Raw genomic sequence first — 72089 nt, 5'->3', positions numbered from 1 at the left:
GGTGTGACCAGTCAGTATCAGTAACCAGTCAGTATCTGGCCTCATGCAGTGCGACACATCTCCTTCGCATAGAATTGATCAGGCTGTTGATTGTTGCCTGTGGAATGTTGTCCCACTCCTCTTCAATGGCGAAGTTGCTGGATATTGGCGGGAACTGGAACACGCTGTCGTACACGTCGATCCAGAGCATCCCAAATATGCTCAATGGGTGAGTATGGGACATTTCCAGCATCCAGGAATTGTGTACAGATCCTTGCGACATGGGGCCGTGCATTATCATGCTGAAACATGAGTTGATGGTGGCGGATGAATGGGCCTCAGGATCTCGTCACGGTATCTCTGTGCATTCAAATATTGAAATGCAATTGTGTTCGTTGTCCGTAGCTTATGCCTGTCCATACCATATGGACAGGCACCATGGGGCACTCTGTTCACAATGTTGACATGAGCAAACCGCTCGCCAGTGGAGGCTCCTCAGAGGAGGAAGGGGAGGACAATCCTCCTCAGTGAAACATTAAAAAGTTATCATTTCTATAATAAACTATACTAAATATATGCACGTCACCAAATAATTGATTAAAACACACTGTTTTGTAATGAATGTCTACAATAGCCTCAGCAGCACTCTGTAGGGTAGCACCATGGTGTAGCTGGAGGAGAGATAGCTTCTGTCATCCTCGGGGTACATTGACTTCAATACAAAACCTAGGAGGCTCATGGTTCCCACCCCCTTCCATAGACTTACACAGTAATTATGACAACTTCCGGAGGACATCCTCCAACCTATCAGTGCTCTTGCAGCATTAACTGACATGTTGTCCAGCCAATCAAAGGATCAGAGAATGAATCTAGTACTGAAAGCGTAGGCTACAGCTAGCTAGCACTGCAGTGCATAAATGTGGTGAGTAGTTGACTCAAAGAGAAAGACACAACAGTTTTGAACAAATTAATTTCTTCCAAAATTAAGAAGAAGCAAGATAACTTTCATTTACTTAGCTAGCATCGAATGCAGCTAGCTAGTTTAGGCTATTCAAACACCTGGCTCAAACAGAGAGGGATGCTATGTTAGCTAGCTGGAACTCTTCCAAGTCAAGGTAAGCTTTTGGTTTGATTAATTTAGTGCCTCTAGGGCCTGCCGGTGTAACTGCTAAACTGCTTGCTGCTGACTGTACAATGTATTGCATGATTATAACGGATTTACTAACGCGTTAGTTCTAGTAGCTATGTTGACTATGACATGACAACGATGCAGGCTGTGTATAGTGGTTAGTGCTCCTGATATGAAGGTTTGGCTTGGAAAGGTTTTTTCGCCTGGTCACAGATCAGATCAAATTTTATTTGTCACATGCGCCGAATACAACAGGTGTAGACCTTACCGTGAAATGCTTACTTACAAGCGCTTAACCAACAATGCAGTTCAAGAAATAGAGTTATGAAAATATTTACTAAATAAAATAGAGTAAAAAATAAAATAAAAAGTAGCACAATAAAATAACAATACCGATGCTATATACAGGGGGTACCGGTACCGAGTCAATGTGCGGGGTACAGGTTAGCCAAAGTAATTTGTACATTTAGGTAGGGGTAAAGTGAGTATGCATAGATAATAAACAGCGAGTAGCAGCAGTGTAAAATCAAAGGCAGGGGGGTGTCAATGTAAATAGTCCGGGTGGCAATTTGATTAATTGTTCAGCAGTCTTATGGCTTGGGGGTAGACGCTGTTAAGGAGCCTTTTGGAACTAGACTTGGCGCTCCGGTACCGCTTGCCGTGAAGTAGCAGAGAGAACAGTCTTTGACAATTTGTTGGGCCTTCCTCTGACACAGGCTAGTATATAGGTCCTGGATGGCAGGAAGCTTGGCCCCAGTGATGTACTGGGCCGTACACACTACCCTCTGTAGCGCCTTACGGTAGGATGCCGAGCAGTTACCATACCAGGCAGTGATGCATCCGGTCAGGATGCTCTCAATGGTGCAGCAATGGTATGGGCAGTCAATGAACAGCATTCTCACATACCCTTGAATGAGTAGGTGTGTCCAAACTTTTGACTGGTACTGTAGGTGTTCCTTTTGTCCAGGTGGGAAAGGGCAGTGTGGAGTGCGATTGAGATTGCGTCATCTGTGGATCTATTGGGGCGGTATGCGAATTGGAGTGGGTCTAGGGATTCCGGGATGATGGTGTTGATGTGAGCCATGACCAGCCTTTCAAAGCACATCATGGCTACCGACTTGAGTGCTACAGGGCGGTAGTCATTTAGGCAGGTTACCTTCGCTTTCTTGGGCACAGGGACTATGGTGGTCTGCTTGAAACATGTAGGTATTACAGACTTGGTCAGAGAGAGGTTGAAAATGTCAGTGAAGACACTTGCCAGTTGGTCCGCGCATGCTTTGAGTACACGTCCTGGTAATCCGTCTGGCCCCGCGGCCTTGTGAATGTTGACCTGTTTAAAGGTCTTGCTCACATCAGCTACGGAGACCGTGACCACACAGTTGTCCGGAACAGCTGGTGCTCTCATGCATGCTTCAGTGTTGCTTGCCTCGAAGCGAGTATAAAAGGCATTTAGCTCGTCTGGTAGACTCACGTCACTGGGCAGCTCGTGGCTGTATTTCCCTTTGTAGTCCGTAATAGTTTGCAAACCCTGCCACATCCGACCAGCGTCAGAGCCGGTGTAATAGGATTCAATCTTAGTCCTGCATTGACGATTTGCCTGTTTGATGGTTTGTCTGAGGGCATAGTGCGATTTCTTAGAAGCATCCGGATTAGTGTCCCGCTCCTTGAAAGCCTTTAGCTCGGTGCGGATGTTGCCTGTAATCCATAGCTTCTGGTTGGGATATGTACGTACGGTCACTGTGGGGGGGACGTCGACGATGCAGTTATTGACGAAGCTGGTGACTGAGGTGGTATATTCTTCAATGCCATTGTATGAATCCCGGAACATATTCCAGTCTGTGCTAGCAAAACTGTCCTGTAGCGTAGCATCCGCGTCATCTGACCACTTTCGTATTGAGTGAGTCACTGGTACTTCCTGCTTTAGTTTTTGCTTGTAAGCAGGGAGCAGGAGGATTGAATTATGGTCAGATTTGCCAAATGGAGGGCGAGGGAGAGCTTTGTATGCGTCTCTGTGTGTGGAGTAAAGGTGGTCTAGAGTGTTTTTCCCTCTAGTATAAATGTTGCATTAAAGTCCGCGGCCACTAGGAGCGCCGCTTCTGGGTGAGCATTTTCTTGTTTGCATATGGCCTTATACAGCTCGTTGAGTGCGGTCTTACTGCCAGCATCGGTTTGTGATGGTAAATAGACGGCTATGAAAAATATTGATGAAAACTCTCTTGGTAGATAGTGTGGTCTACAGTTTGTCATGAGGTACTCTACCTCAGGCGAGCAATACCTCAAGACCTCCTTAATATTAGACATCGCGCACCAGCTGTTACTGACAAATAGACACACACCCCCACCCCTCGTCTTACCAGACGTAGCTGTTTTGTCCTGCCGATGCATGGAAAATCCAGCCATCTGAAGATTATCCGTGTAGTCGTTCAGCCACGACTCGGTGAAACATAAGATATTACAGTTTTTAATGTCCCGTTGGTAGGATAGTCTCGAGCGGAGATCATCCAGTTTATTTTCCAGTGATTGCACATTGGGCAATAGAGCGGATGGTAGAGGCGGGTTACCACCTCGCCGACGAATTCTCACAAGGCACCCCGATCTCCACCCCCTGTATTTCCATCTTTTCTTCGCGCGAATGACGGGGATTTGGGCCTTCGCATCGGACTCATTAAAGAAAAAATATTAGTCCAGTTCAAGGTGAGTAATAGCTGTTCTGATATTCAGAAGCTCTTTTCGGTCATAAGAGAAGGTAGCAGCAACATTATGTACAAAAATGAAACCGGGATAAACATACCTGATTTTGTCCAATAGAAACTCTCGTTTGCAACTGTTGGACTAATGATTACACTCATCAGCTAGATGCAGGCAAGAGTATGCAAGGCGGAATTGAATATGTCACTGTCTGTCACTTTGATTACCGTATTTTCCGCACTATAAGGCGCACCGGAGTATAAGCCGCAGCAGCTAAATTGAATGATGTGTACATATATAAGCCGCACTGGACTATAAGCCGCAGGTGTTTTAATGTTTAATTACCATATGTAAGGGTTCGTGCACAGAGGGGATTGTCGGGAAAGAGATGGCTGCTTGAGGAAGCTCCCATTTATTAACATTTCAACAAACAAGTTGCATATTTGCATAACGTATTCAAGTGTTACCATTTAGTGCAATAGTAGCTACAGAACATATTCTGTGCTGTGTAAACTGTACTGTATCACATAGCGTTTCAGACACACAAACTTTTCAACTTTCAAACTTAAACGGTGCGCTCCCAGCGCACATACCGGCAGTGATCTACAGCAGTGGTTTTCAACCAGTGGTCCTTGAGGGAGTGCTAGGGGTTCCCCAGCAAAATTAGTTAATAGCGTCACAATCATTTAACCACTTAACTTTGGTTATTTTTGAAAAACCTTGAAAAAGTGTGCACATCTTTGAATATTTATCTACATTATAGCCTACAGTAGTACCATAACAAAAAACAAAGCTTACAGCGCTTGACGAGGCAATATCAATGGCTAAATTAAATGTGTTTTTTTTAAAGTGCAAAATAAAGTGCCTGTAACACGACAGTAAGCACGTAAGCCTAAAGTTGCAGCAACACGGCTGCTTAAAATATATGGTAATCAGCCTACCAGAAAAGTCATTAATCCTCGTCTTCATCTTTTAGGCTAAGGTGCAGTACACGGCTGTAACCAGAAAAGTCAAGTCATTAATCCTCATCTCCGTCTTCTTCCTGCGTACTAAAACCACCAAAGTCCTCATCTTCAGTGTCGGAAACGAACAGGCTCAGGGTGGCTTCGTCAGCCACTCTCCTCTCTCCTTCGTTGTCGCTCTCAAAACCAACGAACTCCTCTTCGTCACTGTCGGAATCGAACAGCCTCTGAAGGGCCTCAGCTGTGGCGGCGTCCTCCTCTTCATCACGCAGCAGTCCAGCCTTTCGGAACCCGTTAATGATCGTGGATGTTTTGACACTCCTCCACGCTATCAGGATCCACTCGCAAACTTGAGCGAAAGTTGCTTTTCGCATGCGACCAGTTTTGGTGAATGATTTATCGCCGCTAGTCATCCACGCCTCCCACTGAACGCGTAGTGCCACTTTGAACGCACGATTGACACTGATGTCGAGTGGCTGCAGATGCTTCGTTGTGCCCCCAGGAATCACAGCTGGAATCGAGTTTGTGCTCTTGATGGCTGCTTTCACATAATCCGTTATATGGGCCCTCATGCTGTCCAAAACGAGCAAAGCTTTTTTTTGGCGAAAGAATCCTCCAGGGCGCTTGACGTAGCACTCATTCAGCCACTCATTCATTACGCTTTCCATCATCCACCCTTTCTTGTTGACTTTAAAGGAGATGCCGTTCAGGATCTTTTCTTTTGGCATTGTAATCCGCTTAAAAATCACCATTGGCGGAAGCTTTAATCCAGATGCTGTGCAGCCAAGAAGACAAGTGAAATTCGTTCTCTCGTGGCCAGTGGTTCTCAACGTGCTGGACGATTCACCTTTCTTGTTAACAGTCCTAGTGAGAGGCAGGTCAAACGTCAAAGGCACTTCATCCATATTTATGATCTGGTCCGGTCCGATAGAGGAATATTCCATCTTTCTTTGTGTGAATTCGCCTAAGTTTATTTTTTTCCTGGTAGTCGGGAGGGAGTTGCTGACACACAGTCGTCCGCGCCCTGATGGACAGTCCCTTTCGTCTCATAAATCTGAAACACCAGGATGGTCCACCTCTACAATTTTCAATTTTCATTTCGGTGGCGACTGTTTCAGCTTTCAGTCGGATCTGCACGGTGAAAACACCTCGGCCGTCTGCTCTCTGTGTGTTCACCCAATCTTCAAGAAAGTCTTCAAGTTCGGGCCATCTGCTTTTATTACCTCTGAAAGCTTTTCTTGACTTTTTGCATTGAGACAGTTCTTCCCGCTGGCGTCTCCAACGTCTCACCATTGACTCATTGATGCCAAGGCTACGTGCAGCAGCTCTATTTCCTTCTTTTACAGCCAGATTGACTGCCTTTAACTTAAAAGCTGCATCATATGCATTTCTACGTTTGTTTTCCATAATGAGGGTTTGTGCATGAAAACTTCCTTTGCACAAACTGTCTCGCTCTCATAATGTCTGTCTGTCTTGCTCTCGTTCTGTCTCTCGTACCACTCTCGGTTCCACTTTTACTTTTGCGCGCTACCTGTCTCACTCTTTTCCGGCCTCCAGCTTTTCCTGCTGGAGCCCGCCGCTTAAAGGTGGGGGGCGCGGACCGGTCATAGAGCCCATAGAGTTAAAGTTGGTGGACTGTAACCTGTAAAATCCATAGATTTAGGAGGTCTTCTAGTGGCCGTTAGCTGTAAAAATCCATAGATTAGCCGCACCGTTATATAAGCCGCAGGGTCGAAAAATGGGGAAAAAGGCGCGGCTTATAGTCCGAAAATTACTGTACTCCAAATTCTCTCGACCTGTGCACCTACGTTGTAAACTTTAATTCATAGGTTAGGTGTAGCAACCTCATGATGGGTACATGGACGTACTGCCAAATTCTCTAAAACAACGTTGGAGGCAGCTTATGGTAGAGAAATTAACATTAAATTCCCTGGTAACAGCTCTGGTGGACATTCCTGCAGTCAGCATGCCAATTGCACGTTCCCTCAAAACTTAAGACATCTGTGGCATTGTGTTATGTGACAAAATTGCACATTTTATAGTGGCCTTTTATTGTCCCCAGCACAAGGTGCACCTGTGTAATGATCATGCTGTTTAATCATCTTCTTGATTTGCCACACCTGTCAGGTGGATGGATTATCTTGGCAAAGGAGAAATGCTCACTAACAGGGATGTAAACAAATCTGTGCACAAAATTTCAGAGAAATACGCTTTTTGTGCATATAGATTTGTGGGTGAACATTTCTGGGATCTTTTACTTCAGCTCATGAAACATGGGACCAACACTTTACATGTTGCGTTTATATTTTTGTTCAGGGTATATAACCAAAATACAGAAATACAGCCGGTATGATCAAGCGTAAATTGAACCACATAGTGGTGAATGGTGAAAGCTAATGGCCATGCCCATGTCCTCATCTACAGGCTGCCTACAACATGGGCAGGTCCTGTAGTTCTAGGACACTAATGTCACATGTATTAAGGCCTCAAAGAGGAAGTTAATTGGACCAGCGTGTCATCCAGGTCATATTGAGGGGCATCAGCAAGGCACCTCAATCAGCATAGATGTATAGCAAGGCCTCATAGTGATCCTTTAGTGTGGCTCATAAACAATAAACATAAGTGTTGTTCCCCTGTATTTGCTGGGACTGACAGTAGCAGTGGTTGGACTGTAACCTCAGAAACCCTCTCTGAAATAGAGGATAAACAAGAAAGCAAGCTTTATCTACCAGCTGTTGAACATATTATTTATTGAAACTCCTTGATGGCAACTTTAGCTTTACACCATAGCTATTGCTGAATAGCTTAATATCACCACCAGACATTATAAGATTTAGCAAGGCAGCCAATGACTGATTAATTGCACAAAAGAGCAGCTCAGTATACAACATACGGCCTCCTACTGACTTATCGAGTCATGCGTATATCTGTAAATATTATAATACAATTACTGTACACTTAGTCAATATATTGCATATTTAATGTCCTACAGTACCTCCACAGTGCTGTTTTATAATAATGTTAATTGTTATATCCAGAGTACATACACTGAGTATACAAAATGTTAAGAACTCTTTCCATGACATAGACTGACCAGGTGAATCCAGGTGAAAGCTATGATCCCTTTTTGATGTCACATGTTAAATCCACTTCAATCAGTGTAGATGAAGGGGAGGAGACAGCTTAAAGAAGGATTTTTAAGCCTTGAGACAATTGAAACATGGATGGTGTATGTGTGCCATTCAAAGGGTGAATGGGCAAGACAAAAATATGTAAGTGCCTTTGAACGGTGCATGGTGGTAGGTGCAATGCTGCTGGGTTTTTCACGCTCAACAGTGGTCCACCACCCAAAGGACATCCAGCCAACTTGACACAACTGTGGGAAGCATTGGAGTCAACATGGGCCAGCATCCCTGTGGAATGCTTTCGACACCTTGTAGAGTCCATGCCCTGATGAATAGAGGCTGTTCTGAGGGCAAAACATCCACTCTGTCACACCCTGATCTGTTTCACCTGTCTTGTGCTTGTCTCCAACCCCCACCAGGTGTCTCCCATTTCCCCCATTATCCCCTGTGTATTTATACCTGCGTTTTCTGTTTGTCTGTTGCCAGTTTGTCTTGTTTTGTCAGGTCTTACCAGCGTGTTTCCCATTTCTACTGTTCTCAAGTTCTTGTTTTCTAGTCTTCCTGGTTCTGACCTTTCTAACTGTCCTGACCCTGAGCCTGCCTGTCATTCTTTCCCTGATTGACTATGCCTTGGATTACGAACCTCTGCCTGCCCTCGACCTTCCCTTTGCCTGCCCCTTTGTTATAATAAATATTCTGAGAACCAAACTATCCGCCTCCAGTGTCTACATCTGGGTCATATCCCATATCCTGAGTGGTGATAAACTCTAAGAAAAAAAGTGCTATCTAGAACCTAAAAGGGTTCTTTGGCTGTCTCAATAAGAAAAGCCTTTTAAGAACCCTTTTTGGTTCCAGGTACATGGAACCAAAAAGGGTTCTCCTATGGGGACAGCCGAAGAACCCTTTCGGAACCCTTTATTCTAAGAGTGTAACAACAAAGAACCTGTAATCTAATATGTAGGGTCTGTGGGGATAATGCATGGCCTTAATGTACTTATGATTCAGTCTGAGTCGTATTCCAATGGCAAAGCAATAGCGTTGGTAAAAGAGATTGGGTAGGCAAGAGCCCAGGGTGGTACTTCAAAAATGTCATAGGTGGACCTAACCTACTATATTATGCATACAACAGTTGGTGAAATATTCCTCATAAACATGATTATACAGTGGGGGAAAAAAGTATTTAGTCAGCCACCAATTGTGCAAGTTCTCCCACTTAAAAAGATGAGAGAGGCCTGTAATTGTCATCATAGGTACACGTCAACTATGACAGACAAATTGAGGAAAAAAATTCCAGAAAATCACATTGTAGGATTTTTAATGAATTTATTTGCAAATTATGGTGTAAAATAAGTATTTGGTCACCTACAAACAAGCAAGATTTCTGGCTCTCACAGACCTGTAACTTCTTCTTTAAGAGGCTCCTCTGTCCTCCACTCGTTACCTGTATTAATGGCACCTGTTTGAACTTGTTATCAGTATAAAAGACACCTGTCCACAACCTCAAACAGTCACACTCCAAACTCCACTATGGCCAAGACCAAAGAGCTGTCAAAGGACACCAGAAACAAAATTGTAGACCTGCACCAGGCTGTGAAGACTGAATCTGCAATAGGTAAGCAGATTGGTTTGAAGAAATCAACTGTGGGAGCAATTATTAGGAAATGGAAGACATACAAGACCACTGATAATCTCCCTCGATCTGGGGCTCCACGCAAGATCTCACCCCGTGGGGTCAAAATGATCACAAGAACGGTGAGCAAAAATCCCAGAACCACACGGGGGGACCTAGTGAATGACCTGCAGAGAGCTGGGACCAAAGTAACAAAGCCTACCATCAGTAACACACTACGCCGCCAGGGACTCAAATCCTGCAGTGCCAGACGTGTCCCCCTGCTTAAGCCAGTACATGTCCAGGCCCATCTGAAGTTTGCTAGAGTGCATTTGGATGATCCAGAAGAGGATTAGGAGAATGTCATATGGTCAGATGAAACCAAAATATAACTTTTTGGGAAAAACTCAACTCGTCGTGTTTGGAGGACAAAGAATGCTGAGTTGCATCCAAAGAACACCATACCTACTGTGAAGCATGGGGGTGGAAACATCATGCTTTGGGGCTGTTTTTCTGCAAAGGGACCAGGATGACTGATCCGTGTAAAGGAAAGAATGAATGGGGCCATGTATCGTGAGATTTTGAGTGAAAACCTCCTTCCATCAGCAAGGGCATTGAAGATGAAACGTGGCTGGGTCTTTCAGCATGACAATGATCCCAAACACACCGCCCGGGCAACGAAGGAGTGGCTTCGTAAGAAGCATTTCAAGGTCCTGGAGTGGCCTAGCCAGTCTCCAGATCTCAACCCCATAGAAAATCTTTGGAGGGAGTTGAAAGTCCGTGTTGCCCAGCGACAGCCCCAAAACATCACTGCTCTAGAGGAGAGCTGCATGGAGGAATGGGCCAAAATACCAGCAACAGTGTGTGAAAACCTTGTGAAGACTTACAGAAAACGTTTGACCTGTGTGCCAACAAAGGGTATATAACAAAGTATTGAGAAACTTTTGTTATTGACCAAATACTTATTTGCCACCATAATTTGCAAATAAACTCATAAAAAATCCTACAATGTGATTTTCTGGATTCTTTTTTCTCATTTTGTCTGTCATAGTTGACGTGTACCTATGATGAAAATTACAGGCCTCTCTCATCTTTTTAAGTGGGAGAACGTGCACAATTGGTGGCTGACTAAATACTTTTTTCCCCCACTGTATTTGGAACAGGAGAATCTTTACCACCATGGTAAATTAGTAGTCATACTGTACATTGGACCCTGAATTTTTCTGGCCTCAGAAGTTCCCCTGTTCATGACTCAGAGTAGTTGACTGAGAGTAGTCAGGCGAAAGTGCAGATTTTTTTTCTCCAATTTACGACAGATTTTCATGCAAATATTATAAAAACTGACAAAGCGTGATGATGTAGTGCACATAAAAACCACTTTTGTGCTAAAGATCTCATGTGCCGAATAATAAGCATTAAATATAGTTTTTTTCACACAAACTGTTGCAATAAAAGGGAAACTTGTCCAATCTGTTTTTTTTGCATGCTCTCTAGAGCAGGTTTTCCCAAACTCAGTCCTGGGCTGGCAAACTCAGCTCATTGAATCAGATGGCTCATTCATCACAAAACCCACTGATATTGCCAATTACTTTAATGATTTTTTTCATTGGCAAGATTAGCAAACTTAGGCATGACATGCCAGCAACAAACGCTGACACTACACATCCAAGTATAACTGATCAAATTATGAAAGACAAGCATTGTAATTTTGAATTCCGTAAAGTGAGTGTGGAAGAGGTGAAATAAGTATTGTTGTCTATCAACAATGACAAGCCGCCGGGGTCTGACAACTTGGATGGAAAATTACTGAGGATAATAGTGGATGATATTGCCACTCCTATTTGCCATATCTTCAATCTAAGCCTACTAGAAAGTGTGTGCTTCAGGCCTGGAGGGAAGCAAAAGTAATTTCGCTACCCAAGAATAGTAAAGCCCCCTTTACTGGCTCAAATAGCCGACCAATCAACCTGTTACCAACCCGTAGTAAACTTTTTGAAAAGAATTGTGTTTGACCAGATACAATGCTTTTTTACTGTAAACAAATTGACAACACTTTCAGCACGCTTATAAGGAAGGCCATTCAACAAGCACGGCACTTACACTAATGACTGATGATTGGCTGAGAGAAATTGATGATGAAAAGATGGTGGGAGTTGTTTTGTTAGACTTCAGTGCAGCTTTTGACATTATCGATCATAGTCTGCTAATGGAAAAACGTATGTGTTATGGCTTTACACTCCCTGCTATATTGTGGATAAAGAGTTACCTCTCTAACAGAACACAGAGGGTGTTCTTTAGAATCAGGATTGCCCCAGGGCAGCTGTCTAGGCCCCTTACTTTTATAAATCTTTACTAATGACATGCCACTGGCCTTGAGTAAAGCCAGTGTATCTATGTATTCGGATGACTCAACACTATACACGTCAGCTACTACAGCAAGTGAAATCACGGCAACACTTAAAGAGCTGCAGTTAGTTTCAGAATGGGTGGTAAGGAATAAATAAGTCCTAAATATTTCTAAAACTAAAAGCATTGTATGTGGGACAAATCATTCACTAAACCCTAAACCTCAACTAAATATTGTAATAAATAATGTGGAAATTGGGCCAGTTCAGGTGACTAAACTGCTAGGAGTAACCCTGGATTGTAAACTGTCATGGTCAAAACATGTTGATACAACAGTAGCTAAGATGAGGAGAAGTCTGTCCATAATAAAGCGCTGCTCTGCCTTTTTAACAACACTATCAACAAGGCAGGTCCTACAGGCTCTAGTTTTGTCGCACCTGGACTACTGTTCAGTCGTGTGGTCAGGTGCCACAAAGAGGGACCTCGGAAAATTACAATTGGCTCAGAACAGGGCAGCACGGAGAGATTGACTTCATCACTACTTGTTTTTGTAATAAGTGTTGACATGCTGAATGCACCGAGGTGACTGTTTAAACTACTAGCACACAGCTCGGACGCCCATGCATGCCCAACAAGACATGCCACCAAAGGTCTCTTCACAATCCCTAAGTCAAGAACAGACTATGTGAGGCACACAGTAATACATTGAGCCATGGCTACATGGAAGTCTATTCCACATCAGGTAACTGATGCAAGCAGTAGAATCAGATTTTAAAAACAGATAAAAATACACCTTATGGAACAGCGCGGACTGTGAAGAGACACACAAACACAGGTACAGACACACATACACATAGGACACACACTCTACACACATGTACACATGGATTTTGTATTGTAGATATGTGATAGTAGAGTAATGGCCTGAGGGAACACACTTAATGTGTTGTGAAAAGTGTTATGTAATGTCATGTCATGTAATATTTTAAATTGTATATAACTGCCTTAATGTTGCTGGACCCCAGGAAGAGTAGCTGATGCCTTGGCAGCAGCTAATGGGGATTCTTAATAAATACAAATACAAATAAATACAAAAACAAAAACAAATACTAGCATACAAATTAAGAGACTCAATATTTATTGGAAAGGAGAATCAGGCTCATCACTGTGCACTGTGAAGTTCAACATTATAACTTATGTCATCTGTAGCCTAATGTGCATGCTAGCCTAATTTGCATAGTCGGAGTACCACACAACACAGCATCACGTGACTGCAAATTTACCTCGACATTATGGTTATTCTATCAACAATTGAGCAAGAAGTAGTTTCCACTGCAATTTGTTGAATAATTAATTTTACAGACACAAAAAGATCCCAACATGTCAAACAAACAAATTGTGTGTCTACATTTCTGAAATTGTATCAACACTTCCTATTTCCATCACAGCTGTTGTGGCGTGGATGTGTCGCCGGAGGATCTGGAGCGATGCGATTGGATCGGCGTGAAGCAGAAGAATGCTAAATACCCTCGCATGGTCATCTTTAAGATGTGGAACTTTCAGAACAAAGTCAACATTCTTAGGGCACAGGGGGGGCACAGGGGGGAAAGGAGATGAAGGTCCAGGGCCAGTCTATTCGAATTTGTCCAGGACCTATCTGCTAGACTGAGGAAAAAACGTCAGCAATTCATTCCGATCAGACACTCACTGGTGGAAAAAGGGATCAAGACTCCGATTCCCAGCAGGACTATGGGTATGGAAGGGAACACAGAGAATGGAGTTCACAAGCGCAGATGAAGCCATGAACAGGATGCAGGAAACCTTTCGAGTTGAAAGAGAGCGGAGATTGGGATAAACTGGGCTTGGGTGGGTAAAGGACGGTAGGTGGTGATAAGCTTGGCTTGCGGGGGCAAGGGTGGGTAAGGATGGGAGGGTGGGACAAGCTTGGCTTGGGGGGGCAAGGGGGAGTAAAGATGGGAAGTAGGGATAAGCTTGGCTTGGGTGGCATAAAGGGGGAGAACAGGGAGGGGGTGGTGGAGAGGGATGGATTTAGTTTGGGAGAGAGAGAGAAGGAAGGACTTAATGACACTACAATGTAATTGTATTTTTTTTTAAATTTAAGACTTATAAACCTGTGGTAAAATGAATACGATTTCTGGACAGATTATCAAAAGTATGTACAAAATATGTACAATGTATACCTCCACAGTACATTAGGAGAGGAGTCAGAGCTAAAAAGCCCCAAAAAGGCATGGCGCCTCAAGTACATTTCGAATAAGGAGAAATTGAACATTTAAAGAGTAGCTGGGTTGGAGAGGCCTATGCTGCCACCTACTGTAGTAACAGCAGAGGTGTAGACATTCTGATAAATAAGAATACAACATTTTCCCTTATATCGCAGCATATGGACCAAGAAGGCCATTTTCTAATATTGAATTGTACCCTACATGTTGAAGAATACACATTGATTTCATTGTATATCCCACCAGGGGCAAACCTGGTGTTTTTAGATATAATTCAAGCTATATTAGATCAAATCCAGACAGGAACTATTATTTTAGCAGGTGACCTAAATCACACGTTTGATAAGATTAACAGACCGAGTTATAAAAAAGGCACATTTAGGGAGCCTCCAAAGAGGCAAAAAAATGTAATCTCTACAAATAATTTACAGGACACCTGAAGATTACTATTCCAACTACAAAATACTATTCTTTTTTTTCTCAAAGTAAGAAAAGCTATTCAAGAATTGACAATTTTTATTTATTTACTGGATTCAAAATTGTATGATATAGTGATATTGGATCATTCTCTGGCATCATGCTTAATTACACCAATAGAAAATAAATTTTGCGACAGAATTTGGAGAATAAACAGATCCTGGACCCGAATTGTAAGAAATATGTAAGTGAAAATGTTTAAATCTTTACCATCACAAATGTAGACAGAGGACAGAGAAAAGCCGACCCCCGATATAATTTGGGATGCCTTTAAGGCGTACATTAGGGGAATGACAATTTCATCCTCTGATAAAGTTAAATATGATTTAGATATTAAAATGATAGAAAAATTTAAATAAATCTTTACAAGGTAAAGACTAAAATAAAATGTCTGAAAATACGATATTCTACTTCTGAAGAGAGTCAACCACTATAGGTTAAACTCAAATAAAGCATACTACTTAATGGCAAATAAACCTGGTAAATATCTCACAGCTCTCACAAAATGAATACATACATGCTAAAACAGTTATAATTTTAAAAGATAAAGATACAAAAGTGGTAATTAGAAACAACAATGCGATTAATGACAATTTTAAAAGTTTCTATGAAATCCTATAACCTTCTTAGACTCAACAACAACTGTCATGCCCTGACCTATAGACTCTAGTTAGTTTGGTCAGGGTGTGAATATGTGTGTGTGTTTTTCTATGTGGGGGATTCTATGTTTGTATTTCTATGTTTGGCCGGGTGTGATTCCCAATCAGAGGCAGCTGTCGCTCGTTGTCTCTGATTGGGGATCATACTTAGACAGCCAGTTTTCCTGCCTGTGTTGTGGGATCTTGTTTGTGTTCGGTGTTTGGCTTGTTAGTGTATAGCCTTCCGACGTCACGTTTCGGTGTTTATTGTTTTGTTGTATGTTTATTGTTTAATAAACATGTATGCATTTCACGCTGCGCCTTGGTCTGACCCGTTCTTCAACGACCGTGACAGAAGATCCCACCACCAATGGACCAAGCAGCGTCAACGGTTCCACTCCGGAGCCAGGGGAGTCCGCTCCACCGGTGCCTGATCCAGCTCCGGTCGGTTGCACCACTCCGGAGCCAGATCAGTCCGCTCCACCGGTGCCCAGTCCAGCTCCGGTCAACGGATCCACTCCGGAGCCAGAGCAGTCCGCTCCACCGGTGCCCAATCCAGCTCCGGTCAGCAGCTCCACTCCGGCGCCAGAGCAGTCCACTCCACCGGTGCCCAAGCCAGCTCCGGTCAGCGGCTCCACTCCAGGTCCAGACGTCAGCCCCTCTCTAGGTTCGGAGTCTCCCACACCAGGGTCCAGACAGGGTTCGGTGCATCGTGGGAGGACTGAGAGGGGAAGCTCCGCGTTGAGGTCCAGACTGGTCCAGGGGTGCAACGCGGAGACGGTAAGGGAGGAGAGATCAAGCCCGGAGACAAAGTCACCGAGGCTGGAAGCCCACCCGGACCCTCCCCTGTTAAGTCAGGTTTGTGCGGCCGGAGTCCGCACCTTTGGGGGGGGGTACTGTCACGCCCTGACCTATAGACTCTAGTTAGTTTGGTCAGGGTGTGAATATGTGTGTGTGTTTTTCTATGTGGGGGATTCTATGTTTGTATTTCTATGTTTGGCCGGGTGTGTTCCCAATCAGAGGCAGCTGTCGCTCGTTGTCTCTGATTGGGGATCATACTTAGGCAGCCAGTTTTCCTGCCTGTGTTGTGGGATCTTGTTTGTGTTCGGTGTTTGGCTTGTTAGTGTATAGCCTTCCGACGTCACGTTTCGTTGTTTATTGTTTTGTTGTATGTTTATTGTTTAATAAACATGTATGCATTTCACGCTGCGCCTTGGTCTAACCCGTTCTTCAACGACCGTGACAACAATTCTGTAGCAACTATCAGCAGACAAAAAAATATTTATTAAAAACAGAAATCACCCAAGAAGAAATATTAGATACTGTTAAAACATTTGCATGGAGAAAAGCACAAGGAATGGATGGCTTTCCCATAGAATTCTATTCAACATTTTGGGACAAAGTAGCCCCCCTATTTACACAAATGTCAACACACGTCACTTAATTCAGTACTTCCTAGTTCCATGTATCAAACTGTTATTTCAGTTATATTAAAACCAGGAACATTTGGAGAGTCCCCTGCTGATTATAGACCCATACATTTAATAAATTGTGACAAAATAATAACAAAGCTGATAAGCAATAGAATGGCAAAAGTATTACCAGACTTGATACATATCAATCAAACAGGGTTTATTAAAAATAGACATTTACAAACAAATACAAAAACATGTTTCAGTTTAATACAATTCAAAAGAAAAACGAGATATAGATTTATCAATAATGGCTGTTGATGCCGAAAAGGATTTTGATCGTCTTGAATGGCCTTTTCTATTCAAAACTTTGGAAGCTTTCAACTTTCCAGCTGAAATAATACATTTAATAAAATTATTGTACAAATATCCTAAAGCAAAAATATACACGAATAATACATTATCTGATTAAATTGCTTTATAAAAGGGCACAAGACAGGGATGTCATATCTCTCCCCTCCTGTTTACACTGACAATTGAACCGCTTGCAGAAAGAATTAGACAGGACTCAAATGTAACAGGTATCAATATTGGTAAACATGAATACATACTAAACTTATTTACAGATTATCTCCTGATATATCTGACCAATACTGAAAACTCTGGCCCCCTTAGCTAAAAATATTCTCAGAATACTCAAAAATCTCAGATTATAAATTTAATGTGGAAAAAACACTCACAATTTCCAGCAATCATTTAAGTGGACCACAAAATATATTAAATATTTAGGATGCTTAATAAGTGAAAACAAACAAAAAATGATATAAAGGTAACTTTATTCCATTACTTAACAATATGAAAGTGTCAAACCCTGATCTGTTTCACCTGTCTTTTTGATTGTCTCCACCCCCCTCCAGGTGTTGCCCATCTTCCCCATTATCCCCAGTGTATTTATACCTGTGTTCTCTGTTTGTCTGTTGCCAGTTCGTTGTTTCGTCAAGCCTACCAGCGTTTTTCCCCTTGCTACTGTCTTTCTTAAGTTCCTGTTTTCTAGTTTTCCCGGTTTTGACCATTCTGCCTGCCCTGATCCTGAGCCTGCCTGCCGTTCTGTATCTTTTGGACTCTGATCTGGATTACTGACCTCTGCCTGCCCTTGACCTGTCGTTTGCCTGCCCCCTGTTTTTGTAAAATCTTTTGTTACTTCGACACTGTCTGCATCTGGGTCTTCTCCTGAAACGTGATAGTACGAACTGGCCATGACTAACCCAGTAGACTCGGACCAGCTCCACAACGCCATCTCCTCCCAAGGAGCCACCATTGGAAGGCACGAGGAGTTGCTTCGTGGTCTCATGGAAGGGTTCCAGACCTTGGCCGAACGCCATGACCGAGCGTTTAACACATTGCTGGAGCAATTCCGCGGGTTGTCTGTTAGGCAGCCTACCACAGCGGTAACCTCCCAGCCCCTCAGTAACCTGGCTGTTAGCAGCGCGGCCTCCCCGGCCACCCCGGTTTAGAGGCTGCCTGGAAGTTAAAAAAATCCAGAAAATCACATTGTATGATTTTTAAGTAATTAATTTGCATTTTATTGCATGACATAAGTATTTGATACATCAGAAAAGCAGAACTTAATATTTGGTACAGAAACCTTTGTTTGCAATTACAGAGATCATACGTTTCCTGTAGGTCTTGACCAGGTTTGCACACACTGCAGCAGGGATTTTGGCCCACTCCTCCATACAGACCTTCTCCAGATCCTTCAGGTTTCGGGGCTGTCGCTGGGCAATACGGACTTTCAGCTCCCTCCAAAGATTTTATTTTGGGTTCAGGTCTGGAGACTGGCTAGGCCACTCCAGGACCCCTTGAGATGCTTCTGACGGAGCCACTCCTTAGTTGCCCTGGCTGTGTGTTTCGGGTCGTTGTCATGCTGGAAGACCCAGCCACGACCCATCTTCAATGCTCTTACTGAGGGAAGGAGGTTGTTGGCCAAGATCTCGCGATACATGGCCCCATCCATCCTCCCCTCAATACGGTGCAGTCGTCCTGTCCCCTTTGCAGAAAATCATCCCCAAAGAATGATGTTTCCACCTCCATGCTTCACGGTTGGGATGGTGTTCTTGGGGTTGTACTCACCCTTCTTCTTCCTCCAAACACGGCATGTGGAGTTTAGACCAAAAAGCTCTATTTTTGTCTCATCAGACCACATGACCTTCTCCCATTCCTCCTCTGGATCATCCAGATGGTCATTGGCGGGCTTCAGACGGGCCTGGACAAGCGCTGGCTTGAGCAGCGGGACCTTGAGTGCGCGGCAGGATTTTAATCCATGACGGCGTAGTGTGTTACTAATGGTTTTCTTTGAGACTGTGGTCCCAGCTCTCTTCAGGTCATTGACCAGGTCCTGCCGTGTAGTTCTGGGCTGATCCCTCACCTTCCTCATGATCATTGATGCCCCACGAGGTGAGATCTTGCATGGAGCCCCAGACCAAGGGTGATTGACCGTCATCTTGAACTTCTTCCATTTTCTAATAATTGCGCCAACAGTTGTTGCCTTCTCACCAAGCTGCTTGCCTATTGTCCTGTAGCCCATCCCAGCCTTGTGCAGGTCTACAATTGTATCCCTGATGTCCTTACACAGCTCTCTGGTCTTGGCCATTGTGGAGAGGTTGGAATCTGTTTGATTGAGTGTGTGGACAGGTGTCTTTTATACAGGTAACGAGTTCAAACAGGTGCAGTTAATACAGGTAATGAGTGGAGAACAGGAGGGCTTCTTAAAGAAAAACGAACAGGTCTGTGAGAGCCGGAATTCTTACTGGTTGGTAGGTGATCAAATACTTATGTCATGCAATAAAATGCAAATTAATTACTTAAAATCATACAATGTGATTTTCTGGATTTTTGTTTTAGATTCCGTCTCTCACAGTTGAAGTGTACCTATGATAAAAATTACAGACCCCTACATGCTTTGTAAGTAGGAAAACCTGCAAAATCGGCAGTGTATCAAATACTTGTTCTCCCTACTGTATTTTCGGTAATACCAATTACCCCACCGAAGACATTCTTTAAAAAAGTATACTTGGTCTTAACAGACTTTATATGGGCAAATAAAATTAATCAAATAAAAAGGAACGTTTTGAGGGTGGTTTTAACCTTCCAGACTTGGGATTGTATGATCTCGCTACCCAAGGCTTCTACTTGCGAACTATAGTTGAATGCACAAAAGACGAACAATGGGTACATAATGAAGATGCACATGCTCATCCCCAGAATATTTGTACGTGTCAATTTTCAATGGATAAAGATAAGAACATTAATAACTTCATAGTTAAGAACATTATAACGATATGGAAGAAAATGAAACGTATTCTACAAGAACCAATATCACTCCTTAAAAATACAACCCTATGGAACAATCCTTGGATAGCTTTTCAGAATTCACCGATAAATTGGCCCACATGAAAAGCTAAAGGCATAGAACCCGTAATGGCTTGGTAATAGGAAATACAATTATTTCCATGACAGAATTAAAAACCAAATTTGGACTGACCAATGTAGACATTTTCAAATACAATTTAAAAGTTTTATATCACAAAATTTGAACTGAAATCTTTTGGACAGCAGAGCAAATTTTAAGGGAATCGTATTTGACTCAGAAAAGGATACACATACAGTGCATTCGAAAAGTATGCACACCCCTTCACCTTTTCAACATTTTGTTACATTACAGCCTTATTCTAAAATAGATTAAATTAATAAAAATCCTCATCAATCTACACACAATACCCCATAATGACAAAGTGAAAACAGGTTTTTAGAAATGTTACATAAGTATTCAGACCCTTTACTATGAGACTCGAAATTGAGCTCAGGTGCATCCTGTTTCCATTGATCATCCTTGAGATGTTTCTACAACTTCATTGGAGTCCACCTGTGGTAATTTCAATTGATTGGACATGATTTGGAAAGGCACACACCTGTCTATATAAGGTCCCACAAAAACCAAGCCATGAGGTCGAAGGAATTGTCCGTAGAGCTCCGAGACAGGATTGTGTGGAGGCTGCCTTGAGGCAAACCTGGTGGCCAACTACAAGAAACGTCTGACCTCTGTGATTGCCAACAAGGGTTTTGCCACCAAGTACTAAGTCATGTTTTGCAGAGGGGTCAAATACTTATTTCCCTCATTAAAATGCAAATCAATTTATAACATTTTTGACATGCGCTTTTCTGGATTTTTTTGTTGTTATTCTGTCTCTCACTGTTCAAATAAACCTACCATTAAAATTATAGACTGATCATTTATTTGTCAGTGGGCAAACGTACAAAATCAGCAGGGGATCAAATACTTTTTTCCCTCACTGTAGGAACAAGATGTGTTGGAACATAACTAACGAAATTATAGTTAACGAAAATGTACGCTTAATACAGTATAAACTAATGTATAGAATGTATTATACAAGAGACAAAATGCACATTCTACAGCACAACGTCAGAGTCATGTCTTAAGTGTAAAACTAACAAGGACTCAATAGTTCATGCATTTTGGGAGTGCTATAAAGGCCAAAAGTTATGGGCGGAGTTAGAACATTGTCTGTCAGAAGTTTTACAATGTAAATGTTATTTTAATCCGTCTATCTGCATATTTCAAGACATGGCATATGAGGGTGCTGTGAAATACCCAATGGGGTGGACCATACTTTTCTCGTCAATGATTTTGAAAAAACTTCTACTAAAAAAACTGGAAATCAAATTATCCTCCATCACTACGACAGTGGATGAATCAAATGTATTATTATTTAAATAGGCCTATTGGAAAGGTTTGGGTTACAGAGAAATATAGAACTGCAATTTGAGCCAAACGACATAGAGTGCTACAAGCACTGAAAAGTTCCAGGGGATGAAGGATGAGGGGGAGTGTGGTTGAGACGTACGTGATGTGCATGGTTGCGGCGGAAACATGTGGGTCTGAGCAGGTGTGATGTCATTGATGTTGGTTGAATTTGTGTGCGTCTGTTTATTGTCATTTGTTTATGTATGGGTGTTATTGTTTGAGAAAATAAAAAAATCCTTTAAAAATATAAGTTATGATGGGCAAGTTTGCAATTTATTGCAGCAGTTTTTGTGACAAAACCATCTGTAGAGTTGAAAATGTGATTAAAACCCATTTTAGTTTTTTATTCAGTACATGGGAACTTAACCGCAAAAGTGTTTTTTATGTGCACTACGACATCACGCACAGCCTTTTATCTGCAACAAGTCTGATTGATGGAAACACCTTTGGTGGGAAAATGTGCATATTGTTTTTATGCAGTTCTGATTATTCGCATGAAAATCTGTCGCCAATTGGATGGAAACCTAACTATAGATATTTTACACATCTCAGGAGAAGAAGCTGCATGTGAGCATTGCTAATACTGAAGTGATAATGCATGATAAGCCTGTGTTTGGAGGATATATTGGCACGGGTATTGCCAATATATCCTCCAAACACCGGCTTCGAGTGCATTATCACTTTTATACAACGGGTTACCAACATATTAAAATAATGATTGACATATTTTCATTAAAAACGTTATTTTGATTAATTTATTCATACAACTTCATCCTTCCACAAGATATAGTCCCGACACAAATCTAGGTTTGCTACCCAAGCCGGCTGGTCGTTCGTTCTATTGGTTCGGTTACCAGAGACGCTACCCAGTCGTTCAGTCTTTTTGTTCTGTATCTACGGACGCGACCCAGTCGTTCGTTCTAAATGTTCCATTGCCATACTGGCTGGCAACGTTCTTATCCCTTGCTTGCTAGCTAGCCAACTACGGCTAACTTACAGTCACGTCAAATGTCAAAAAGAATAACAACAGTAGCTGCATTTGCATTTGTTTAAGCTGTTTTCTAGTGACATTTATTTGGATACATCCATAACAATGAGATAATGAGGCACAATTTCGCCTGGCATAGAAAATGTGCTCTCCCGTCAGGACACTGTTGTTCAGAGGAGCTAGCCAACAACACAGCTAACACAATCACTTAACACTGAAGCTGTAAAGACTGCAAACTAGCTGTACTTAATTTCATTTTACCTTTTTTCAATTGACATTTCTTTGTATATATCCATAAAAATGATGCCAGCTGATTCATGATTTCGACTGGCTGAGAAACGCTGCCTGCCTGTCTCGTCCCGACTCCCGATCCCTAAACGTTCAGTACTATGGGACAGCTGGAGATCGAATTTGAATATTGAAACTATGCTGCAAATGTCGGAGAGACAGACAGCAAGGTTTACACAAATCTCTGTTGTAAACTAAATGTTATTCTAAAAGAAATGTGAGATCATGTCTAGATGCTTTTTATAGTGGAGATCAAGTTCATAATTTGCCTGGCTGGGCTGATGAAACAGTGGATTGCGCAGTCAGATGGAGCAGAGTAAATAGGCATGTTAACATCATAGATTTAGCCAGTGGTAACTTGTGGAATAGACACTGGCTGGAATGCGCTTTTAACACATCAGCATTCAGGATTAGACCCACCAGTTGTATAAAGTAGGCTAAACCTCAAAAGGAAAATCCCTGAAATGGATGACTCAGTCCCTGTACGAAATGACAATAGCGAAAATATGAAGGCTCTTTTTCTCTGAAATGCTGTGACCTTGAAAAGCTTTCCCCCCTTAGAAACATAATGTGGAACTGAAAAAGGTATTACAGAATTTTCATGAGAATTACACGAGTACATAGCTAACGTTGGCCATACAGACCTTACTCAATCACAAACAGAACACTACAATAATATATACAATAACTTAATTCACAACCGGACCCCTATGTATACGCATAAGCTCAGCTAATACCAACTCAGAACCCCATTGTAGGATCGTATAGGGGTCCTCTTTTCAAAGGCTTTATCCTAATACTGCATCTCCCTTTGAAGTGGAAACATCTATACCCCCTGGTATAAACTGTGCACCTGAACACATCAAAACACTATCAGTCCATTATCTCCATCTCTTACTGGCCCACACTGTCTAGTATTTATGCTCAAGGCTTTCTTGGCATCGTGTCCTAGTATAGGTTTTGATCAACTCTGTGTGTACTATGTGTGCATCCCAAATGGCACCCTTTCCCCTATATAGTGCACTACTTTTGACCAGATAGTGCACTACATAATGCATATGGTGTCATTTGGGCCAAAACCTGTGTGTGTGTTTGATCATGGAAACAGACCTAGACGCAAACTATGAAGATAACAAGACATCATCCTTTTTCTCCTTGCGTTTAGCAAGAGAGACCCCTTGTGTTCCCTGTATTTACCCTGCATACACTTTCAATTAATATTCAGTAATTTCTTCAATATTCCTGGGAAGCAAACCCCCCACAGTTATGGCATTCTGTTAGTTACCCAATATGACATGATTGAATATGACTGATAACTTCTTGTTCAAACCACATCTGTGCAAACAAGATTTTATTGTATCTCAAATACATTTCACAAGACAGCTCATAAGATCAGTTGATTCATTTAAAAATACAAAATGTACACAGACTCACATCACGTCGAGCAAATTACATGTTTGTGCCATCTTTCGAGATATTAATAGCATGATGGGATAGTCCTTTAAATAAATAATAAAACATAGAAATGTCCCTCGTAGAATAGTTCACAAACAGGTGCATTAACATGGATCAGAGTGTTAATGGTTTAGACATGGACCATTATGAGCGTAATCATCAACCCATCTTATAACCAATTCAAGTGCTGTGGGCCCTATATTCCACCAGTCTTCCTCCTTTAGCTTCAGCTAAACCTGTCGCTGGCTTCCTCCTTAAAGTTGTGACTAACCAGAGTCCTTGACTGAGAGCCTAACTCAGCCCCACCCCCTAACAACCCACTCATCCCAGACTCCGCCTCCCCCTGAAAGTCTGCCTGCTCCACTTTCACCTGCCCGCCCTGTGAGAGAAACCCCTCCCCGAACCCATAAGCATAACCATCGTCCATGTCGGCAGCCGCTCTGGTGTTACTACTGGCAGCGGCTCCATCACAGCTGGCGGCCAGTCTCTCACAGCGGGCCTGGTGGCGCAGGAAACTGTCCCTCCAGATTACCTTCTTCCCACACAGGCCACACTCATAGGGCCGCAGCCCACCGTGGGTCTTCAGGTGCTTGGTCAGGTGGTGCTTCATCTTGAAGCTCTTGGTGCACACAGGGCAGGCGAAGGGCCGCAGGTTGAGGTGCTGCATCTTGACGTGGCGGTCACGCATGCTCTTCAGGGTGTAGGCCTTCCCACAGTGGCAGAAGTGCACTTTGCCCATGTAAGGGGCCCCGGCAAGGGAGAGTGAGGAGGAGGAAGAGGGGATGGAGGAGGAGGAAGAGGGGATGGGGGGTGAGGAGGAAGGGGGGAATGGAACAGGGGATGGGGACAGGTGGCAGCTGGAGGTTGGGGTACCACCACCATGGGTCATGTTCACCCCAGAGGGCCAGTTCAACTCTTGGGCCCCCAGGATAAAGTCATTGTCATCAGGAGAGTCAGGTACTAAGGGTCTCTGAGAAACTTGCCCGGTGCCATCCTCAATCTCATCATAGGTGCCCCTTCCAAAAGCACCATCTGCAAATCGGCCAAAGTCCACTTCCTCCTCATCTTCTTCGTCGTCTTCTCTTCTGTAGTCTTCCTCTCCAGCTTGCGGCCTAGCTACTTGCTGAGACCAGGGACCGGCCTGCCACTGCATCCGGGTCGAGGGTGTAGGAGCTGGGCAGGAAGGGCCAGGAATCACATCATCTGGATCCCCAGCATGGGGAGAAGTCAGGGCTGAGCTTCTCCCCAGGTGTCTCTCCTCTTTCTTCTGAAGCTCCCCTGAGCTCTTTTTCCCCTCTGGCTGTCCTCCCTCTTCAACTTGGTGTACACTAGTGTGGAAGTCTCCTGGAGAAATACAAAACAGAGATATGTACAATGTACAAAGGACATACATATAATGGTACTGTATTTAAGGTACTGGGATGTGTGCTTATCACATATTAGTGTTTATCATCTCATAAATAGGAGACAAATGTTTAAAAGGGAGTTGAAACAATAGAGCGTACTCCCCACCCCGGTCTCAGTAAAAAGCTGATGGATGGGGCTGGATAAATGTAACTACTCTCAAAAAACACAAACAGAGCAATGGGTGCATCCAATATTTAAAAATTATAGTTTTAACCATGTTGAGGCTGTGTAGTATTTGTTTAGATTACTTTTGTTTACAAACATTTGAGTAAAACAAGCTTATATTTGGGGTTCTGAGGGGGTATGACAGTTGAACTAAGCTCAAGTGGATTTTATAAGTTATATTCTTCAAGAATTAATGGGTACATGTCATTAATTTATAAGTCCCAAAATGTATGTAGCAACTGCAGAATGCCCCTTTAAGAGAGAGAGAGAGAGAGAGAGAGAGAGAGAGAGAGAGAGAGACAGAGACAGAGACAGAGACAGAGACAGAGACAGAGAGACAGAGACACTTTTATAAACACAGATATCAACCAACCCAGGCATATCAATGTCCAAGTCCGGTTTACATTTCACATTCTAGGACTACATACCAGAGTTTCCTCTCCGCTCAGGCCCCTCCCTCTTCTCCTCTTCCCCCATTTCTTCAATCCCTCTTTCAGTCCCTCTTTTCTCCTGAGGCTCTTCCCCAAAGCCCCTTCCACTTCCTATATCCCTGCCATGCAGTTTCTCAGCACTTGGTGGCACTGCCCTCTGTCTCAGTCTAGCTCTCAGTCTCAACGTCTCACCAGGAAACCCCCCATGCCTGGTGTGTCCTAGGGGGCTGGCTTTACTGTGGCTCGACATCCACACCTCCTCACAGCTGGAGTAGTCACTCTCCCCAGCAGGGTGGTAGTCCCGCTGTGAGTCAGCTAGGCGCTGGGCAGGCATGGACATGACTGTCTGGGGTGAGGACCTGGGGCGGCCCCACCTGGGGAACTGCTGGGGCCTCCTCCACGTGGCCAATGGAGGCAGAGAATTCTGCTCCTGGCCGTAGGGCCTCCTCTCCTTACCTTTCCCCTCTTTCTCCATGTATAGGCAGTTGGTGCTGCTTGGGGACTGCTGCCTTGAGGAGGCACCATGGTGTGTGGCTGCTGCAGCATCCCCAGGGTTGCATTCTTCTGGGGGTCCAGGTCTCTTCAGGATCTCTGTGCACTTGTCAACAATATGCCACATCTGGAGGAAGCTGGCTACCGTCACGTAGTTGACAATGTCATCACGCACTATGCTCAGTTGGCCGGTGTAGGCTGAGCTCAGGACACTCTCAAAGGCCACGGGGTCCATGACAGAGGGCAGAGACACTGTCGTCACATTCTTCAGCAACACCTGGTGAAAGTGATTTGTTTTTTAAACGTTCAAACTAGGATTTCACAATAGAGGTCTTCACGGCTCCACCTGTAGTTGAATACCTGAAACGGGATCCGAGCGGGTCCGGATCCAGAATCCTACATAATGTCACGGGTCTGATATGATTGTCACAGGTATGTGTAATTTTAACTGACTTGTCCGGAAGGACCCATATAGATCCGAATGCGACTGCTGCGCGAGAGCGAGAGAGAAATTGTATTATTTATGCTGTTGCTCTTTGCTTTTCACGAGAGTGGCGCGTGTAGCTTGTTGTTAGCCAATCGTAAGTCATCAAAGCAGCAATAGGCTACAGTCAGAGCCTTCCTGTGGGGCAAAAGGAGAAGGATAGGCTACAACGACCAAGAGCCAACAGGTAGGCTGCTACTTTATATTCTGAATGGAGTTGTTGTTGTTTGTAACTGTGTAGGATGAGAAAGCGCATTCAGCCTCCATTAGCCTAGCTAGCTAGCTAGCTCCTCCCGGTTTGATCCAGTCAAGACAGGTATTATGTAATCATTTTCGATGAGAAATAACCTAGCTATGGCAACTAATAGTCTACTATAGCACGAGTCGGCTTGGTTGGTTGTGGTCTTTCGTCTCTCCCTCCCTCCTCCCTGTTCCCCGTGCCACTCGCTCACACTCACACTCACAGTAGCCTACACACACACAGCACAGCCCCTGCTAGAGCTACACCTCTCTCTACCTCACGCTTTATTAGCTCTGGTTAATAAAGTAGCTTACAAATAGACTTTTCTGCTGCTTCCCTCACTCGGATCCGACCAGTTCTATACGGAACGGTTCTAGTTGTCCTCGGGTCCATTTGGAATGGGTCTCTAAATTGTAAAAAAATGTATTTATGCATATCGGGTCCGGTTGGGAAAGTACCAGGTCCATTTCAGAACGGGTCCTACTTTTCAGACCCGTGAAGGCCTCTATTTTACAGTAAATCTATTTTTCCAGACAACAATGTAGAATAGAGGTACCCATGACAGAGCAAAGACAAACTCTTCCTGTGTAGAGACAGGTAAAGACAGACATGTCCAGTGGCGACCCGTCATTCAGTTTGTGGGCATCGTTTTTTTTACCGTTATAGTGCAATTAATGGATAGTTTAGTGTTGTGTAGTGTAGTGGCTTTGCTGGCATGCATCCCCCACCCCAATTTTTTCACGGAAACCCAGACCTAGGCAACAGCAGTGACTATGTCTGGGATTAATGACGGACTATCTTGGTAAATTCGAAAAGGGAAAAACAAATTCGGGGGAGGGTCCTCTTCAGAAAGACAACTCTCCCAACAAATCGCAAGTTTGTGTAGGCTTAAAATGTGGGCGGGAATTGTGCTAGGGCAACAAATGGATAAGGCAGTGACGTAGGAAAGCCGGATGTCCCAACACTGCCTTTTTCTCTATGCCAAACTGACCTTGTTAACGAACAGACGTGTAAGCCGGAACATTGGTACATTGTGGGAGGCAACTTGAGAGAGACTACTAGTACACACACTCATATGCACACAGACAGACAAACCTGATCGTGAAAGTATGGCGAGGAGGCAGCCAGCACACAGCGGTGGGCCCTGAACACCTGTCCCTGCACCTGGATGGAGAGGTCACAGAGCCGGCCTTCCTCCCGCTGTCGATTTAGGCTGTCCAAAACTGCTGCACGCACACTGGGGAAGCATACTTGGACCATCAGGCCAGCAGGGGCACCAGTGACAATGCTAATGCAGCCCTGATCCATTGAGTCTAAAGCCAGGGAAGAAGAAAATGCTGTTAGCGCCATCCGGGAATCCTTGGTACGTCCCTACCCAAAACCTTAAATCGATACAGTTACATATCGGGATATTATTCTTATGTTTTCAGCACAAAAGCTCGTCGTACAAGATAACTTACCGTATACAGTGCCTTCGGAATGTTTTCAGACCTCTTGACCTTTTCCACATTTTGTTACGTTATAGCCTTATTCTAAAATTGATTAAATAAAACAATTTCCTCAGCAATCTACACACAATACCCCATAATGGCAAAGTGAAAACAGGTTTTTAGAAATATTTGCTTATTTATAAAACTCAAAAAACAGAAATACCTTTTTTACATAAGTATTCAGACCCTTTGCTATGAGACTCGAAATAGATGGGAGAACCTTCCAGAAGGACAACCATCTCTGCAGCACTTCCCTGCTCCCTCTGAACAGCAGAAATACAAACAATTATCACCAGGCCACTTCTGGTTACCTTCACCGATTCCACAACACCTAACTCTGTTTTCACCCACCCTGAAACCACAAAGGGATCAGCCAAAAGGAAAGGGTCCACTTTTCTAAAAGATGTCACTCCTACAGTCACAGACTCATCTTTATCCTGACCCTCAGTGCAAGCCTCGGGCTCCGAGAACTTCACCACACCTACCCCCTCCATACTTCGCCCTCACTCACTTCCATTTCTCCTCCTGTCTTCGATCCGGCATACAGCTCACTCTGCTTACACTTTCTACCATGCTTCTTTAACAAACCATAAATTTTTAACCGATTCAAGCTCACCCTCTTCCTCCCTCTCTCTCTTCGACCTCCTCTGTCTCTCTTTTTCCCTCCATTCCTCCTCCGTATTCCAAGAATACTTCTCCTTATAATAATACTGAACTTCTCCTGACATACATCTTGTTCTTGCCCTCTCAAGGGACACCATTTCCCTAATCTCCAGCGCGTCCAGTCCAGACAACAACAGCTCCCTTCGTCCCGGTTTTTCCCCCATCAGTCCATAGTTGGACGGCTGCCCTACCCAAAACAGGTTTGGACCAATCACTGCCTCATTCTGGCACATATATACCCTTAACCCAAACTCAAAGTAGACAGCCCTTGGACCTCAACCCTAACCCTATAAAAAGGTGTATCAATTTAAGCTTTTGTTTATAAAAAAAATTAATGGGAAAGATAAGGTTCTTATGCTTTCCAAAACCGTACTGCAAGCGAAGCGTGTTAATGTTCAGACCGACCGTCAAGGCGCTTAACAAAACTCCCCCCACAGAAGACGCCTTCTTCCAATGACTTATGTGTAATGTAAACAGAGTCATGATCAAGGGCTAGTCCCTCTGCAGTAGGCTGGACAATAGAACAAGTCAAAATTCACCCAAGGCTGAAAAAGAGCAAAAGAACATTGGTTGAGCTGGAACACTCGCGTGAGGCCATAGAAAATGAATTGAAACTAACCATCGCTGAGCCCCTTCTTACTGCAATGATCCTTAGAATTCAATTTTCCCTAAATGGCACCAAAAAATGTCTACCTTTTTATTTTACCGCTACAATCTTTTCTTAGGACGAAACTGAAAAATAACTTGTGTAGAAAGTAAACATCCGCACCTCAATAGTGCCAAGTGTGCTAATGTCTGCATAACGAGGAAGTAGGAAAGAATGTAAACTTCTGACTATTTCTGGTCTAGCGATCGATGACAGCAGAGTACGCTGCCCAACCTTATGTCATTAGAAAGAGGAGATTATCCTGATTAAACTGGTGTCCGACATGAAAAAAAAACAAAATATACACATTGTGAGATACTTGGCGAAATATACCAGCATGCCTCTCCCTAGGAAAACAATAGGGGTAGCTCAGAGTTCCAAAAGCAAAAAGTATTTTGGGGCTAGCGTTTGATGACAACGGAATACGCTGCCCAGAAAGAGGATATTCTCATGACAGTCCTGTGTAGCTCAGTTGGTAGAGCATGGTGTTTGCAACGCCAGGGTTGTGGGTTCGATTCCCACGGGGGGCCAGTATGAAAAAAAAAGATGTATGCACTCACTAACTGTAAGTCGCTCTGGATAAGAGCGTCTGCTAAATGACTAAAATGTAAAGTGGTGTCTGACTTGAAAAAATCTAAATATACACATTGAGATATTTTGTGAAATAAACAGGCATACATATATTTTCCCTATAGGAAACAATGGGATGACCTCAGAGTTCCATGAGTACATTTTAACATTTTGTAGTCAAGCGGTTAAGAGCGTTGGGCAGTAACCGAAAGGTGGCTGGTTCAACTCCCCGAGCAGATTAGGTGAAAAATCTGTCGATGTACCCTTGAGCAAGGCACTTAACCCTAATTGCTCTTGTAAGTCGCTCTGGATAACAGCGTCTGTTAAACGACTAAACTAGCTTAGCACTAACTTTTCATTATTCATAGATCTACTCCTCTGATGACATGGCAGGCAGACTCCTCTGATGGCAGGCAGGCAGGCACACTCCTGAAAACAAACTGCTCAGCAAAGCAAAGGCTCTTTTGAGTGTTACCAGATGTGTGTATATATATATATATATATATATATATATATATAAAAAGCTCATTTTCAGTGTATGTGGTTATATGTTGAGGGGGTGTTACTTTGGCAGACAATGTCACCCATCTAAATAAATAGTATTTTTGTTTTAAGTTAACTAAATGTATGGTGTTTTGGGTTTATGTCAGTTTCATTGTTTACTGTTATGCTATAAATTGTTATTTTATGGTTGTAAGTGATAAAATGAACTAGAATATTTTTTATTTTGCAATTCTGAGTAATTACTACTTTAGTAAGGATATACACTTTATTCAGTACTACTGCAATTGCTAAATAATTCCAATAGATGGCAACATAAGACCACAAATGAAATTTCAGAATATTAGTTTACTCCCTGGATACACCACTCCCCCTCACAGGAAAAATGCTGCCCGCGCTTTTTTCAGTCCCTTTCCACACTGCTAATGCAAGAGGAAGGACTAAAAAAGCATTTAACAGATTACTGTGAAGTAATATAATGATTAATGTTCATTATTACCTGTTTGAATGCTCATGTTTTGAAATTATACTTGATTACTATCCCGATTGTCGATAATCCTGAACATCAATTCAGTCACCTCTGGTCGACAAGAACATATTTCCCTAGTACATTCATTGTCAAATTCATCAACCAGCATCGAGCCACTCTGCCTTCTCGCACAAGTAGCGAACTCAACAAGCTCCGCCACAAGCTCGTGCCATCAGCGAGCACTCTGCATTCTCGCGCAAGCGAGGGGCATTTGCTAACCGCGAGGGTTGCATGATGTAATCTCTTGGCAGCCTGTAGAAAATGCACTTTTGTCTTTTCTATTCCAAGGCTGTCCACTCGCACTGTCATATGAGAGACATTACAGACATCCAGTATCCAAATGTAGGCACTCACTAACTGTAAGTCGCTCTGGATAAGAGCGTCTGCTAAATGACTAAAATGTAAATGTAATTACGATGCTAGGGTTGTTTGGCCAGGGTTCAATACCTGCTATAGTTAAATGTTTTGCTCTCCCAAAAGCAACACAGGCCTAATACAAGAGCGAGAGAGAGATATAGCTAACTAAAGTAATGAGTGACCATTTTAGAAAATCATGGGAGATAGTCTTTGGTTGAATGCTTTTTTATGTCAATCATATTGCTGCTTGTAGCCTATAACTGATGCTTTGTAGTCTTATGCTGCCATCTATTGGAAATATTTAGCAATTAAAAGTTATTAATTCACATAAAGACATTGGTGAGGCAGCTGAGAAATAAAGTGTATTTTTCTTATCAATTCCTGAGATCAGTCTCAAACCTGCCCCACGTATCCCTCGCCGATTGCTAGACTTTCACATAGACGTTACTAGGTCACACCCAGTTCAAACCACATAAAAAAATTAAAAATAATGTGCCTTGTTTATCAAGTGCTCTGCCTTGCAATAATAAATATAATATAATAAAATAATTAATAACCAAATGCTTACATAGGTTTTGATTTAAAAATAATGAAACTGCTATTTAGTAATATAATGGTATTTACGTACATAATATTATTAATAAAATAGTTTCTAAAAGTGTTGTAGGCTACCCTACCCTAGAATTAGGGCTAAGGCTAAAATAGGTTACACCTAGGGTTAGGTTTAAGGTTTTTAAGGAATAAAACGGTATGGATTTATATATATGCTCCTCCCTGTGGCCTTCGGCGGGTACTACATACCTAATTCGAGACACTTGCTAGCCTCATAATCTGAGGTGGCAACTGCGTTACATCTACAAATCAATTAACTAGACCAAACCATTTGGTTGCAACTCCGTGAACCTGCGCAGCATTCGCTCAATTCGATGCCTACGAACAAACAGATTTCGACACATATCAAATTACCCAGCAGCCATTTAGAAACAACAAACCTTAAAAATAAAAATAAAAATATAAAATATATTATTTCTTAATAAAAAACATGTCTTCTGGCTGTTTAAATCGGCCACATCTTGAAAAAGAGGACAGGGACATGCGTTTAGGTTTTACACTTTTTTCTGAAAAAAAAAAAAAGGTTAACTATGACCAGAAAATGTTTAACAAGCCAGGCATCTCTAGCACTGTGGGTCACCACAACGTGTACCCAGGCGAACAGTGAGAGCGCTCACCAAGTAGCCGTAACGTTGTTAATAATAAGTTACCTGAGGTAAGCCTACAGGGTTAACGCGGGCAGGTCTCATTGCCAACAATAGCGAAGCTGGCATTGTGGCGCAGAACAATGGGCTTGGAATAGAACGTTCCGAAGGCAAGTTGGCGCTCAATAGAACTAATAGGAGCTGGCAGGGTGAAAAATGTCCTAAAATAAGGCGTTTTTTTTCGCGATTACTTGAAAACTACGGCAAATATATGGGACATATGGTAATAATATAAAACTGGCATCCATGGCGGATGCGATGAACTATTTTCTATCAGAAAAAAAGCGTTTTTATAAATGTCATGTTTCTAGCCTATCTGCAGCTGATATGGTGAGCAACATGTTTGGAACATCGAATCGCATATAGAAATCGTGAGAATCACAATACATATCGTATCGGAACCTAGCTAAGTATCGTGATAATATCGAGGTCCCTGGCAATTCCCAGCCCTAACATTTACCTCAAATTTCAACTTCAAATGGGTTAGGGACGTCCCAAGGATCCCTAATAGCAAGGACCTAGCAGTTAGCTACCTGTGCTTTTTAGCTAGTCAGCTAACTATCTGAGCCATGAAGATATAGCTAGCTAGCAGTCTGACTGGTGGTGGAGCATAATTTACCCAATATGTTATTGACCTAGTGCCTTTCATATTCATAGGTTTATGATCATCTTCAATTTACTGGCAATTTATCTAGCTATATTAGCTAGCTAGCTAGCTAGCTAGCTACAACCAGAAAGGGTTGAAAAGCCTCTTTATTCGCAGCCCTAACCTTACGCACATTCATTGCCAGTCTGATATTATAGCTAGGAATAGTGAACATTAGAAATACCGAAAATGGTCTAACGTCAGCTAGTTAGTTTGCTAGTCCATTCATCTCAGTGCACTCAACTCGTAGCTAGTTAGCTAGAAAGCTAGCTAGTCAGGCTAGCTAAATTAGTATGAAACAAAATGTGTGCAATTCCACAGTAGCTTTAGCTAGATAATTACCTATGTTCTCAGGATCTCCAAGCGGAATGAGTCTTCAAAATATGCCAGCAATTTCAGCTAAAGCACATTCTATGCAACGTTGTTCAATCACCCTGTCCTCGACAGTTCCATCATGTCAACAGGGTGTAGGGTGGGAGAGCTTGTCTGTGACTATGCCAATGTAGCTACCAACCATGGCTAACTCTTGTAACTACTAAAAACGTCTAGGCATCTGCCCCTCGTTATTTACTGTCTCCTATATCGATACATTCATTATCAGAGGCACTCTAAGTAATTCATTATCTATTCATTAATCTATTAGGAGTTTAGGCCTAGTATCATCACTGAGCATACTAAAAAGACAAGAATACTCGGGACTGTAGTAAGTAATGGCTACTAATAGTAATAAAGGTTGTCCACTATTGGCATATCTATTTATTATTGCCATCGAAATGTTAGCTGTTAAAATCAGATCCAACAATAATATCAAGGTGTTAGAAATCCAGTGCTTAAAAACAAAGGAGTCAGTGTATGCTGCTAATTCATGTTTTCTTTTAAATCCACAATTTGGATCCCTCCACAGCCTCAGAGGATCTAGATACTTTTTCTAACCTCTCTGGATTACAACAAAATTATGATGTGTACTATATTACGTATTGGATCACAAAAAAATACAACTTTTACATTACCTTGTAGTTTACCAATAAAATGGTCTGACGGTGATGTGGACATACTCGGTATACATATCCCGAAAAAAAGAAATGATCTCACTCAATACATTTTTATAGAAAATTAGCAAAAATACATAAGATCTGTATGCCATGGAAAGGAAAATACCTGTCTATTTGTGGAAAAATTAACTCTTTAGTCATATCTCAGTTAACTATTTGCTTATGGTCTTGCCTACACCTAGCGACCTGTTTTTTTTGTTAGATGAGCAAAAAATATTCAATTTTATTTGGAATGGCAAGATAGACAACATTTAAAGGGCCTATTTATATAATGAATATGAATTCGGAGGGCCTATTTATATAATTAATATGAATTCGGAGGGCAGAAATTATTAAATATTAACGCATTATACCTTTCACTAAAGGCGTCAGTCATACACAAGTTATACATAAATCCGAACTGGTTCTCTAGTAAATTTAGTAAGAATGTCTCACCCCATGTTCAAGAATGGCCTTTTTCCCTTTATTCAGATTACACGGCTCTCCAGAGGGTGGTGCCATCTGCACAACGCATCACCGAGAGCAAACTACCTGCCCTCCAGGACACCAACAGCACCCGATGTCACAGGAAGGCCAAAAAGATAATCAAGGACAACTACCACCCGAGCCACTGCCTGTTCACCCTGCTATCATCCAGAAGGCGAGGTCAGTACAGGTGCATCAAAGCTGGGACTGAGAGACTGAAAAACAGCTTCTATCTCAAGGCTATCAGACTGTTAAACAGCCATCACTAGCACAGAGAGGCTGCTGCCTACATACAGACTTGAAAATCACTGGCCACTTTAATAAATGGACACTAGTCACTTTAATAATGTTTACATATCTTGCATTACCCATCTCATATGTATATACTGTATTCTATACTGTCTTAATAATGTTTACATATCTTGCATTACCCATCTCATATCTATATACTGTAGTCTATACTATTACATTTTAGTCATTTAGCAGACGCTCTTATCCAGAGCAACTTACAGTTAGTGAGTGCATACATTTTTCATACTATCTATTGCATCTTAGCCTATGCCACTCTGACAATACCATTGCTCATCCATATATTTATATATTCTTATTCTATTCCTTTACTTAGATTTGTGTGTATTAGATATTTGTTGTGAAACTGTTAGATATTACTTGCTAGATATTGCTGCACTGTCGGAACTAGAAGCACAAGCATTTCGCTACACTCGCAATAACATCTGCCTACCATGTGTATGTGACCAATACATTTGATTAGATTTTGATTTGAACCTCTCATGTTCAGTTATTTGAAAATGAAATAATCTCCAAAATATTGCTATTTTTAAAACAAGCCATACAAAGTTGGTTGCAATTTGAGTTTAATCGACCAGAAAAGACCAAACAAATATTACAACAAATATTATGGTTAAACTCAAATACACAAATGTATTTATTTTTAAACCCAAAAAAGGTATAATCTTTGTAAATTATCATGAATAGGACTGGTGGAGTTATGTCACACATGCAGCTAACAAAAATATATGGAAATCTCTGCTCTACCCAAAATTACAACCAACTAATTGCAGCATTACCGCAAAAATGGAAGATGGAAGGAGGAAAAAGTAAGGAACTTGTCTGTCGGCCCTGCATTAAAGACCAACATTGGTTAAAGAAAATTGTTATAAATAAAAAAGTATACCAGTTTCATTTAAGGACCGATATACAGTGGGGAGAACAAGTATTTGATACACTGCCGATTTTGCAGGTTTTCCTACTTACAAAGCATGTAGAGGTCTGTCATTTTTATCATAGGTACACTTCAACTGTGAGAGACGGAATCTAAAACAAAAATCCAGAAAATCACATTGTATGATTTTTAAGTAATGAATTTGCATTTTATTGCATGACATAAGTATTTGATACATCAGAAAAGCAGAACTTAATATTTGGTACAGAAACCTTTGTTTGCAATTACAGAGATCATACGTTTCCTGTAGGTCTTGACCAGGTTTGCACACACTGCAGCAGGGATTTTGGCCCACTCCTCCATACAGACCTTCTCCAGATCCGTCAGGTTTCGGGGCTGTCGCTGGGCAATACGGACTTTCAGCTCCCTCCAAATATTTTATATTGGGTTCAGGTCTGGAGACTGGCTAGGCCACTCCAGGACCTTGAGATGCTTCTTACGGAGCCACTCCTTAGTTGCCCTGGCTGTGTGTTTCGGGTCGTTGTCATGATTGGAAGACCCAGCCAAGACCCATCTTCAATGCTCTTACTGAGGGAAGGAGGTTGTTGGCCAAGATCTCGCGATACATGGCCCCATCCATCCTCCCCTCAATACGGTGCAGTCGTCCTGTCCCCTTTGCAGAAAAGCATCCCCAAAGAATGATGTTTCCACCTCCATTCTTCACAGTTGGGATGGTGTTCTTGGGGTTGTACTCATCCTTCTTCTTCCTCCAAACACGGCGAGTGGAGTTTAGACCAAAAAGCTCAATTTTTTTTTCATCAGACCACATGACCATCTCCCATTCCTCCTCTGGATCATCCAGATGGTCATTGGCAAACTTCAGACAGGCCTGGACATGCGCTGTCTTGAGCAGGGGGACCTTGCGTGCGCTGCAGGATTTTAATCCATGACGGCGTAGTGTGTTACTAATGGTTTTCTTTGAGACTGTGGTCCCAGCTCTCTTCAGGTCATTGACCAGGTCCTGCTGTGTAGTTCTGGGCTGATCCCTCACCTTCCTCATGATCATTGATGCCCCACGAGGTGAGATCTTGCATGGAGCCCCAGACCGAGGGTGATTGACCGTCATCTTGAACTTCTTACATTTTCTAATAATTGCGCCAACAGTTGTTGCCTTCTCACCAATCTGCTTGCCTATTGTCCTGTAGCCCATCCCAGCCTTGTGCAGGTCTACAATTTTATCCCTTATGTCCTTACACAGCTCTCTGGTCTTGGCTATTGTGGAGAGGTTGGAGTCTGTTTGATTGAGTGTGTGGACAGGTGTCTTTTATACAGGTAACGAGTTCAAACAGGTGCAGTTAATACAGGTAATGAGTGGAGAACAGGAGGGCTTCTTAAAGAAAAACTAAAAGGTCTGTGAGAGCCGGAATTCTTACTGGTTGGTAGGTGATCAAATACTTATGTCATGCAATAAAATGCAAATTAATTACTTAAAAATCATACAATGTGATTTTCTGGATTTTTGTTTTAGATTCCGTCTCTCACAGTTGACGTGTACCTATGATAAAAAGTACAGACCTCTACATGCTTTGTAAGTAGGAAAACCTGCAAAATCGGCAGTGTATCAAATACTTGTTCTCCCCACTGTAGATTGCAAAATAGTTGGGAAGAGATTTTTTATTTACCAAATCCATGGCACATGGTTGAACTGATACGCAAAACGACGCCGGATTCAAAACTTAGAATTTTTCAATTCAAATTATTATTCAAAATTCTTGCAACCAATATAATGTTATATATATATATATATATATATATACAACCTTCCCATCTCTGCAGATGTTGCTGCGAAGAGACAGAGTCATTAGATCATTTATTTTGGTACTGTCCATATGTAGCTTGTTTTTGGTCACAGGTCCAGGAATGGCTGAAGAATTGCAACATTTACCTGGAGCTAACTCTGCAGAAAACACTACTGGGTGATTTGAAAAGTCATAGTCAATCGATCAATAATCTAATAAGACTTTTATAAAAAATGTTTATCTTTAATTTACAATCTGTAGAAACTATGAGAATAGAAAGGTTCAGAACTTTTGAGAAACATCACAGCACAGTTGAAAAATATATGGCAAATAGAAATCCAATATGGATGGTGTTAAGAGATAGATGGGAGGGGTTGAATGGAGTTGAAGGTGGGACTAATAACAAGATAACTCATGTAAATATACTGTGTCCGTAAAATGTACAGTGCATTCGGAAAGTATTCAGACCCCTTGACTTTTTTCACATTTTGTTACGTTACAGCCTTATTCTAAAATTGATGAAATTATTTTTTCCCCTCATCAATCTACACACAATACCCCATAATGACGAAGCGAAAACAAGTTTTTAGGAATGTTTGCTAATTTATTACAAATAAAAACAGAAATACCTTATTTACATAAGTATTCAGACCCTTTGCTATGAGACGCGAAATTGAGCTCAGGTGCATCCTGTTTCCATTGATCAACTTGATTGGAGTCCACCTGTGGTAAATCTAAGTGATTGAACATGATTTGGAAAGGCACAAACCTGTCTATATAAGGTCCCACAGTTGACAGTGCATGTCAGAGCAAAAACCAAGCCATGAGGTCGAAGGAATTGGTCGTAGAGCTCCGAGACAGGATTGTGTCGAGGCACAGATCTGGGGAAGGGTACCAAAAATGTCTGCAGCATTGAAGGTCCCCAAGAACACAGTGGCCTCCATTATGCTTAAATAGAAGAAGTTTGGCCCCACCAAGACTCTAGAGCTGGCCGCCCGGCCAAACTGAGCAATCGGGGGAGAAGGGCCTTGGTCAGGGAGGTGACCAAGAACCTGATGGTCACTCTGACAGAGCTCCAGAGTTCCTCTGTGTAGATTGGAGAACCTTCCAGAAGGACAACCATCTCTGCAGCAGTCCACCAATCAGGCCTTTTATAGTAGAGTGGCAAGACGGAAGCCACTCCTCAGTAAAAGGCACATGACAGCCCACTTGGAGTTTGCCAAAAGGCATCTAAACTCAGACCATGAGAAACAAGATTCTCTTGTCTGATGAAACCAAGGTTGAACTCTTTGGCCTGAATGCCAAGCGTCACGTCTGGAGGAAACCTGGCACCATCCCTACGGTGAAGCATGGTGGTGGCAGCATCATGCTGTGGGGGTGTTTTTCAGCGGCAGGGACTGGGAGACTAGTCAGGATCGAGGGAAAGCTGAACAGAGCAAAGTACAGAGATCTTTGATGAAAACCTGCTCCAGAGCGGTCAGGACTTCAGGCTCATTCCCCTGAGGCTCATTCCATGGTAAATGAAATGTGTAGGCCTATTTGATCCGACCCCCTTTTGCGAAATTTTTTAAAGTTGACTACCCATCTGCAACTACCACTATCTTCTTCCTTCCCATCCTGACTGTGATTTACATTTTTTGTCATTTAGCAGGCACTCTTATCCAGAGCGACTTACATGAGCAATTAGGGTTTAAAAGTGCCTTGCTCAAGGGCACATCGACAGAATTTTCACCATTTCGGCTCGGGGATTCGAACCAGCGACCTTTCGGTTACTGGCCCAATGTTCTAACCGTTCATGTAGGATACCTGCCTTTTTAATATTCTCTCTCATCTTCTCTAACATAGTAGAGGTTAGTCAGAAAAATCATTGATGTAACTGAGGGGAAGTAGAGATTATTTACCTTGTCTGAAATATTTCCCCTGAGGGGTAAGAAGCTATGGCAACACAGATAGGCGGAGAGATATCTCCCACTGTTCTGTTCTCGCCACCACATGCTCTTCCACACACTCTCTCTCTCTCACACACACACACATACCTCACTGCTGCAGACCTTAGCCTGAGTCCCAGTCTGTTAGTGCCATCATTCCAACTCCTTGTCACTCATTGTGATGCCAGATGTTTGACTTGACAATGAAGTTGTCAAGAGCACACAACTGGAACCAGACTACAACTTGCACTGCACCACAAACACACACACTAACCCCACTACATCTATGACCCCCTCCGTCTAGGAGCAGTAACTGTGTGGGTCTCTCGGCCTCACCCCTCTCGGCCCTCAACACCCCGGAACCTGTCCGTTACTCCCTGATCCCTGACCTCCCATTGGACAGCAGCCTGATGTTTGAGTTCCTGCTCGTCCTCTACCTGCTGTTCATTCAGTACATCACTATCTAAAGGACCGTGTGGTGGTATCCTTACAATCATCCTGCAGCCTCCATGTCTCTGGTGGGTTTTAGTACAAACCACACACACAGTACATTAATATCTACAGGACCGTGTGGTGGTAACCCTATAGTCGTCCAGCTGCCTCAACGTCTTTTTTTTTTTAGTAGTAATATAGACAATCACTCTCACACGCAGTCACGCACACAGTCTCACACACACACACACACACACACACACAGCTACCTGCTGCCTCTACCTCTCTGGTGAGCAAATTCACATACACGCACACACACACTCATTCCTTCAGTCTGTTTATGTTGTCTCATCTCTCTGCAGAACTTCCATCTGATGGACCTCACTGTGATGCTGGCCAGGAGACTAGTGTAGACTATAGTGTCAGGGGTACTACCTTCTATCTATCTCTAGATCTCGCTTTCTCTCTATCTATCGCTAGGGTCCAGGAGACTGGTTATTACATTAGAAATTAAAAAGCTAATACATTATTGGCAGTTATTACATTATGGACTAGTCATAAATGGGGATTGTCCACTCCTGGTTAGGGCTGGGAATTGCCAGGGGCTTCATGAGGCGATATTATCACAATGCTTTGGTGCCAATACGATATGTATTGCGATTCGATACTGTGATTTTATTGCGATTCGATGTTCCAAACATATTGGTCACCATATCTCTGCTGCAGAGGGACAAGAGAGCCATGAGAAAAAGTTTTGATCAGTCATGGAAATAAAAGTGCTGAAAACGAATTGGCTCCCTAAGAAGATGGACAACAAGCTATGAAGGAAACATACTGGAGTTTTGGTGTAGGTACAGCAAACTAGTGCAAAAATAATATTGCGATATTGTCAAAACAATGCAATATATAATCAAAAATAATATCCCAATATGTAACTATCAATTTCTTCCCCCCAACACTACTCCTGGTTTAAGTATTTCCAGTCTTTCGTCTTTTACATCTTGTTTAACTGGAAGTATTTGTCTATCATTATATTGACATTTCACATGTCCCTCTCTCTCCACCCCCTTTCTCAACGATATCTTCAACTCCGGTACGGTAGTCCTCCACTCTCAGATGAGAGTGACATAAATTGTTGTGTGTGTCCCTGTGGTGTTCTTTAGCTAAATACTTTATAGTCCACCTGATAGAGATGGACCAAAGTGTACGCTACACATGTGACCAGGCTCTTCAGCACCCCTGGTACAGTGCACCCGCATGCATACACACACACAAACACACACCTTCTTGCACATATTCTTGTGCCACCCAACAGAGCCTGGCCCTCATGTCTCTCTCCCTCCCTCAGGCTTGCCGGAGACACAGCCCTGGATAAAAACATACATGAGTCTGTCAGCGCCCAGATCAAGAACTTTACCAAGAGCAAATGGATGGTGGGTTACTCTTACTGCACTCTCCTGCTATCAACTATTACAACTTCATTAACATTTTGTGAGCTTTATTGTGCAAAATAGCATTTTACAATAAGGGTCCCTTTACAAGGGTTTTATAAAGGGTTAATAAAATAAAATAAAATTGTATTTGTCACATACACGTGTTTAGCAGATGTTATTGCGGGTGTAGCGAAATGCTTGTGCTTCTAGCACCGACAGTGCAGTAATATCTAACAAGTAATATCTAACAATTTCACAACATATACCCAATACACACAAATCTATGTAAGGAATGGAATTTAAGAATATATAGAGTTGAAGTCGGAAGTTTACATACACCTTAGACAAATACATTTAAACTCAGTTTTTCACAATTCCTGACATTTAATCCTAGTAAAAATTCCTTATCTTAGGTCAGTTAGGATCACCACTTTATTTTAAGAATGTGAAATGTCAGAATAATAGTAGAGAAAATTATTTATTTAAGCTTTTATTTCTTTCATCACATTCCCAGTGGGTCAGAAGTTTACATACACTCAATTAGTATTTGGTAGCATTGACTTTAAATTGTTTAACTTGGGTCAAACGTTTCGGGTAGCCTTCCACAAGCTTCCCACAATAAGTTGGGTGAATTTTGGCCCATTCCTCCTGACAGAGCTGGTGTAACTGAGTCAGGTTTGTAGGCCTCCTTGCTCGCACACGCTTTTTCAGTTCTGCCCACAAATGTTCTATAGGATTGAGGTCAGGGCTTTGTGATGGCCACTCCAATACCTTGACTTTGTTGTCTTTAAGCCATTTTGCCACAACTTTGGAAGTAGGCTTGGGGTCATTGTCCATTTGGAAGACCCATTTGCGACCAAGCTTTAACTTCCTGACTGATATCTTGAGATTTTGCTTCAATATATACACATAATCTTCCTTCCTCATGATGCCATCTATTTTGTGAAGTGCACCAGTCCCTCCTGCAGCAAAGCACCCCTACAGCATGATGCTGCCACCCCCGTGCTTCACGGTTGGGATGGTATTCTTCGGCTTGCAAGCCATCCCCTTTTTCCTCCAAACATAACGATGGTCATTATGGCCAAACAGTTCTATTTTTGTTTAATCAGACCAGAGGACATTTCTCCAAAAAGTACGATCTTTGTCCCCATGTGCAGTTGCAAACCGTAGTCTGGCTTTTTCTGGCGGTTTTGGAGCAGTGGCTTCTTCCTTGCTGAGTAGCCTTTCAGGTTATGTCGATATAGGACTTGTTTTACTGTGGATATAGATACTTTTGTATCTGTTTCCTCCAGCATCTTCACAATGTCCTTTGCTGTTGTTCTGGGATTGATTTGCACTTTTCGCACCAAAGTACGTTAATCTCTAGGAGTCTCCTTCCTGAGCGGTATGATGGCTGCGTGGTCCCATGGTGTTTATACTTGCGTACTATTTATACTTGCGTACTATTGTTTGTACAGATGAATGTGGTACCTTCAGGCGTTTGGAAATTGCTCCCAAGGATGAACCAGACTTGTGGAGGTCTACAATTATTTTTCTGTCTTGGCTGATTTCTTTTGATTTTCCCATGATGTCGAGCAAAGAGGCACTGCGTTTGAAGGTAGGCCTTGAAATACATCCACAGGTGCACCTTCAATTGACTAAAATGATGTCAATTAGCCTATCAGAAGCATCTAAAGCCATGACATCATTTTCTGGAATTTGCCAAGCTGTTTAAAGGCAGTCAATTTAGTGTATGTAAACGTCTGACCCAATGGAATTGTGATACAGTGAATAATAAGTGAAATAATCTGTCTGTAAACAATTGTGTCATGCACAAAGTAGATGTCCTAACCAACTTGCCAAAACTACAGTTTGTTAACAAGAAATGTGTCGAGTGGTTGAAAAACAAGTTTTAATGACTCCAACCTAAGTGTATGTAAACTTCCGACTTCAACTGTATATGGACAAGCAATGACAGAGCGGCATGGACTAAGATATAGCAGAATATTATAGAATACATTATATACGTATGAGATGAGTAATGCTAGATATGTAAAAATTATTAAAGTGACTAGTGTTCCATTTCTTGAAGTGGCCAGTGATTTCAATAGGCAGCAGCAGCCTCCAATGTGCTAGTGATGGTTATTTAACAGTCTGATGGCCTTGAGATAGAAGCTGTTTTTCATTTTCTTGGTCCCAGCTTTGATGTATCTGTACTGACCTCGCCTTTTGGATGATAGCGGGGTGAACAGGCAGTGGTTCGGGTGGTTGATGTCCTTGATGGTCTTTTTGGCCTTCCTGTGACATCGGGTGCTGTAGGTGTCCTGGAGGGCGGGTAGTTTGCCCCCAGTAATGCGTTCTGCAGACCACCCTGTATCACCACCCTCTGGAGAGCCCTGCGGTTGCGGGCGGTGCAGTTGCTGTACCAGGCGGTGATACAGCCAAACAGGATGCTCTCATTTGTGCATCTGTAAAAGTTTGTGAGGGTTTTAGGTGCCAAGCCAAATTTCTTCAGCCTCCTGAGGTTGAAGAGGCTCTGTTGCGTCTTCTTCACCACACTGTCTGCATGGGTAGACCATTTCAGTTTGTCAGTGATGTGTACGCCAAGGAACTTGAAGCTTTCCACCTTCTCCACTGCAGTCCCGTCGATGTGGATAGGGGTGTGCACCCTCTGCTGTTTCCTGAAGTCCACGAACATCTCCTTTGTTTTGTTGACGTTGAGTGAGAGGTTATTTTCCTGGCACCACACTCCCAGAGCCCTCACCTCCTCCCTGTAGGATGTCTTGTCATTGTTGGTAATCAAGCCTACTACTGTTGTGTCATCTGCAAACTTGATGATTGAGTTGGAGGCGTGCTTGACCACACAGTCATGGGTGAACAGGGAGTACAGGAGGGGGCTTAGCACGCACCCTTGTGGGTCCCCAGTGTTGAGGATCAGCAAAGTGGAGATGTTGATTCCTACCTTCACCACCTGGGGGCGGCCCGTCAGGAAGTCCAGGATCCAGTTGCACAGGGCGGGGGTCAGACCCAGGGCCTCGAGCTTAATGATGAGCTTGGAGGGTACTATGGTGTTGAATGCTGAGCTATAGTCAATGAAGAGAATTATTACGTAGGTATTCCTCTTGTCCAGATGGGATAGGGCAGTGTGCAGTGTGATGGCGATTTGCATCGTCTGTGGATCTATTGCGGCGGTAAGCAAATTGAAGTGGGTCTAGGGTGACCGGTAAGGTAGTGGTGATATGATCCTTGACTAGTCTCTCAAAGCACTTCATGATGACAGAGGTGAGTGCTACGGGGCGATAGTCATTTAGTTCAGTTACTTTTGCTTTCTTGGGTACAGGAACAATGGTGGCCATCTTGAAGCATGTGGGGACAGCAGATTGGGATAGGGAGAGATTGATGTCTGTAAACACACCAGCCAGCTGGTCTGCGCATGCTCTGAGGATGCGGCTAGGGATGCCGTCTCGCCGGCAGCCTTGCGGGGGTTAACATGCTTAAATGTCTTACTCACGTCGGCTACGGAGAAGGAGAGCCCACAGTCCTTGGTAGTGGGCCGCGTCAGTGGCATGGTGTTATCCTCAAAGCGGGCGAAGAAGGTGTTTAGCTTGTCTGCAAGCAAGACATCGGCGACGTGGCTGGTAATAATTAGTTTATTAATGTTTAATGAATCATTTATAATTGGGTAAGTCTCTGATGGGGATATGTTTGGTCCTGCAGCAAGTGTTTAATGCCACAGCAGTGGTCCGTCACATGAGGCGTCTCTAGCTGGGACCATGTCAGGAGGCTCTGAGCTAGACCACCCTAGAAGCCATCTACAGGGGCTGAGGAGGAACACACAGGTCAGTGGCTCACAGCACCACCCATTAGGATGACATGTAGTGGAATAGAAAAACAAGTCTCTCACTTACTAAAACTATGATAGTTCTCACTCACTAAAATTAATAACGTTTTAGTAAATAGCCTTGATTTCCAAGATCAGTGTGTCTGGTCCTGAACTTTCCCTGGCCCTCTGTTTCAGAGTCTCCCGTTGAAGGGGGCTGCTCCCAGAGTGCGAACCTGTGGGACAGAACGAGACCCCCTGGCCAACTGTACCTCCAGGAGACCTACAGCACCCGCTGCCATCCAACCAGCTGCATCTGATCCCCCGGCCACCTGGAGTGTGGCCAACCAATGACTTTCCCACGATTTACCTGTGGAGTCCAGAGAAACTTCCCAGTCTGGCCCGGAACACAGAGTTGTTGTTCCAGCGCCCCGCCACCAGATGGGGCAGGCATGTTAAGAACCCAGGGTGGGGAGGAGGGAAGAGGGACTCCCTGATGCCATTGCCAACAGAGGAGGTATCGTGACCTAGATTGGGGTGAGAGTGGAGGATGAGCTGAGAGAGGAGGCGAGCTTAAGGAGAGGTGTTGTACCCAGTGTATTCCTGGGTGATATTAGTTTGGGAGTGGGACAGAGCTTGGACAGTGTTCCGGGCCAGACTGGGAAGTTTCTCATGCTTTTAAAAAATGTACGTCTGCTTTTTTTCATCTCTGTATTTCTATATATGCTGTTTTTTTCCATTGTCATTATCCTTCCCCCTTGACAACGTATAGAGGATTGATCCGCTGTTACCTGCATGATCAGAGGACAGGCAGACAGGTCCTCATGCATGTTGACTGGCAACAGGTGTTTTTATAGCATAAGGAGTCTACTGCAGAACTATGTGTATGTGGGACCACCCATTGTGGATAGTTTCTGTACAGCAGATATTGTAGCTAATACCTCACAAGAGATGGACTTACATGCAAAGCCGTTCCTCTAAAAACTAAGAATAGGTCTCAGTTAACCCACAGTTTTACTCCCTGGTGTTTAAACCACATTCTAACCTGAAAGGGCAATATGATCCTGTTGATAAAGACTATTTTGGGGGAGAGTTTCAGCCTGGCTTTGAACTGGTCAAAACTTAATCCATTTAAGTTATTAAGACCATGGAAGATGTAATGAGCTCAGCCCTCTTGCTTAAGAGCAGGGAATCGATGTGTGTGGATACAAAGCCAAATGTGGATATGTTTTTCACTGTGTAGATGCAACCAACTAACATTGGATCACCCTTCCATGGATCTTTTCTTCATTCATATTGGGGTTGTTTTTTCAACCAATTGTATGTGTACAGAGATAACTTGAATTAAAGAATGTAAATAACAATCCAATTGTCTCGTCTCACTTCATCATTACATCTGTCACTCTCGCACACCTGTTAATTTAAATGCATTCCAGGTGACTAGCTCATGAAGCTGGTTGAGAGCCATGGGGCGGCGCACAATTGGCCCAGCGTTGTCCAGGGTAGGGGAGGGAATGGCTGGCAGGGATGTAGCTCAGTTGGTAGAGCATGGCGGTTGCAACACCAGGGTTGTGGGTTCGAAAAAAATAAAAATATATAATGTATGCACTGGATAAGAGCGTCTGCTAAATGACTAAAATGTAAAAAATGAGAGAATGCCAAGGGTGTGCAAAGCTTTCATCAAGGTAAAGGGTGGCTACTTTGAAGAATCTTTTAAAGTATAATATATTTTGATTTGTTTAACACTTTTTTTGGTTACTACATGATTCCATATGTGTTATTTATTATTGTGGTCCTCTGTAGCTCAGCTGGTAGAGCACGGCGCTTGAAACGCCAAGGTAGTGGGTTCGATCCCCGGGACCACCCATACACAAAAATGTATGCACGCATGACTGTAAGTCGCTTTGGATAAAAGCGTCTGCTAAATGGCATATTATATTATTATATATTATATTATTTCATTTTTTATTTATTTATTTTATTTTACCTTTATTTAACCAGGTAAACCAGTTGAGAACAAGTTCTCATTTACAACTGCGACCTGGCCAAGATAAAGCAAAGCAGTGCGATAAAAACCACAACACAGAGTTATATGGGGTAAAACAAAACAAAGTCAAAAATACAACAGAAATACATATATATACAGTGTGTGCAAATGTAGCAAGTTATGGAGGTAAGGCAATAAATAGGCTATAGTGCAAAATAATTACAATTAGTATTAACACTGGAATGATAGATGTGCAAGAGATGATGTGCAAATAGAGATACTGGGGTACAAATGAGCAAAATAAATAACAATATAGGGATGAGGTAGTTGGGCGGGCTAATTTCAGATGGGCTGTGTACAGGTGCAGTGATCGGTAAGGTGCTCTGACAACTGATGCTTAAAGTTAGTGAGGGAGATAAGTGTCTCCAGCTTCAGAGATTTTTGCAATTTGTTCCAGTCATTGGCAGCAGAGAACTGGAAGGAATGGCGGCCAAAGGAGGTGTTGGCTTTGGGGATGACCAGTGAGATATACCTGCTGGAGCGCAGACTACGGGTGGGTGTTGCTATGGTGACCAATGAGCTAAGATAAGGCGGGGATTTGCCTAGCAGTGATTTATAGATGGCCTGGAGCCAGTGGGTTTGGCGACGAATATGTAGTGAGGACCAGCCAACAAGAGCGTACAGGTCACAGTGGTGGGTAGTATATGGGGCTTTGGAGACAAAACGGATGGCACTGTGATTGACTACATCCAATTTGCTGAGTAGAGTGTTGGAGGCTATTTTGTAAATGACATCGCCGAAGTCAAGGATCGGTAGGATAGTCAGTTTTACGAGGGCATGTTTGGCAGCATGAGTGAAGGAGGCTTTGTTGCGAAATAGGAAACCGATTCTAGATTTAACTTTGGATTGGAGATTCTTAATGTGAGTCTGGAAGGAGAGTTTACAGTCTAACCAGACACATAGATATTTGTAGTTGTCCACATACTCTAGGTCAGACCCGTCGAGAGTAGTGATTCTAGTCGGGTGGGCGGGTGCAAGCAGCGTTCGGTTGAAGAGCATGCATTTAGTTTTACTAGTGTTTAAGAGCAGTTGGAGGCTACTGAAGGAGTGTTGTATGGCATTGAAGCTCGTTTGGAGGTTTGTTAACACAGTGTCCAATGAAGGGCCAGATGTATACAAAATGGTGTCGTCTGCGTAGAGGTGGATCTGAGAGTCACCAGCAGCAAGAGCGACGTCATTGATATACACAGAGAAAAGAGTCGGCCCAAGAATTGAACCCTGTGGCACGCCCATAGAGACTGCCATAGGTCCAGACAACAGGCCCTCCGATTTGACACATTGAACTCTATCTGAGAAGTAGTTGGTGAACCAGGCGAGGCAGTCATTTGAGAAACCAAGGCTATTTAGTCTGCCAATAAGAATGCGGTGGTTGACAGAGTCGAAAGCCTTGGCCAGGTCAATGAAAACGGCTGCACAGTACTGTCTATTATCGATCGCGGTTATAATATCGTTTAGGACCTTGAGCGTGGCTGAAGTGCACCCATGACCAGCTCGGAAACCGGATTGCATAGCGGAGAAGGTACGGTGGGATTCGAAATGGTCGGTGATCTGTTTGTTGACTTGGCTTTCAAAAACTTTTGAAAGGCAGGGCAGGATGGATATGGGTCTGTAACAGTTTGGATCTAGAGTGTCACCCCCTTTGAAGAGGGGGATGACCGCGGCAGCTTTCCAATCTCTGGGGATCTCAGACGTTACGAAAGAGAGATTGAACAGGCTAGTAATAGGGGTTGCGACAATTTCGGCGGCTAGTTTTAGAAAGAGAGGGTCCAGATTGTCTAGCCCAGATGATTTGTAGGGGTCCAGATTTTGCAGCTCTTTCAGAACATCAGCTGTCTGGATTTGTGTGAAGGAGAAGCGGGGGGGGCATGGGCAAGTTGCAGCGGAGGGTGCAGAGCTGGTGGCCGGGGTAGTGGTAGCCAGGTGGAAAGCATGGCCAGCCGTAGCAAAATGCTTGTTGAAATTCTCGATTATTGTAGATTTATCGGTGGTGATAGTGTTTCCTAGCCTCAGTGCAGTGGGCAGCTGGGAGGAAGTGATCTTATTTTCCATGGACTTTACAGTGTCCCAAAACTTTTTGGAGTTAGTGCTACAGGATGCAAATTTCTGTTTGAAAAAGTTAGCCTTTGCTTTCCTAACTGCTTGTGTATATTGGTTCCTAACTTCCCTGAAAAGTTGCATATCGTGGGGGCTATTTGATGCTAATGCAGTACGCCACAGGATGTTTTTGTGCTGGTCAAGGGCAGTCAAGTCTGAGGAGAACCAGGGGCTATATCTGTTCTTAGTTCTGTATTTTTTGAATGGGGCATGTTTATTTAAGATTGAGAGGAAATTACTTTTAAAGAACAACCAGGCATCCTCTACTGACGGAATGAGATCTATATCCATCCAGGATACCTGGGCCAGGTCAATTAGGAAGGCCTGCTCGCTGAAGTGTTTTTGGGAGCGTTTGACAGTGATGAGGGGTGGTCGTTTGACCGCGGACCCGTTACGGACGCAGGCAATAAGGCAGTGATCGCTGAGATCCTGGTTGAAGACAGCGGAGGTGTATTTAGAGGGTAAGTTAGTCAGGATGATATCTATGAGGGTACCCATGTTTACGGATTTAGGGTTGTACCTGGTAGGTTCGTTGATAATTTGTGTGAGATTGAGGGCATCTAGTTTAGATTGTTGGATGGCCGGGGTGTTAAGCATATCCCAATTTAGGTCACCAAGCAGTACGAACTCTGAGGATAGATGGGGGGCAATCAATTCACATATGGAGTCCAGGGCACAGCTGGGGGCTGAGGGGGGTCTGTAGTAAGCGGCAACAGTGAGAGACTTATTTCTGGAAAGGTGGATTTTTAGAAGAAGAAGCTCAAACTGTTTGGGCACAGACCTGGATAGTATGATAGAGCTCTGCAGGCTATCTCTACAGTAGATTGCAACTCCACCCCCTTTGGCAGTTCTATCTAGACGGAAAATGTTATAGTTGGGGATGGAAATTTCAGAATTTTTGGTGGCCTTCCTAAGCCAGGATTCAGACACTGCTAGAACATCAGGGTTGGCGGAGTGTGCTAACGCAGTGAATAACTCAAACTTAGGAAGGAGGCTTCTGATATGTACGTGCAGAAAACCAAGACTTTTACGGTTACAGAAGTCAACAAATGATAGCTCCTGGGGAGTAGGAGTGATACTGGGGGCTGCAGGGCCTGGGTTAGCCTCTACATCACCAGAGGAACAGAGGAGGACTAGAATAAGGATACGACTAAAGGCTTTAAGAACTGGTCTTCTAGTGCGTTGGGTACATAGAATAAAGGGGGCAGTTCTCCGGGCGTTGTAGAAAAGATTCAGGGCATTATGTACAGAAAAGGATATGGAAGGATATGAGTACAGTTCAGGTAACCCTAAGCGTTGGGTAACAATGAAAGAGATAGCGTCACTGGAGGCACCGATTGAGCCGGTCTCGGCGTGTATGGGGGGTGGAACAAAGGAACTATTTGAGGCAGTTTGAGAGGGACTAGGGGTTCTACAGTGAAATTGTATAATAAGAACTAACCCAAACAGCAATAGGCAAGGCATAATTGACATGGGAGAGAGGCATAAAGCAGTCACAGGTGTTATTAGAGAGAGCTAAGACAACAACTGGAAATAGCGATAACGTTTGGGCTAAGGCTAAACAGAATAAACAGGACAGGGTACCGTGTAAAGGAACAGTCCAGCAGGCATCAGCTCTGCAACTGAGTGATCATAAGGTCCAGTGAACAGCAATATGTGAGTCCGAGAGCAGTTCAAATTGGTGCTTCAGGACAGCTAGCAGGGAGCACAGTTGTAGTTTGCGTGTGCTAGCGGGCCGGGGCTGGCAGATGGATCTTCGTGGTCGTCGCAACGGGAAGCCTGTTGAAACCACATCAGAATATTTCGTCGGCAAACCAGTCGTGTTGGATCGGCGGGGCTCAGTGTCAACACTAGGAGGTCCCGTCCGGTTGACAGAGAGGTAGATAGCCGGGAGATGGGCCTGAGGCTAGCTCAAGGCTAACTGGTGCTTGCTATAGGGCAATGGTAATTAGCCAACAACAGGTTGCAGCTAGCTAGCTGGTTGCGATGATCAGGCGCTAGGGTCCAGTGATTCCGGCAGAAAGTCCAATAAGCTCTGGGTCGATAGCACGCTGTGCAGACTGGCCGACGAATTGTCCAGGCTAGAGCTAGAGCTGGCTGGTGGATAGTGTAGGCCACGGACAGTGGTGAAGACGCTAACGGTGACTAATAGCAAGTAGCCATTCAGTTGCAGCTACACTAGCTACGCTAGTTTCAGCTTAAGGTTCTTGATGAAAGTTATAAAGAAATAATAGAATCCTTTCCACGTTGGGTGAGGCGGGTTGCAGGAAAGTATATTTAGTTAAAGAATGAAAAGTAAAAATTGAGAAATATATACAAAAATAGACAAAAAAACAAGAAACGGGATATTTACACAAGGACAATGAATAAAAGCGACCGCACTGCTACGCCATCTTGGAACAAAGATGTCTTCACTATTATTCTAAAATGTAGAAAATAGTAGAAATAAAGAAAAACCCGGGAATGTGTAGGTGTGTCCAAACTTTTGACTGGTACTGTAGGTACAGCAGATCCCCTTATTGTATGGGACACTTTTAAATTTACTTTTAGAGGCAATTCAATACAATACTCATCATCACTCTGCCCCTACACAGATGGTAATGCGCCGCCGCAACCTTCGCTCTCTCTCTCCCACTACTCTCTCCTCTACCATCCTATCATCTCTTCCCTCTGCTCAATCCTTCTCCCTCCAATCTCCTGATTCTGCCTCCTCAACCCTCCTCTCCTCCCTTTCTGCATCCTTTGACTCTCTGTGTCCCCTATCCTCCCGGCCGGCTCGGTCCTCCCCTCCAGCTCCGTGGCTTGATGACTCATTGCGAGCTCACAGAACAGAGCTCCGGGCAGCGGAGCGGAAATGGAAGAAAACTAAACTCCCTGCCGACCTGGCATCTTTTCACTCCCTCCTCTCTACATTTTCTTCATCTGTTTCTGCTGCTAAGGCCACTTTCTACCACTCTAAATTCCAAGCATCTGCCTCTAACCCTAGGAAGCTCTTTGCCACATTCTCCTCCCTGCTGAATCCCCCCCCCCCCCCCCCCCCCCCCCCCCCCTCTCTCTCTGTGGATGACTTCGTCAACCACTTTGAAAAGAAGGTTGATGACATCCGATCCTCGTTTGTTAAGTCTAATGACACTGCTGGACCTGCTCACACTGCCCTACCCTATGCTTTGACTTCTTTCTCCCCTCTCTCTCCAGATAAAATCCTGCGACTTGTGACTGCAGGCCGCCCAACAACCTGCCCGCTTGACCCCATCCTCTCCTCTCTTCTCCAGACCATCTCCGGTGACCTTCTCCCCTACCTCACCTCGCTGATCAACTCATCCTTGACCGCTGGCTATGTCCCTTCCGTCTTCAAGAGAGCGAGAGTTGCACCCCTTCTCAAAAAACCAACACTCGATCCCACTGATGTCAACAACTACAGACCAGTATCCCTTCTTTCTTTTCTTTCCAAAACTATTGAGCGTGCCGTCTTTAGCCAACTCTCTTGCTATCTCTCTCAGAACGACCTTCTTGATCCAAACCAGTCAGGTTTCAGGACTGGTCATTCAACTGAGACTGCTCTTCTCTGTGTCACGGAGGCTCTCCGCACTGCTAAAGCTAACTCTCTCTCCTCTGCTCTTGTCCTTCTAGACCTGTCTGCTGCCTTTGATACTGTGATCCATCAGATCCTCCTCTCCACCCTCTCCGAGCTGGGCATCTCCGGCGCGGCTCACTCCTGGATTGCGTCCTACCTGACCGGTCGCTCCTACCAAGTGGCGTGGCGAGAAGCTGTCTCCGCACCACGTGCTCTCACCACTGGTGTCCCCCAGGGCTCAGTTCTAGGCCCTCTCCTATTCTCCCTATACACCAAGTCACTTGGCTCTGTCATATCCTCACATGGCCTCTCCTATCATTGCTACGCTGACGATACACAACTAATCTTCTCCTTTCCCCCTTCTGATAACCAGGTGGCGAATCGCATCTCTGCATGTCTGGCAGACATATCAGTATGGATGACGGATCACCACCTCAAGCTGAACCTTGGCAAGACGGAGCTGCTCTTCCTCCCGGGGAAGGACTGCCCGTTCCATGATCTCGCCATCACGGTTGACAACTCCGTTGTGTCCTCCTCCCAGAGTGCGAAGAGCCTTGGCGTGACCCTGGACAACACCCTGTCGTTCTCCGCTAACATCAAGGCGGTGACCCGATCCTGCAGGTTCATGCTCTACAACATTCGGAGAGTACGACCCTGCCTTACACAGGAAGCGGCACAGGTCCTAATCCAGGCACTTGTCATCTCCCGTCTGGATTACTGCAACTCGCTGTTGGCTGGGCTCCCTGCCTGTGCCATTAAACCCCTACAACTCATCCAGAATGCCGCAGCCCGTCTGGTGTTCAACCTTCCCAAGTTCTCTCACGTCACCCCGCTCCTCCGCACACTCCACTGGCTTCCAGTTGAAGCTCGCATCTGTTACAAGACCATGGTGCTTGCCTATGGAGCTGTGAGGGGATCGGCACCTCTGTACCTTCAGGCTCTGATCAGTCCCTACACCCAACCGAGGGCATTGCGTTCATCCACCTCTGGCCTGCTGGCTCCCCTTCCTCTGCGGAAGCATAGTTCCCGCTCAGCCCAGTCAAAACTGTTCGCTGCTCTGGCACCCCAATGGTGGAACAAGCTCCCTCACGACGCCAGGACAGCGGAGTCACTCACCACCTTCCGGAGACATTTGAAACCCCACCTCTTTAAGGAATACCTGGGATAGGATAAAGTAATCCTTCTAAAAATTACAAAAAAAGTCATTTTCTTTTTTAAATAAATAAAAAATAAATAAAATAAAATAAAATAAAACTTATTGTAAAGTGGTTATCCCACTGGTTATAGGGTGAATGCACCAATTTGTAAGTCGCTCTGGATAAGAGCGTCTGCTAAATGACGTAAATGTAAATGTAAATGTAATTAAAACAAAAGCAGTTTAGGTCAAAAGAGATTAGACTAATAAAAGAAATAACAGCGCAGGTAGATGGTAATGGGAACTGTACTATAGAGGCACAAAATAGGTTAGAGGAAAAACAAAAATAATTGGAGGTACTTATTCAAGAACGATCAAGTGTAATGTATTGCAAAAATAAAGCTAATTGGATGGAAAATTGTGAAAAATTCACAAACTTTTTCTTGAATCTTCAACATAGAAATGCTACCAAAAATAATTTACAGAAACTCGTTACAAATGATGTCATCCATGATTCACCAAATTATATTTTGAAAGAGGAAGCAAAATATTGTAAGCATATGTTTTCTTTTCAGTCTCTTCCATTTCCACTGAATTATGTTAATGCTAAGGATTTCTTTCCTAATAATAATTAACACATTTACAGAAAGACCTGTGTGAAGGCCAACTTACAGAAGAGGAACTTTAAGGCAATTAAATATTTTCAGTCTGGAAAAACACAGGGGCTTGATGGTATACCAGTAGAGGTTTATCAGACCTTTTTTTTTTTTTTTTTTTTATGTGCTCAAAGATCCATTATTGGCATGTTTTAATTACTCCTATAAAAATGGTAGACTTTCAGGGACTCAAAAAGAAGGTCTGATTTCATTACTACTAAAACAGGACCCAGGTGGTAAGTATAAAGATCCAGTCCATTTAAAAAACTGGAGGCCTCTTACACTTCAATGTTGTGATGCGCAAATCCTGGCGAAATGCATAGCACATAGAATAAAAAAGCCAGATATTGTTCATCCTGATCAGACAGGTTTTTTACATTGACGATATATTGGAGATAATATTCGACACAATTTAACATTATTACATTTACATTTACATTTACATCATTTAGCAGACCCATTATGAAACATCAAAGATACCAGGCCTGGTCTTCATAGCAGATTTTGAAGGCTTTTGATAAAGTATGACTAGAATTTATATATAAATGCCTGGATTACCTTAATTTCAGTGAATCTCTTATACAATGGGTTAAAGTTATGTACAGCGACCCCAGATGTAAAATACTAAATAATGGTTACTTCTCAGAAAGTATTGAGCTTTTAAGAGGAGTAAAACAAGGCTGTCCGTTGTCTCCATATCTATTTATTATGGCCATTGAAATGCTAGCTATTAAAATTAGATCCAACAATAACATCAACGGGTTAGAAATCCAGGGGATAAAAACAAAAGTGTCAATTATGCCGATGACTCAAGTTTTTTCTTAAATCCACAATCTGGATCCCTGCACAGTCTCAATGAAGATCACTTTTCTAGCCTCTTTGGACAAAAAGCTAATTATGACAAGTGTACCATATTATGTATTGGATCGTTAAAAGACACAGTGTTTACACTACCTTGTAGTTTACCAATAAAATGGGCAGATGGTGAAGTAGACATACTTGATATTCACATCTCAAAAAATATAAATGAACTTACCACAATCAATTTCAATAGAAAGTTTGCAAAAATAAATAAGATTATGCAACCATGGAGAGGTAAATACTTGTCTATTTATGGAAAAATTACATTGATTAACTCTTTGGTCCTATCACATTTTACTTACTTACTAATGTCACTGTCTACTCCAGACGACTCGTATTTTAAATAATATGAGCAAAACATATTTCATTTTATTTGGAATGCTAAGCCAGACAAAATTAAACGTGCCTATTTATATAATGAATATGAGTTTGGGGAGCTAAAATTACTCTAACAGGTCTGTGAGAGCCGGAATTCTTACTGGTTGGTAGGTGATCAAATACTTATGTCATGCAATAAAATGCAAATTAATTACTTAAAAATCATACAATGTGATTTTCTGGATTTTTGTTTTAGATTCCGTCTCTCACAGTTGAAGTGTACCTATGATAAAAATTACAGACCTCTACATGCTTTGTAAGTAGGAAAACCTGCAAAATCGGCAGTGTATCAAATACTTGTTCTCCCCACTGTATGTCATGCAATAAAATGCAAATTAATTACTTAAAAATCATACAATGTGATTTTCTGGATTTTTGTTTTAGATTCCGTCTCTCACAGTTGAAGTGTACCTTTGATAAAAAATACGGACCTCTACATGCTTTGTAAGTAGGAAAACCTGCAAAATCGGCAGTGTATCAAATACTTGTTCTCCCCACTGTATATCGGACGGCTGTCAATCCTTTGGTCCTTAAATGAAACTGATATACTTTTTTATTTATCACAGTTTTCCTTAACCAATTATGTTCTTTAATGCAAGGCCGACAGACAAGTTCCTTACTTTCTCCCCCTTCCACTTTCCTCTTCCATTTTTGCGGAAAGGCTGCAATTATTTGGTTGTAATTTTGGGTAGAGCAGACATTTCTATATGTTTTTGATAGCTGCATGTGCGACATAACTCCACCAGTCCTACCGATGATATAATTTACGAAGATTATACCTTTTTTAAACATTTTGTCAAAACAAAAAGGTTTTTTGTCAATTAGTATATTTGAGTTTAACCACAATATTTGTTGCATTATTTGTTCTGTCGTTTCTGGAGGATTAAATTGAAATTGCAACCAACTTTCTATGGCTTGTTTTAGAAATAGTGATATTTGGGAGATTATCTCCTTTTCAAATAACTTAAAGTGAGTGGTTGTAATCTGAATAAAGCGGAAAAGGCCATTCTTGAACATTGGGTAAGACGATCTTACTAATTTGCTAGAGAACCAGTTCGGATTTAAGTATAACTTTTGTATGACTGAAGCTTTTAGTGATAGGTCTAATGCTTTAATATTTAATAATTTCTGTCCTGAATTCATATTCATTATATAAATAGGCCCATTTAATTGTGTCTGGCTTGCCGTTCCAAATAAAATTGAATATTTCTTTCTCATATAATTAAAAAAAACTGGTAGCTAGGCATAGGCAAGACCATAAGCAAATAGGTAAACTGGGATAATACCAAATAGTTAATCAGGGTGATTTTTCCACAAATTGACAGGTATTTACATTTCCATGGTAGCAAGATCTTACCTATTTTTGCTAACTTTCTATTAAAATTTATTGAAGTGAGATCATTTATTTCCTTTGGGATATGTATTCCGAGTATATCCACATCACCATCAGACAATTTTATTGTAAACTACATGGTAATGTAAATATTTTATTTTTTAGTGATCCAATAAGTAATATAGTACATTTGTCATAATTTGGTTGTAATCCAGAGATGTTAGAAAATGTATCTAGATCCTCTATGAGGCTGTGGAGGGATTCTAGTTGTGGATTTAAAAGAAAACATGAATCATCAGCGTATAATGCCACCTTTGTTTTTAAGCCCTGTATTTCTAATCCCCTAATATTATTGTTGGATCTGATTTTAATAGCTAACATCTCGATGGCCACAATAAATAGATATGCCGATAGTGGACAACCTTGTTTCACTCCTCTTGACAGTTTGAAACTTTCTGAGAAATAGCCATTATTTACTTCTTTACACCTAGGGTTACTATACATGATTTTGACCCATTTTATAAGAGATTCTCCAAAATTGAAATGCTCCAGGCATTTATATATAAACCCCAGTCATACTTCATCAAATGCCTTTTCGAAGTCTGCTATGAATAGCAGGCCTGGTTTCCCAGATTTTCCATAGTGTTCTATTGTTTCCAATACTTGCCTTATATTATCTCCAATGTATCTTCCATGTGAAAAACCTGAGAATATCTGCAAAGAGGAGTGGAACAAAATCCCTCCTGAGATGTGTGCAAATCTGGTGGCCAACTACAAGAAACGTCTGACCTCTGTGATTGCCAACAGGGGTTTTGCCACCAAGTACTGAGTCATGTTTTGCAGATGGGTCAAATACTTATTTCCCTCGTTAAAATGCAAATCAATTCATAACATTTTTGACATGCGTTTTTCTGGATATTTTTTTATTTTTATTCCGTCTCTCACATTTCAAATAAACCTACCATTAAAATTATAGACTGATCATGTCTTTGTCAGTGGGCAAACGTACAAAATCAGCAGAGGATCAAATACTTTTTTCCCTCACTGTATATGGTCCAAATCAGGATGATCCATACTTCTTCGAAAATGTTTATACCAATTTATTGAATTTACAGGCAACAAATGGTCAAATCATTGTGTTAAGTGCCTTAATGGACCGTAAAGGAAATCACTCTACAAATTATCATCACCGTACACTTAAGGAGATCACAAATATTATGGACACATGAGAAATAGTGGATATTTGGAGACTAAAAAACCCTGACATAGAGAGTCATACATGGAGGACACTTAATCAAGCTAGTCGTCTTGACTACTTTCTTGTCTCTTTCTCTCTTGCATCAAAGGTTAAAAAAGTATTAGGAGACAGAATGCGATCGGACCATCATCTAATTGGCCTTCACATAACTCTTACAGAATTTCCACGTGGATGGGGATTTTGGAAATGTTATCAAAGTCTACTGGAGGACAATTCTTAACTAAGACAAAATAAGTGTCCTCCAACTGGCTTCCAGTTGAAGCTCGCATCTGCTACAAGACCATGGTGCTTGCCTACGGAGCTGTGAGGGGAACGGCACCTCCGTACCTTCAGGCTCTGATCAGTCCCTACACCCAAACGAGGGCATTGCGTTCATCCACCTCTGGCCTGCTGGCTCCCCTACCTCTGCGGAAGCATAGTTCCCGCTCAGCCCAGTCAAAACTGTTCACTGCTCTGGCACCCCAATGGTGGAACAAGCTCCCTCACGACGCCAGGACAGCGGAGTCACTCACCACCTTCCGGAGACATTTGAAACCCCACCTCTTTAAGGAATACCTGGGATAGGATGAAGTAATCCTTCTACCCCCCCTTACCCCAACCAAAACCCCAACCCCCCAATTTTTTTTTTTTTAAAGTGGTGATCCCACTGGCTATAAGGTGAATGCACCTATTTGTAAGTCGCTCTGGATAAGAGCGTCTGCTAAATGACGTAAATGTAAATGTAACTGGGGCCTCCCGAGTGCTGCAGCGGTCTAAGGCTGCAGTGCATTGCAGTGCTTGAGGCATCACTACAGCCCCGGGTTCGATCCTAGGCTGTGTCACATCTGGCCGTGACCGGGAGACCCATGAGGCGGCACACAATTGGCCCAGCATCATCCGGGTTAGGGGAGGGTTTGGCCGGCTGGGATTTCCTTGTCTCATCGCGCACTAGCAACTCCTTGTGGTGGGCCGGGCGCCTGCAAGCTGACTTCGGTCGCCAGTAGGACAGTATTTTCCTCCGACACATTGGTGCAGCTGGCTTCCGGGTTAAGCGAGCAGTGTGTCAAGAAGCAGTGCGGCTTGGCAGGGTCGTGTTTCAGAGGACGCATGGCTCTCGACCTTCGCGTCTCCCGAGTCCGTAGGGAAGTTGCAGCGATGGAACAAGACTGTAACTACCAATTGGATATCACGAAATTGGGGAGAAAAAGGGGTAAAAGTACATCAAAAATAAAGAATTTATAACTTAATTTGATCAGTACAATATAGGTTCAGCAAATCCCCTTAATGTTTGGAATACCTTTAAAATTTACCTTCAGAGGTCATTCTCAATATTCATCAGCAAAAAACAAAACAGTTTCTGTCTAAAGAGACAAGACTAATAAGGGAAATACACTAACTAATAGTACAGGTAGATAGCAATAAAACGGTACTACAGAGATACAAAACAAGAATAAAACAAAAATAACTGGAGGAACTTATTCAAGAACAATCTAATGTAATCTGTTAGAAAAATAAAGCAAACTGGATGGAATAAGGAGAAAAATGCAGCAAATTCTTCCTGAATTTCCAACACAGGAACACTACCAAAAATAATTTGCAGAAACTCGTCACCAAAGACAGAGTCATCTAAGATTCTCCGAATTATATTTTAAAAGAGGAAGCTAAATATTTTGAGCAGATGTTTTCTTTTCCGTCTCATCCCCACCCTCTGAATGATGATTACTGTAAGGAATTATTTCCAAATAATAATAAAAAAATTGAAAATTAACAATGCACAAAAAGATCAGTGCGAAGGCCAAATTACAGAGGAAGACCTTTTTGAGGCTATTAAATCCTTTTAGTCTGGAAAACCCCCAGGGCTTGATGGCATACCGGTAGAGGTACTGTATATCAAGCCTTTTTTTATATATTCAAAGCTCCATTATTAGCTTATTTTAACTAGAAATTATAGTATTCCAGGGACTCAACAGGAAGGTCTGATTTCACTATTATTCAAACAAGACCCAGGTGGCAAATATAAAGATCCAGTCCATCAAAAAAACTGGAGGCCTCTTACACATCAACGTTGTGATGCAAAAATACTTGTGAAATGCATAGCACTCAGAATTAAAAAGGTTTTACCAGGTATTGTTCAATGGGTAAAAGTCATGTATAGCAACCCCCAGAGAGTTTTGAATTGTCAAGAGGAGTTAAATAAGGGTGTCCGCTGTCACCATATCTGTTAGCTATTAAAATCAGATCAAATAACAACATTAGAGGATTAGAAATCCAAGGCTCAAAAACAAAGGTGTAGGCCCCGTGTAGCTCAGTTGGTAGAGCATGGCGTTTGCAACGCCAGGGTTGTGGGTTCGATTCCCACGGGGGGCCAGTATGAAAATATGTATGCTCTCACTAACTGTAAGTTGCTCTGGATAAGAGCGTCTGCTAAAATGTAAAAATGTAATGTATGACGATGACTCAAGTTTTATATTAAGTCCCCAATCTAGATCCCTGCAATGTCTCATTGAAGATCTAGATACATTTTCTGGACTCTCTGGACTACAACCTAATTATGATAAGTGTACAAAATCAGAAGGTGTGTGTGTGTCCTGATTAGAAGAAAATCAGAACGTATGTGTCCTGATCAGAAGGGGATCAGAAGGTGTGTGTGTCTTTTCCCGGAGGGGTATGATAAATGTTGTTGGAGGAACAGGTCACGTGTACGGGTGCGAGCGCATGACGTATACACATTGTATTTCGGCCAATCATTACATTTGGGAAATTTAGAAGTAATGTAGGATTATGGTAAAATTGACCATAGAAAAATGTCAAATGTGATAGGATTAACATTCCAAATTTGGCCACTTTTATAGAAGAAAATATTCCTGCAGGTTAAACGAATATTGATTGTGTGTTGGAAAATAGCGTTGTGTGAATGTGATATGAGAGTCGTGTGAATATGGGAATTAGTTAATCTGAAGTTTGGAGAATAAGCTGTTGATATAATGATATTTTGGGGTTTGTACAACACTGCCTGTCATAGAATATTGTGAGATGTGTGAAGTGACCAGTCTATAAGATTCTGGGAGGAGTCTATGACTGTGGGGAAGGGTCAAGGTAGTTAAAGTTGTTGTTCCGCTGGGACTAGATTATGGCAAACTAACTAGCGGCAATAAAGAATCATTAGGAATATGAATGGTTTGGTTGATATGAATATATTAAAATATGATGAATGTTATGTGCGGGTAATTGATTACTAGAGATTGGATAAAAGACGTACGTAAGGGGTGGAAGACAGTACATAGATCATTTAATAGAAATAAGATTAAGCATTATAATAACTATCTATCATTTCGGAGCAGAGGTGATATAGTAAAGGAATGTTAGTATATTAGGGGGAAAAAACATAAATTGCATTTGATTAAATTCGTTAGATCTGTTTCCAAATCAATAAATGTAGATTTGACTCGTTAACTGCTAAGTCATTCCCTTTGAGTTTGTGAGATCTTTGTCCGGTAAAGCTATTTTCTGATAAGTGTGGTATGTGCCAGATGCTAAGACTACAGACCATTATAATTGGAATAAAGGAGGATTTACTTGTCATTTCAATAAAGTATAGATTCTGCATTACTGACTAAAATCTAGATTTTCTGATTATAGTTCAACTATGGTTATGGGTTGTGTAGATTGATAGAACAGTCAGTGTTGATTTTGTGATGTAAGGCTGGGATGTAGTAGTTTGCGGGGTTCAAATTGAATGACTCACTTACTCAACAGGAATAGTGGGAGGAGTAAGAGAGTAATTTTTTTGTGTTGGCTAATGAGTTGATAGTTTAAAAACGACTGAGAATAGAGTTGTAATGTGGACTATTGAATTGAATATGGATATGAATTATTTATGCTTGACAACTATAGCAAGTATTTGTTTTATTAATTAGAGCCTAATCATAAAGGACAGTTACATAAATGTAATAGCGGACTGGCAATTGCAACAGAGCTGTGACAATTATCTTAATTGATAACATTATCGGAAAGGGGCACAAGGGTTATTCCGAAACGAGCGATTGTAATGGGTAGGCACAAATAGGAATGGTAAGAACAAATGGGCACAAATAGAATTACACAAATTGGTACATTAAATTCGAAGGTGGGGGCGCAGACTGGGAGAAAAGATAGTAGTCAAACCACGATTATTAAAACAGTGGTGGGAGTAAGAAATAGTAATAACATAGAAGGTAGGAGAAGTTAGGATATAAACTAGGCGTCCAGATATAAACAAGTAAGAGAGAAAGACGAAGATTAGAACGAGAACCAGCCACATTTAAGTATAGGATAAGGGGAGATACAATAGTGGATTACACAGGGACAGGAAAAATACAAATAATAACGTATGATATAGATATACTGAAAGACAGGAAAAGAAGGTATAGGAATTTAGATATGAAAAACCTAGATGAAAGAAAAAAGAAATGTGAATATGATTAGGGGTGAATAGGGGATGGTCTAGCGACCTAGAACGAATAGACTACTGGGAAAATACCTAGGGACAGGAAAGTGAGGGGGCTAGTTTATAGGTTTGGGATAAGATAAGGGAACAAAGAGTATAATACGAAAGCACAGGGGAGCGAGTGTCTTATCTTAATGGAAAGTGAAGCAAGGGGACAGAGAGAATAAAATAATATTAAAAGGAGGGCACAAGGGATAGAAACATATTTTTTGGAAAGAACAGAGTATAATGGGAGAAAGATACCATAAACTGAGGAATGTAAAAACTTTTAGCTGAACTCACTACAGAAATATTACTGACCCAACATCCTAAGAAAGACACTGAATCAAACATAAGGCTAAAACAGCAATCTAGTATTGTGAGAGTTGTCTTTAGCCTTACGATAGAGGTAAACGCAGAACGTTGGTTGAGAATGGTTATTTACTAATAAAATAGAAGTTTCCATGTTTTAGTCTGCGGGTGTTAGTGACTGGGGCTCGCTGAACTCGAGCGAGCTGTGAGGGAGATAATGGGTTAAATTTGGTGTAGCCGGAGCACTGGTTGCTGGGGAAAAGGAGGGGGTGAATGTAACCGGTGTGAAATGGCTAGCTAGTTAGCGGCGCGCACTAGTGGCGTTTCAACCGGTAACATCACTCGCTCTGAGACCTGGAAGTAGTTGTTTCTCTGCTTTGCAAGGGCCGAGGCTTTTGTGGAGCGATAGGTAATGATGCTTCGTGGGAAGCAGTTGTTGATGTGTTCAGAGGATGCCGGGTTCGAGCCCAGGTTGGGGTGAGGAGAGGGACGGAAGCAGATCTGTTACATTGATGGTGTTGACCCGGATTACTGGTTGCAATGATTGGATTATCTGAAAGGGATTGTCCTTCCAACTCATGGTGGCCTGGGGTAACATAGTAATTAGTGGCCTCCTTGTGAATAGATGTTTTGATTGTTTTAACTATGATTTAAAAATAACTGTTCATCTGGTAAAGTAACGTTGGGTGGAAGAAAAGAGGTAGAGGATGATAGATTGTAGAGGGCTTTGTGGCTTAAAAGGAAAGTAGGTAAATTGGGAAATAAGTGTTGAATCGAAATTGTTTGAGAAGACTGGAATTAAAACAATGCCTTCTAGGAATGAGAATGCAAATATGTTATACATTTTTGGTGGTTTGTGGATAGATTTGACTAATGTCATGATTTAGTGTGCATGTGAAAGAGAGTCGTGCTCGTTGGGCTATATAGAGATGTAAGGTACGCAGTGGGATAGTATGCAAATAGTTAATGAAATCTAAAATAATAATTTGTTTTCATTACGTGGATCAGTGGATTGCAGGTAGTTTTAACTGTTATGCTGATGGGATAGCACCAACTTTTTGTAGGTTCTGGATTGATGAAACAACAATTTATATTTTTACAAAATCAATGCAACAGGTTGAAATGATTAGATTACCGGGAAGTGGTTAGGGGTTTGTTATTTTATAGGAGTATATTCCACTTAATGAAACGTGGTACTATCTGATGTGTCTTGAGTGGGAGTCTTTCTTCTGGGATTGATGGAAATCCCCTACAGTATGAATGATAAGGGAGATGTAGGAGACCACGTCGCAAACAACATTTTAATAGATACTTGGGATCAAATATCACTGATTCCTTACACTGAGAAATTGACTGTATTAGCGACAAGGAAAAGTATTACATTTAGTGGGGTTAAAGGATCCTTCCGAGGGTCAAAGATAATGGATTCTGAACGGTGACATGTACAGTGGGGGAAAAAAGTATTTAGTCAGCCACCAATTGTGCAAGTTCTCCCACTTAAAAAGATGAGAGAGGCCTGTAATTTTCATTATAGGTACACGTCAACTATGACAGACAAATTGAGGGAAATCAGGTGACTCAATCATGTGAAACGTGATTTGCTCATTACGGGTCTCCTGCGTAATCATAGTGACTGGTGCTGTAACCTCCCTAACAAAACCTGACCTAATGGTCAATTGTCAAGTGCTTTCATGGGTCATGGAATGGACAGGGGAACCAATGGAATACATAGACTAAGAGCTAAAGACCTGTCCATAAAGTTCCTAGCGGCGCCTGAATCTACCAACGCCTTACACTGGGGAACTACCGTGTAATCAGGGAAGTTGACGTGGATGGTGAAATGCGCAGCAGAGGGCTCTGAACAAGTGTGGGTTTGCACTACCTGGGGTGATTTGAGAGTGCCCTGCCTGCCGCCTCCAGAACCAGAAGAACTCTGACGACATCGTGCAGCAGAATGTCCTCTCTTGCCACAAGAGTGACACTGGATCTGTCTTCCTCCGTTCTCCCGGAACGCTGCACCACCCAGCTCCATCGGAACGTGATCCGGGTTGAAGAGGGGTGAAATGGGCAGACCCCTTCCAGGACGTCCTCTCGAAGCCAGCAGGTTGTCCAACCGGATGGCCATGTCCACCAGTTGGTTGAAGGTCAACGTGGTATCCCGGCAGGCTAGCTCCCTTCGGATGTCCTCACGCAGGCTGCATCAGAAGTGGTCGATGAGGGCCCGCTCGTTCCACCCGGACCCAGCCGCTAGAGTTCTAAACTCCAGGGCAAAGTATTGCGCGGTCCTCATCCCCTGCCTCAGATGGACCAGACGCTCGCCCACCTATCTTCCTTTGGGGGGATGATCGAAGACTGCCCGGAAGAGGCGAGCTTCCCCGAGAGACAGGAGACGAGGGCGGACACCTTCTCCCGATCCGATGGAGCAGGGCTGATGGTGTTGAAATAGAGGTCCAGCTGCAAGAGGAAACCCTGGCAAAAGGCTGCTGTCCCGTCATATTCCCTCGGTCGAGACAGGTGAATACCTCTGGGTGCTGGTGTGTGGGTGGCTGGATCCGGTCACTCAGCTGGTTTCGCAGGGTCGGGCCCTCTCCTCTCCAGGCGCCGGACGGCCTGGAGAACCCGATCCATCGCTACGCCTAAGCTGGCTAACGTAGGAATGCTCCCCAACCCGCTCAAAGACTCCAGGCATACTACTCGCTCCTGCTGACTCCATGCTGTTGGGTGTGTTATTCTGTAGCGGGTGATTTGGACGGAGTCAGGCGCAGGAGGTGTAAATCACAGAATAATGGTTTATTCCGCCAATACAGCGGTTCGCAGAAATGCGTAAAACAAAACACACAGGTGAATATCCCGGCGATAAAGTACAATATGCTCCATCGAGCTATCGACACCTCCACATGGAAACAATAACACACAAAGACATGGAGAGCAGAGGGAATACTTATACAGACACTGATGAGGGGATATGAACCATGTGTGTGAAAACAAGACAAAACAAATGCAATGATGAAAAGAGCAGCGGCAGTGGCTAGAAGGCCGGTGACGACGAACGCCAAAGCCTCCCCGAACAAGGAGAGGAGGCAGCTTCGGCGGAAGTCGTGACAAGAAATCCAATAATTATATGAGTATGTAAGAAATCTAGAGTTGTGCTTTGCCTTCAGCAAGCACATCTAATAATATGAGTATGTAAGAAATCTAGAGTTGTGCAATGCTTTGCATGCACAAGTGCTGGTTAACTGTTCTGTTGCATAACAATCACATTTTGGAACAGTAGCTAGGTTTCCATGCAATATGCGACAGATTTTTATGCGAATATTCCAAAATCTGCATAAAACAATATGCACATTTTCCCACCAGAGATGTGTTTCCGGCAAACAGACTAGTGCACATCAAAATTACTTTTACCATTAAGTTCCCATGTAGCAAATGAAAAATATAAGCTAGATGGGTTTCCATCAAATGTTCAACTCTACTGATGGTTTGTCACAAAAACTGTTGCGTTGTAGAGCAAATGTGCCCACTCTGGTCTTGGCATATGCGCTCTAGCCAACAGCCTGCAGATACAGTGCGGGTAGGATACCTACATTATGAGATTATTATGGATAAGTGTGATATTATTTGTAATTGTCAAACGGTAACCAAGCATCGATCATCATGTCACCAGAATAAGACCCTCGATATTTATTGGAAAGGTGCGTCAAGCTCATCACTTTGCACATTTACCACCCTGTGAAGTTCATCATAACTTATTTCATTTGTAGCCTAATAAACAGCATTCTTTCCCAAGTCACAGTGGGAAGACCACACCACATTTCATCACGTGACTCCAAGTTTACTTCAATATGATGGTTAATGTATAATTTCCATAGCCATTTCTCGCATTATTAATTTTACCGACACAAAAAGATCCCACCATGTCGAACGAACAAATTGTCTGTCTGCATTTATACAATTTTACAGGCATTTCATGTTTCCATCAGCCAAGTCGTGTCTTTTTTCATGCGTCAGGTGAAATCCATCCACAGGAACAAACAAAAAAAGTTTTAGTCTTATCTTTTTATCATCTCTGTTTTTTTTTGTTCGTTTTTTATATATATACATTTATTTACTGCAACAATAATAACAATATTACACATCATGAAATGGTTGGATGGAAACGTGGTTTGTAGCTACAGTACCAGTCAAAAGTTTGGACACTCATTCAAGGGTTTTTCTTTATTTTCACTATTTTCTACATTGTAGAATAATAGTGAAGACATCAAAACTATGAAATAACACATATGGAATCATGTAGTAACCAAAAAAGTGTTAAACAAATGAAAATATATTTTAGATTCTTCAAAGTTGCCATCATTTTGCCTTGATGACAGCTTTGCACACTCTTGGCATTCTCTCAACCAGCTTCATGAGGAATGATTTTCCAACAGTCTTGAAGGAGTTCCCACAGCACTTGTTGGCTGTTTTCCCTTCACTCTACGGTCCAACTCATCCTAAACCATCTCAATTGGGTTGAGGTCGGGTGATTGTGGAGGCCAGGTCATCTGATGCAGCACTCCATCACTCTTCTTCTTGGTCAAATAGCCCTTACACAGCCTGGAGGTGTGTTTTGGGTCATTGTCCTTTTGAAAAACAAATGATAGTCCCACTAAGCTCAAACCAGATGGGATGGCGTATCACTGCAGAATGCTGTGGTAGCCATGCTGGTTAAGTGTGCCTTGAATTCTAAATAAATCACAGACAGTGTCACCAGCAAAGCAACCCCACACCATCACACCTCCTCCTCATGCTTCACGGTGGGAACTACACATGCGGAGATCATACGTTCATCTACTCTGCGTCTCACAAAGACACGGCGGTTGGAACCAAAAAACTCAAATTTGGACTCATCAGACCAAAGGACAAATTTCCACCGTTCTAATGTCCATTGCTCGTGTTTCTTGGCCCAAGCAAGTCTCTTCTTATTATTGGTGTCCTTTAGTAGTGGTTTCTTTGGAGCAATTCGACCATGAAGGCCTGATTCACGCAGTCTCCTCTGAACAGTTGATGTTGAGATGTGTCTGTTACTTGAACTCTGTGAAGCATTTATTTGGGCTGCAATTTTTGAGGCTGGTAACTCTAATGAACTTGTCCTCTGCAGCAGAGGTAACTCTGGGTCTTCCTTTCCTGTGGCGGTCCTCATGAGAACCAGTTTCATCATAGCGCTTGATGGTTTTTGCGACTGCACTTGAAGAAACATTCAAAGTTCTTGAAATGTTCCGTATTGACTGACCTTCATGTCTTAAAATAATCATGGACTGTCGTTTCTCTTTGCTAATTTGAGCTGTTCTTGCCATAATATGGACTTGGTCTTTTACCAAATAGGGCTAACTTCTGTATACCACCCCTACCTTGTCACAACACAACTGATTGGCTCAAACGTATTAAGAAGAAAATAAATTCCACAAATTAACGTTTAACAAGGCACACCTGTTAATTGAAATGCATTCCAGGTGACTACCTCATGAACCTGGTTGAGAGAATGCCAAGAGTGTGCAAAGCTGTCATCAAGGCAAAGGGAGGCTACTTTGAAGAATCTCAAAGATAAAATATATTTTGATTTGTTTAACACTTTCTTTGGTTACTACATGATTCCATATTTGAATCATAGTTTTGATGTCTTCACTATTATTCTACAATGTATAAAATAGTAAAAATAAAGAAAGACCCTTGAATGAGTAGGTGTGTCCAAACTTTTGACTGGTACTGTATGTTTCCATTAACTTGTCCAGTGATTTTTTTGTAGACATTTAGAAAGTTCACAGATGCGACAATTGCCTGCTAGGGTGCGTTTCTTAGGCCTAACTGTCTTGTGTCGATAAAAACAGCTGGACATAATGACGTCACACCTATAAAAATGCAGTGAATGCAAAAAAAAATGCAAAAACTTACAGTGTCAAATAAAAATGCAGTTGTTGAAATGTTTCCATTAGGTCTACCCATTTAGACAAAATGCGCATTAATAAATTGTCGACAGCCTGTATGCCCTTCCACCTATCTGTTTCAAGTTTCAGGTAGCCCACAAAAGCCAGCATGGATAGAATGCAATAATTGAGTAATATTTGCCATATTCTAACAATTCTCACTTGCCAACGTATCGCCAACGTCCGTGCCATTGTGAAACTTGCACTCCTGTAGATCTGAAATAATTGAATTGTGAAACTTGCCAATACCTAATTTATTCTAAAAACACGTTTCCATCATCATTTGTCTCAGTTAAAAAAGTTTGACAAAATAGAAATTCACCCCTGTCAAATGGATAGAAATGTTGTCGATCTTTAGAAGATGTCTCCTATATCTTTGTTTCCATTACACGTTGCAATTATTATTTTTTCGCGACATTGCTGTTGTCGAATAAACCTGGGTCAATGGAAACCTGCCTGTAACTAGGTTTCCATCCAATTGCCGATAGATCTTCATGCAAATATTTTAGAATCTGCATAAAGAAAATATGAGCATTTTCCCACCAGTGGTATGTTTCCACCAAATGGACTTGTTGTGGATAAAAATCAGTGAGTGATGACATAGTGCACAGAAAATGTAGTCTAGTTTTTCGCTGAAGTATTCATGTACTGAATAAAAATCTAAAGTTCAATGTGTTTCCATCGCATTTTCAACTCTACCAATGGTTTTGTCATAAAAACTGTTGCGTTAAATAGAAAATGTGCCTACTGTGGTCTTGGAACCAGCGCTCTAACCAACAGCTCGCAGATACAGTGCGGTTAGGTTGTGCAGGTTGTCTAGTCTACATGATGAGATTATTATGGATAAGAGCGATAGTATTTTTATTTGTCAAACAGCAGTCAAGCATCGATCATCGTGTCACCAGAATAAGACTCTCGATATTTATTGATTAAGGTATTCACTTTCTGTACAATAGAAGATGTTTAAACCCAGACAGCTTTTAGGGAAACACTTGTGACCTCTCTTTGGGTTAAACCACGGAAGAAGAGTAGCAGTGGCGATTTTAGCATGTAAATCTTGGTGGGGCAAACAAACAATAAATGTGGGATGCATGCCAGCAAAAACACTATATTAATTAATTGCACAATAACGGTGACAAACGGTGCCCACAAACTGTTAGGGCCTACATAAAGCTGTCTCAAAAGCAGAGTCCAACTGCAGTCTCAACACCTTACCACTGCTACACCTGGCAATCAGCGGAGCCTTGTCTGGCAGCGAAACAGTTCATTCAGCCTCATTTACTGCCTTTAAAAAAACATAGCTGATATGGCTGACTTGCTTAATCAAATGTGGTTTCTACTGACAATTGAGATGTACAAACTATGGCATAAGGGGACGACAAGCGGATAAGAGGCAATCCGTAATTTCGATTAAGACATTAATGAGCGAGCTAGGACAGATGTAGTCAATATAACTATTTGTTCAGCACTTTTGAAATGTACAGCAACAGAATTCAGAACATGGGCCGTTCTTACAGTGTTCTCCCTGTACACCAAGTCAGAACCGTAGGACAAATAAAGGGGGCATATAAGCTGACAATGAAAGCTCTTACAATATTCGATTATTACATTTCTCTAAAACAGGTTATAGGCTACATGTGCACCACCAAGTCATTTATTGACATTATTGTGCTGTGCTCACTTGAACAGGAAGGTGGCGCGGCGGTCCTTTGTGGGCAAATTTTGTCATCAAACTTTGTCATCAAAGTCTGCCATTCTCTGGATTTATGGTGCTTTCAAGACAACTGGGAACTAGCTCTAGAAAGAGGCCCGAGTTCCGGTTTTACAATTCCGAGTTGGATGACCGTTCAAAGCGTATTTTCCCAGTCGGAGCTAGTTTTTTCCTGAGTTCCCAGTTGTCTTGAACT

General features: G+C 42.5%; 1 protein-coding gene and 1 long non-coding RNA gene across 2 annotated transcripts; one reads left to right on the top strand and one right to left on the bottom strand.

Annotated features, from left to right (window-relative positions):
- Window positions 1-24031: 24031 nt before the first annotated feature.
- LOC311131931 (zinc finger and BTB domain-containing protein 22-like) lies at window positions 24032-34508 on the bottom strand. The gene is made up of 4 exons (XM_084165039.1): window positions 34382-34508; window positions 28477-28694; window positions 26162-26933; window positions 24032-25505 (listed from the first exon to the last, which is right to left on the bottom strand). Exons 2-4 carry the CDS (start codon window positions 28687-28689, stop codon window positions 24388-24390), a joined length of 2103 nt encoding a protein of 700 aa, XP_084021165.1. The 5' UTR covers window positions 28690-28694; window positions 34382-34508; the 3' UTR covers window positions 24032-24387.
- Window positions 34509-35572: 1064 nt separating this feature from the next.
- On the top strand, window positions 35573-47447 carry LOC311131757. Its single transcript, XR_014613462.1, has 5 exons — window positions 35573-35736; window positions 40771-40984; window positions 42247-42331; window positions 46028-46149; window positions 46329-47447. It is a non-coding gene; the product is annotated as an uncharacterized lncRNA (long non-coding RNA).
- The last annotated feature ends 24642 nt before the right edge of the window (window positions 47448-72089 follow it).

Source organism: Coregonus lavaretus (assembly GCF_964263955.1).
Source record: "Coregonus lavaretus genome assembly, chromosome: 7".
NCBI classification, from domain to species: domain Eukaryota; kingdom Metazoa; phylum Chordata; class Actinopteri; order Salmoniformes; family Salmonidae; genus Coregonus; species Coregonus lavaretus.
The sequence above is the reverse complement of the archived record's forward strand: the minus strand, read 5'-3'. Positions and strand labels throughout refer to the sequence as shown.

What these genes read in the sequence shown, in the direction of transcription:
- LOC311131931 (XM_084165039.1), bottom strand. Translation starts at nt 28,689, where the DNA reads ATGGATCAGGGCTGCATTAGCATTGTCACTGGTGCCCCTGCTGGCCTG. An exon ending in CGCCATACTTTCACGATCAG is followed by an intron (nt 26,934 to 28,476) that starts GTTTGTCTGTCT and finishes CACTTTCACCAG; the next exon opens with GTGTTGCTGAAGAATGTGAC. An exon ending in TGAGCGGAGAGGAAACTCTG is followed by an intron (nt 25,506 to 26,161) that starts GTATGTAGTCCT and finishes GTATTTCTCCAG; the next exon opens with GAGACTTCCACACTAGTGTA.